The sequence below is a fragment of the Ochotona curzoniae genome, unplaced genomic scaffold (assembly GCF_017591425.1).
Source record: "Ochotona curzoniae isolate NIBS_2020 unplaced genomic scaffold, NIBS_Ocur_1.0 contig_2318, whole genome shotgun sequence".
Taxonomy (NCBI): domain Eukaryota; kingdom Metazoa; phylum Chordata; class Mammalia; order Lagomorpha; family Ochotonidae; genus Ochotona; species Ochotona curzoniae.
In genome coordinates this window covers 1,523,735-1,595,823 of record NW_024465419.1, presented here as the reverse complement: position 1 = coordinate 1,595,823, position 72,089 = coordinate 1,523,735, and the positions used below count along the sequence as shown (strand labels likewise).

At 40.9% G+C, this 72,089-nt stretch overlaps 1 protein-coding gene and 1 pseudogene across 1 annotated transcript; both read right to left on the bottom strand.

The window, feature by feature from the left end:
* Positions 1 to 35,466: 35,466 nt before the first annotated feature.
* BPNT2 (3'(2'), 5'-bisphosphate nucleotidase 2) lies at positions 35,467 to 68,675 on the bottom strand. The gene is made up of 5 exons (XM_040972544.1): positions 68,043 to 68,675; positions 52,322 to 52,484; positions 50,164 to 50,259; positions 42,026 to 42,187; positions 35,467 to 41,100 (listed from the first exon to the last, which is right to left on the bottom strand). The coding sequence occupies exons 1-5, from the start codon at positions 68,427 to 68,429 to the stop codon at positions 40,823 to 40,825; spliced, it is 1,086 nt and encodes a 361-aa protein (XP_040828478.1). The 5' UTR covers positions 68,430 to 68,675; the 3' UTR covers positions 35,467 to 40,822.
* On the bottom strand, positions 51,521 to 51,682 carry LOC121151394 (annotated as a pseudogene).
* Positions 68,676 to 72,089: the final 3,414 nt, after the last annotated feature.

Genomic DNA, 72,089 nt, shown 5'->3' with positions numbered 1-72,089 from the left:
AAGGTTGACTGTGGCAGACAATGGACACAGGGAGGGTTGCCTCACTCTTGGATCGACAAAATCCACAGCATTTGAGAACTATGTAAGCTACTTGATCAGAACCCTGAGGACATGCACTACAGCAGGAGCCCAGGTTGATATAGGGTGGCAGTGCACCATCCTTGGGTACTGGGACATTTGGGAGGTTGGGTATGGTGTCCTCAAATCTTCCCACCCTGGTCAAACCTGTAATTACCATCAAATAAATCAAATTAAATTAATTTTTTTAAAAAGAGTGACAGGAAGGGGGAGGGAAAGCAGAAAAGGGAGACAAAAAAGGAAAATGACAAAGTAACAACAACTTGACAGCTAGCCAAGGGACACTCGTTCAAAAAAAAAAAAAAAAGAGGAAAGAAGATTATAACCACTAAAAAGTGACAAAGGTAGCTGCAGAGGTGGAGAAAGGAGGAGTTTGGCGGGATGACAGACACATGGAACAGAACCCAAAAATCATAGCCACTGTGTGTGATGCCCTCCAGAGAGCTGTGGCATATCAGAGGGCCAGGAGAGCCACAAAAAGCTGGATTGGTACATAAGACATGTGTCACACTTACTCTACTTAGTTTGAAACTTTAAATACAGATATGATACTAACCACCCTCAGGTACCTTAGAGAATGAATCAATAGATACGGTTGAAGAAACTTCTAAAGACAACAGGAAGACTGTTCAAAGGAGAGATGGATATATCACAGGGAGAGATGGATATATCACAGGGAGAGATGGATATATCACAGGGAGAGATGGATATATCACAGGGAGAGACGGATATATCACAGGGAGAGATGGATATATCACAGGGAGAGATGGATATATCACAGGGAGAGATGGATATATCACAGGGATATTTTCTAGTGAGGCAGAGACATTACATTCAACTCTAAATGCAACCAGTGGAAACTGATAGACAAGGAGTGGGGGTCAGAGAATGGAGAACTCTCAAGAGGGAGCACCAGAGAAGGGGAACATTCTACCTAAAAGGACATTTCTAAAAGCAGTCAAGGATGAACACGCATCACCTGGAGAATGGAGCACCGCAAGGAACGTGACAAGTGCAGGGGATAATGACACATGAAGGTGAGAAGTTCCAGCTGACCAGGCTTTGCAGGATACTGCCTCATTAGGAGCTCTAAAGAGGAATACACAAGAGTTCATGATGGAACTCAATCAAGAAAGGAGCCCAGAGGAGTCCAACTAACTAAATCATAAGAAGAATCTGACTTGCACATTTATGCTCTGTGTCATATTCTTGCTACAGAATTAGAAAGAATCATTTTGCAACAAGGACAGGCTGTGGCCAACAGACTCTCACAGTTGTCCTGCTCCTTTGTTTTGGTAGAAATTCTTTGCAGACATATCCTGTTATTTTGTTTTATTTCTGAAAATAATATCCAAGTGTTTTTTTTTAATTTTATTAGTGTTTAACTTAGTCAAAAGACTTCAATCTACATCTTAGCCTTGAAGACTTTCAATATTCTTAAATTGGCTAGTTTCCTATATTAAGACTGTCTCAAATATTGACAACATGACGGGTAACAATTCTAGTTTGTCAAAAGAGAACAATTGGAAAGTCGTGAGCAATGGTAGTGGAAAGTTTACACTGTCCCTGCATCTCTGTATCGTTCCAATTTTAGTATATGTGCTGCCGAAGCGAGCACTGTCCCTGCGTCTCATAAACAAGCCATGAACTTTGCAACACGGTGCTTGAAGAGTGCAGAATGCTTGGACAGTTTCCTTCATATCTAGTGTCCTTGAGAACAAAGTGAGCTTAGGAAATAAAAATAGGCATAGTAAAACCACAGGGAGTAAACTAGAAAAACATTTTCTAGGCATTCAAAGAGTGGAGAGTAGTAAATGATGAGGAAAGAGTGGGCCTGCCTTGTTTGACACAAAATCCAAATACATTTTCAGCTTGGTGTGTTTTCAATATGGCAGATGGCCTCATTTGCTTGTAGGACTCCTATAAATCAGAATTTGAAATAACTCTGCCGAAAGGGTCAAGGAGTACCGTCATACTTTCTGTAAACCAAACAGCTTGCAAGGCAATCTAAAAATAAAAGCTTAAATACTTAAGACTCAGAACTATTTTAGGATGATTTCGAAAAACCATTTATATGTAAATTTCATTCCTAAATGCTGAATATACTCATAAATCACCCACTTATTGAATGCGGTCCTTCACGTAGGAGTTCCCTATCACCAATCAGTAAACCTTCCGAGTGTTTAATGTACTTTCACATAACTAAATGAAAATTCTTAATATTCTAAAATCAGAAATTTTCCCTATCACACTGATCGTCTCCAAATTTTGCAAACAATATGCTGCAATGGCACTAGGCTACAGCAAAGTAAGTGAAGGCAGACGAGTAAATGAAAACTTGTCCCATTCACTCAAGGACTCCTCTGTGTGCCTTGCAGTAGGTGGTCAAGGAGCTATTGACTACAGGATGGTATTATTATTATTATTATTATTATTATTATTATTATCATCATCATTATTATTATAAGTGCCAAGATGATTGTCATGCACCATGGTTAAGGTGCTGCTTGGGACACCTGAACCCCACACAGGAGTAACTGCACCCCAATTCTGCTCCTGACTGCAGCCTCCTCCTAAAATGAAATCTGGGAAGCAGCAGTAGATGAACTACTGTCACCCATGCTGGAGACCTTGATTGAATTCAAGCTCATAATTATATCTCATCCAAGTCCTGGCTGTTGAAGGCATTTAAGGAAGGGAACTATTATACAGAAGAAATATCTCTCTCTTTCTCTCTCTCTCTCTCTCTTCTTCTTCTTCTTCCTCCCCGCCCCCCGCCCCGCCACATAAATATCACTATCTTTAAAATAAATACATTTTTAAAATTGAAAACACAGAAAGTAACAAATGCTGGAGAGGGTGTGGTGAGACAGGAACCCTTATATACTATTTGTGGACATGTAGATTATTGTAGCTATCATGGAAAACAGTGTGGAGATTTCTTTAAAAACCTAGAAATAGGGCCCGGCGCGATGGCACAGTGGGTAAGGTCCTCGCCTTGCAGGCCCGGGATCCCACATGGGCGCCGGTTTTATCCCAGCAGCCCCGCTTCCCATCCAGCTCCCTGCCTGTGGCCCGGGAAAGCAGTTGAGGATGGCCCAAGGCTTTGGGACCCTGCACCCGCGTGGGAGGCCCAGAAGAGGCTCCTGGCTTCGGATCAGCATAGCATGGGCCCGTTGCACTCACTTGGGGAGTGAATCATAAGACGAAAGATCTTCCTCTCTGTCTCTCCTCTCTGTATATCTGCCTTTCCAATAAAAAAAAAAAAAATCTTATAAAAACCTAGAAATAGACTTGCTATTATGATGCAGTAATTCCACTTCTAGGTATATAACCAAATGACTTGAATACAATGAATGAAAGATATTTACATTACCATGTTTATAACAGAACTACTGATAATAGTCAAGTGTGGAATTCTTTTTCCCATTTTAGGCAACCTCATTTTTTTAAATTCTGTTTTATTATTGTTATTTTATTTTATGACACAGTTTCATAGGCTCTGGGGTTCCCCCAAGCTCTTCCCTAAGCCCTCCTCCCATACTGAGTTCCTCCATATTGTTACAGTAGTACAGTTCATAACCAGTCATGATTCCTTCATTGCAGGCATGGACCATGCGGAGAGTCCACCATCTTATTGTCCAGATAAATTCAACAGTTTCATTGGGAAACCATCCTTGGTCTGAGAGTAGAGCTGGAAGAATATCATCCCTCCAATGAAAAGCCACTACACAATTTCAACAACCATTTACAGCATCATGAAGTTAATTGACACGGTATTAAGTGACCAGTATGTTAGAAAATGCAAGTTCTTAACCACATCCTGTGACTACTTCATTGACATCTCAATAAACCTTAAAATGCTATAAACCTTAAAATGGTTATAGGGCACTATTCAGCTGTCTCATGTCTATTTTCATTTTTATGTTTAGCAGCTTATATTACTCAGGAGTGATATGTACTCAACTTCGCGAATTTTAGGATAGTCCAGCAGGCATTTGTTAGTCCCTGTTTTTTGGTTTTTAGCAGTTCTGACAAAGGTGAGGTGATATCTCATTGTGATTTTGATTTTCATTTCCCTAATGACTAGAGATGTTGCACATTTTCTCGTATATTTGTCTGTCATATATATTTCTTCTTTTGAGAACTGTTAAAGACCTTTGCCCAATTCCTAAGTGTATTGCTTGTTTGTTTGTTTTTCTTGCTGAGTTTTTTAAGTTGCTTATATATTTGGGATGTTAATCCGTTGCCAGATAGATGACTGGCAAATATTTTTCCCATTCTGCTAGATGTATCTTCACTCTATTGATCATTCTCTTGGCTGTGCAAAAGCTGCTGAGGTTGATATAATCCCATGTATTTAGTTTCACTTTTGTTGAATGTGGCCTAATGGTCTTATCTAAGCTCATCCTCTACAACAATGTCCTGGGGTGTTTCCCCCACATTTTTTCCAGTGACTTTATAGTTTTCGGATTTAAATATAGTTCTTTGATCCATCGTGAGTTTATTTTTGTAAATGGTGAGATTCTTCTACATGTATGTGTTGATTAGCAGCACAATTTGTTGAAGAGATTATCCTTACTCCCCTGTATCATCAGAACACTTTTGGCAAAAAAAAAAAAAAAAGAAAAATTTTAAGATGTGAATTGGTGTAACTTCTTGTTGAAAATAAACTCACTTGTTCTATTAAATTTTGGACTTATGCTAAATAATAATATTTCAGGTTGCCAGTCCACTTGTCAATTACAAAACATCAATGCAGGAAAGAACAGAGGGTAGAGATGACTTGACTGTTTACCAACCATTGAAAGTGATATGAATAGTGATTCCATTGAAAGTGATATGAATAGTGACTCCATTGAAAGTGATATGAATAATAGCTCCAAATGCAGAAAAGGAGGCCACATTAGAGCATAGGATGGATTGAAGCGGTGCAGACTCAAACTGAGGTATGGCAGCGTCCAGAAAAAGAAAGAGGCCAAGCACAAAGGATCCTGCCCTAATGCCTCTAACAGGAGAGTGATCCTGCTGCCACCAAGGCCTCAAACTTCTGGCCTCCATAGCTGTAAAGGAATCCAGGTGTGCAGTCTAAAACCTACCAATTTGTAGCAATTTATTACAGCAGCAATAGGAAACTCACAGCAGCTCATTTCACAGGAAATTGAAGTTCTAAGTCACTGCCTACTAGTGGCACAGAATGTGCCCAGTGGGCTCCCTCTGTCCTGCAGCTCCAGACCAGTGCCTGGAGCCACCAGTGCCACGCTGGCCTTTCTAGAATGTTCTATACCATTGGTCTTGCCATCTTTTATTTACACCATAATATCAAGCTTTTGGGTTTCCCTCTTTTATCTGACCTCTTTTTTCATGTACTTGCTTCCTTTCAACTTTTCTCTTCACATGAGCATCTTATATGGCTCACCCAGAAACCTGATGCCAGTCTCCTCTAACCAGTCTCATTTCCCAAAGGACCTCATTTAATCCCAAAATTGCAAAGACTTCCTGTAACTCTCAGCTGTGTCTAACAACCTTACTTTCTCTTTGAACCTATCAAATTTTACAACTGATTACCAACCGGATGCTTAAATTGCATGGATGTCACTATATTTCTTGTTCATAATATGTTGGAAAACTGCATTTCTCCTTCCTTCCCTTCTTCAATTCCCTGTTCCCAACCTGGAGAAGCTACCTCTTCGTTTTTGTCTTTGTTTCCTTTGTTTTTCATCTTTTTTGCTTTGCACCAGTTACTGCTCTAAGATCCCATTAACTAGGATCCAGAAAACTGCAATGCATATAACCTCTTTAACTGTTTTTTCTCTCATTTCAACCAGATAAAAGCCCTCTATTAATGACTTACTGTTTTAACAGTTCACCACAGTGTATGTTTCTTATCTTGCATACAGTTTGATGCTTTGGAAGACTCACAAAGTGTGTAAAGAGGGTTCTTTTCTTGCCTTATGCAGCTTCTAGAAACTGTCTGCAGCTCTGGACTCATAGCCCAGTCTTACAGCTTCAAAAACCTCAACATTATGCTCAAGATAGGCTGAATCCTTGTTATGCTCCCATCACTCTGGTTTTCCCTTCTCTATTTTTTTAAATTTCTGAGCATGTTTATGAATAAAGTGGATCTATCACGATCATCAGGGATAATCCTCTCAGCTGTAGATCAACCAGTCCACAGTTTGAGTTCCATCTACAACTTTAACTCCCCTTGTCATGGAAGGTCACCAAGTCCCAGTTTCTGGGTTTGGTCAGGGACACATTTGGGGGCCATTTTTCTCCCTTATATTTCTAAACAAACTGCTTGCCAAGTTGTGGCTATGGCTCAGTTCAGCCTTCAAGGATTCATGTACCAAAAGCTTAGTCCTCACGTAGCAGTGCTTAAATGGCAAGAACTTAAAGAGGTGGAATTTAGTGGAAGAAAATCAACTTATTGTTGGGAGAGGTTACTGCTGGTCTCACAAAGTGAGCTCATTATTACAAGAAAGTCTTGTCATAAAGCAACCATCTTTCTCTTTTATTCTTTCAAATGTTAAATATATATATGAACAAAAACAAAACCCTGGGATCATCATTTAACACAGCAGTTAAGATACTACTTAGTGACACTTAGTGAATCCCTTATCAGGGTTCCTAGGTCTCAGCCTACACCCTCCTGGTGGCCTCGGCCTCCTGCCGATACACACCGTGGGTGCCTGAAGGCTATAACTTATATAGGTCAGTCCCACCAAACAGGCAGACATGCACCGATCCCCATACACCTGGCTTTGGGCTGGTCCAGACCGAGTTCTTGTAGGCATTTGGGAACTAGATCAGCAGATGGGAGACCTCCATCTCTTTGTCCACTCTCCCCCACCCTGTTTCTCTGCCTTCCAAATAAGAATGAGACACATTGAAAGCAAGATAACCCCCCATGTTCAGCCCTGTGTATGAATTTTTCCTTCCCTCTTCTCCACATTTTGACACAAAGAGGCCATCACTAATGTCAAAAGTTATGACTGTCCAGTTTTGGACTCTAAACCTCTAATTCACTTAACTAAATAAACACTGGCTTTATAAAATACTAAAATTCGGGTATTTTGAAACGGTAACAGAAAATTCTAGTACAACTGCCTGTACTTAGAGTTGACCTTAACTGAATGTCTCCCCAAAGGCCTTTACACTGAACTCCGTGACCAGTCACTCCCTTGTCCTCCACCCTGTCACGTCGGCCTGCCAGATTTCCAGATGTTCTTCCCCAGCTGTTGCTCCTGGAACATCTCCTACCACACAGAAACACGTGCCACTCCTCAAGCATGTTGTTTATTCTGAACTTGTCCTTCCTACATATGCCATCTGATTCACAAAACCTTCCATCTCAAAACCTGTGCCCACTTCTTTAATTTTTTAAAACTTCCTCCAAATCAAGCATAATCAACAGCTTTTTATCCATCAGTTATCCCGCAATATTATTACTATTTTCTTACCTATTTCTCTCTCTAAGCTTGACATTATTTATTCACCCATCCATTGGTTCACCTAGGTAAACCCACATTAGTTAATCACCTGCTATATGCAGTAAAAAGAAACAAGCAGAAGAGCAAGTCCTTGCCTTTAAGAAAAACATAGTCTGTTGGAAAAGATATACTGCAATCAAGCAAAATTCATAGTTCCTGTGTAAAACATACAATGATGGTCAGTGGCAAGCAATTCCTCAGGTCAAGGTGCTCATCTACACTATTTCTCTGGGGCGTGGGGAGGAAGGAAAGAACACTGGCAGTAGAGAATAAAATAAGAATTCTATAAGGACATTTAAGGGAGACTTTATAAAAACCTGACATTTAAACTGACTCCTAGAAAATAAATATGAAATTCTAGACATAACTACGGTGAAAAGATATGTCTTTCACCCATAGCAGGAGTTTTTTGATTAAACCTTGAATAATAAGTTAGAGAATCAGAATGCATAGAGAGGATGACCTTTAAATGGGAAATAAACCTTGACTAGAATAACAGGTACAGAAGAGTGCTTTTCAAAAAGTATCACCTGGCAATGCCCAAAAGGTGGCCAATAATCTATCCCTATATCGTGTGTAGGAAGGTGGTCCAGGATGGAGAATCCTAGCCTGTGTGGCTCATCTGGCCATCAGAATCTTTTCAACAGAAACTCATAAATGGAGAGCTTAATAAACTGTAGCACACTTCCATTTTACAGCCATTGAACCTGAGAGAACACAGAAGCACATGATGAGAAAGTTTAATTAATAGCACTGAAAGGAGGCATGGGCCATCTATAATTTCAAATTCATTCAACAAATGCTAATTCAACAACAATAATGTCATGGGCACAGTTTTAGGTACATCTATGGGCACAGACAGCTGAATGAAACAGAAAGCAGTTCTTGTCTCATGAAGTTTGCTTTACAGCAAAGAAAAGCATGCAGCAAGGAACTACAAAGCATAGTATCTGATAGCAAGCAAGGGTAGATGTTTCATGAACAATGGCTGAGATGTGAACTAATAAGGGTTACAGATGATGAAATCAGCATGAGAAGTTCCTGGGACCAGGAGTCACACAAAGAAAAGATCCAAGGTGAAGGCCGAAAGACAAAGGCCTATGGGGCAGACAAAACCAAAGTAAGTGTAGCTAAAAGGGTATGTGAAAGAACAAAATGAAAATGGAAGAGGTTGGAGAAATAAGCAGGGCATGAACTCGCCAAGGCTTGGGAGACCTGGTGTGTGCCAGGATGAGGAGTCTCCTAGGCCGTGGGACCTTCAGCTCTGAATCCGGAAAGTCCCAGGCAAGCCAGGACTGGTTAGATACCTTTGGTAAACTGAATAAGAAAAGCAGTGAGCTTAAATTAAAGCTTCTTAAGCAGACTGTAAATTTTATATGATTAAAATTTCCCAGGACCTCCCATATTGCTGGGAGGAGAGCTGATTGGGTTGGAGGAAGCCAGAGAAAACACTCCTAGGAGGTACTGCTGCCATGTGGGAGGAGATGATGATTGCTTGGACATAACTGTAGCCATGGAGATGGGGAGAGGTGCATAGATCCAAGTAAAAACAAGAGAAATTGCTGGTTCCTTAAAGCCAGTAGGAGGGACCCAAGATGAGTCTGGTGGGTGACAGTCAGGATGCCACAGTGTTAACTGAAGAAGAAGCATCTTCTTGGGGACTCTCAGGAAGACAGTCGCCAAAACAGATCTGGAGCTCAGCAGGCAGGCTGGGCTGGACTCATCCCAATGGAATCTGAACAGTTCTTTGCACTGAGCTGCCAGCAACCACAAGCTCCTCTTCTCAGTGCCGTCCGTTACCTGTGACTCCAGCACCTTAGCCTCCTAGGATGTCTCTTATGAGTTGTGTCTGTATTTCCACCTGCATTACCTGGCTAGGGCTCAGAGTCCCGTGCCCAGACCCTTGCCTCACACCAGGCGGCAGCATGGTGACCCAGGCCTATGACAATACACGTCACCAAGACAGGACATTGTAGTGGGAACTGAGTAACTGAGTTCTGAACACTTCCTTCATATTCCACCTCTCAGTCTCAAACAAGGAAAGGCCAGAATGCAGCAAGAACTCACTTCCTGGGCAAGAATTTGGCCTGGCAGTTAGGATGCGTTCCAGCTCTGGATCCTGAATCCAGCTTCCTGCTGATAGACAGGGGGCGACAACTCACATAACTGCTTTCCTGCCACCTATGTGGGAGACATAGATGGAGTTCCAAGTTTTGCTCTAATCAGCCCTGATTGTTGTCACACTTGAAAAGTAAATCAACAGATAGAGGTTTTTTCTCTTTATCTCTGAATCTCAAACAATAATAACATAATAATAATAAAGAGAGCTCATTTGTAAGTTTCAAAATATAGTTATTTCTGTGTGAAAGGAGACCACATTTGGATGGCAAAATACTGAAACTGAATGTGCATGTGTATTTTATGAAATCTCCCATAATCACTTTTATCCAAATTTTATCAAGAAAATGTAGATAAGATTTTTCATTTGTAAAGAAACAGAATGGAAGCATGTCCCAAAGAATCTGCTTTTGCAAGCCAACTTCATAATACCAGGACAAAAATTAAATCACCCCGATCACCTACTAGAGCAGCTGGCATTTTAGATATCAGCTCAAATAATGGCAAAATGGTTTCCAAAATGATTATTTAAGGAAATTGTTAAGTCTTTCCTGAAGATCGCTTTCTGCTATAGCCGTTTATATGGAAGCTCACCCAAATCAGTTTCCTTGCCTCAAAATCTTTCTTCTCCACACTGCCTGATCCCCAACCCCCACCTTCTTCCTGCTGCCTACATTTTGTTGGAGAGCACGATTACCATGATATCTTGTACTGAAATGAAGTTAGTCACTGTCCATTTGTACCTACCTCCCGTCTCCCGTAAAAGGTTTGTCGGTCTAGACAGTCACAGGGGGAGAACAGGGACTCATTGTGCAAGTAGATTGAAGATTCCATTCTCGAAATGAACTTTCAAGGCCAAAGGTTACCCATGGAAATTGGAGTCAGCAGGAGAGACTTCTTACCAGTGAGATGATTTCAGTTGTTTTCAATTCTAACTGCAAGTTTCTGAAATACAATCCGAAACTCCAGACTTGGCTTTTTTGATTGGCATAGGAAGAGCAATGCTGCCCCTGTGTGGTGGACTGTGATATTTCACCCTGTAGAATCCAGAGCCACAGCCACAGCGCCAGGAGGAAGCAACCATGGACAGATTCAAGTTATTTGGAATTACCCTCATTGTAATTTTCTTGTTTGGCCAAAAGTTCAATAGCTACTTTGTAATGTGTCCTTGGAGAAATTTTAAATTGCTTTTTTCCCTAGATTTCAAAAGTCAATGGATAGCCTTTTTTAATTGAAAATTTTTACCTTATATTTGGCTCATACAATGTACCAGGAAGCAAATTATTTCTTCATCTAATAATCTAGATCATCTATAATGATCATCTGTAATCTGCTTTTCCAATAAAAATTTAAAATCTTTAAAAAAAATAACTAATATGCACATGCTCTTGGGCTTAAGGCAAGGTTGAATTGCCAGAAACCCATCTTAAACCTAAAACATTATAAATCAAATATGCACCGACTCCACCTAACCCATCATATATCTGAGCTGAGTAACATGGTGCACAGTGGAGTGTGGGTGTCTCCCCTTACAACCACAGGGCTGACTAGAAGCTGGGCTCGTCATGAGAATGGTTGGGATCACAAAAATCTAGCTCAGGAAACGACTGAATTCAAGTTTCTAAGTGGATTGTCTATTCAATGTGTATTGCTTCTGCATCATCATAAGCTTGAATCATTGTAAGTCAAGGACGTGAGCGGTCCTGGGAATGAGTGCAGTGTCGCTTACAAAGGAAGTCCTTCTTCAGAGCCCCTGGAACTTATGGCAAGCTAGAGCACATCCGAGATGACTTAACCACGACATGGGTAGCGTGGCAGGAGCAATGTTCACTGCCGGGTGGAGAGAGGATCCTGCTGTTGATGGGATTGTAAACCAGTGTGACGATTATGAAAAACAAAACGGAAAATTTGTCAAATATCTAAAGATAAACCTATCATATGACAAAGTCAACAACAGTTCTGGGGATTTATCCAAGTGAAAATAGATGAGCATATGAGAGAATTATCTGTACCCATGTGTTAGCAGTTCAATGCATAATAGCTAAGAAACAGAATCAACCCAGATGCCCAGTAATGCATGATTGGATAAAGACAATGTGGTGTACTTCTGGGAATATAAGCAAAGGAAATGAAATCTGCATATGATAAAATGACCTGCAATTCCATACTTATAGCAGCACAATCCACAATAGTGAAGACATGGAAACAACCTGGATGCCCACCAAAAATGAATGGATAAAGAAACTGGTACATCTATTCTATGGAATACTACTCAGCCATTAAAAAGAATGAAATTCTGCCATTTGCAACTAAATGGTCCCAGCTAGAGACCGTTATGCTCAGCACAATAAGCCAATCCCAAAAGGACAAATATCATATGTTCTCTCAATAAAAGGCAACCTTCATGAAAAATACAAGACTAAATACAAGTGGATGCATAGGGAAATGTGTATATTCGTATAGTCATCTAGAAGAACTATATAATAGAGACTATGATATCGAGGAGCGACGATACATTGCAGTATACATCTCTATTTCTGAATAAAAGATGGACTCCCAATGAAACTGTTAAATATATCTTGACAATAGGATGCTGGACTTGTTGCCATTGTCTCTACCAACAATGTCAGAATGCACTTAAACAGCAGAATGTTGGACTTGTGACTGTTTTTGAAGGACTGTACTATTGTAATAATACAGAGGAGATCAGTGGGGGTGGGCGGGTAAATGGAGAGTGAGAAGGGAAATCCCTGAGCCTATAAATCTATACCATAAAATATAAAAATAATGAGTTAAAAAAGAAAACACGGTACATACATGCTATGAAATATGACTCAGTCATAAAAAAGAATGCGATTTCGTCTTTTACAGTTAAATGGATGCAATTTGAAATCATTGTTTTGTGTAATAACTCAGTCCCCAATAGAAAATGACACTACTTTCATAATCTATGATAACTAATAGAGTACAAAACATGTAATCTTTATAGACAACAGTGACATTCTGGGATTTGATTATGGTGAATAACCTGTTTATACTGCTAAGGAACAGCAGAGTTTATTTATTTATTTGTTTGTTTGTTTATTGTTTGCTTATTTTTTCTATTATTTGCTACTATTAGTATCCTCTACAGGCTGTTTCTTGATATTATCTAATGGAGTCTGAAAAACAACAAAAATGATGCAAAATCTATTTTCATTTATCAAGAATTTATTTTTAAAGAATTCTTAAGGGCCCGGTGCGATAGTGAAATGGTTAAGGTCCTCGCCTTGAACACACCGGGATCCCATATAGGTGCCGGTTTTAATCCAGATAGCTCCACTTTCCATCCAGCTCCCTGCTTGTGGCCTGGGAAAAGCAGTCGAGGATGGCCCAAAGCCTTGGCACCCTGAACCCACAAGGTAAACCCAGAAAGAAGTTCCTGGTTCCTGGCTTCAGATCAGCACAGCACCAGCCATTGTGGCCACTTGGGGAGTGAATCATCAGATGGAAGATCTTCCTCTCTGTCTCTTCTCCTCTCTGTACATCTGCCTTTCCAATAAAAATAATAATAATAATAATAATAATAATAATAATAATAAATCTTTAAAAAAAGATATGCTTAATTTTTAACATTTTCTAAAATTTTAGCATTTTAAAATCATTGAAATGTCTTAGGTATCTTAAGTATTTAATACCTCCAAAGACTGCCTCTTCCCTTTTTATCTAGGAGGATAGCTTTCTCAGGGCTGTCCTCCTGGAATTCTAGTGACATACCCAGGATTCATGTTCTCCTATGAAAGATCCAGGCTGTCTCCCAGGCATTTTGATCTCCTCCGGTTACCCCTACACAGAATTATGGGTCCCACTGATTTTTTTCAATCTGATCAAAAGCAGAAGCAGAGTGATGGAACCCTACTGAATTAAAGTCAGAACAAGATGGATCTTACAGCCCAGATCCCAAGCAGTGCACTTAAGGCAGCGTTTTGAGTTCTGTGGCAAAGCCCCTGTGGAGACAACAATGAGCTATGCATTCATTAAGCCAACGGAGAACTCATTTCTGGTTCAGTTCACTGCACTGGTCCTATCAGGAAAATAATACCAACTTGGCATCCCACTGGCTCTATCCAAAATAGGTTCAGGTTGTCCCCAGACCTAAGTGCTAGGAGGTTCCAGCAAAAAAGAAAAAAAAAAATCTGTGCATGTCTGCGATGGGCACTGCTGACAGATCTGTAATCCAGTCACAGGCGGTGGTTCCTTAATCCCAGATGTTGTTCAAGCCTTGGAATAAACCTAACCAGACATGGAATACCTCTACGTGAAAATTACAAAACATTTTAAAAAGGAATAGAAGAAGACATTAAAAAATGGCAAAATTTAGCACTTCCTTGATCAGTAGAATTAACATATCAAAATGTCCATATCAATGAAAGCAGCGTACACATTCAATACAATTGCAATCAAAATCCCAACAACATTCTTCTCAGAGCAGGAAAAGATGAGACAAAAATTCATCTGGAAACACAAGAGACCACGAAAAGTCAAAGCTATCATGAAGAATAAAAAGACTAGAGGAAACACAATCCCAGACTTCAAAACATACTACAGGGCGGTGATAATCAGAATAGTTCGGTACTGATAGAGAGATAGATAAGAAGACCAAAAGAACACAATAGAAACCCCATAAGAGAGCCCACACATGTACAGCCAACTAATCTTTCAGAAGAGAACTGAAAATAATCCAGGGGAAATGATTGGTCTCTTTAACAAATGCTGTTGGGATAATTAGATAGCAACCTGCAGAACTAAGAAGCAAGACCCCCACCTCTCACCTAAAGCAAAAATCAGCTCTAAATGGATCAAGATCCAAAATCTGCAGCCATCAAAGTATTAGAGGAAAGCATAGGAGTCACTCTACAAGATATAGAAATTGGTAAAAAGTTCTTAGAAAAGTCACCAAAAGCACAAGTGGTCAAAGCCAAAATAAACAAATGAGACTATGTCAAACTAAAAAGCTTCTGTATAACAAAGGCGATGATCAACAAAGTAAAGATGCAATTAATGATATGGGAGATGATCTCTGCACACTACACAAGTGATAGGGGACTAATAGCCAGGACTTGTGAATAGCTTCAGAAACTCAGCGACAGCAAAACAAACAACACTGTGAAGACATGAGCAAAGGAAACGAGCAGGTATTTTTCAAAAGAACAAATTCAAATGGCTAATAGACATACAAAAAAATGCCCAGACTTCCTAGCTGTTAGGGAAATATAAATGAAAACCACATTGACATTCTGCCTCTTTCTAGTGAAATTCACCGGCATTCAGAACTCTACTGACAACATCTGTTGGCATGGATGTGGGAGAAAAGTACCCTAATCCACTGTTGGTGAGAGTGTTATGTTGGTGCAGGGACCATGCAAGGCCATATAGAGAATGCTAAGTCATCTGAAAATCAATCTACTGTATGACCCTGTTATCCCACTCCTGGGAATATATCCAAAGGAAATGAAACCTGCATATGAAAAAGTGACCTGCAATTCTATATTTTAAGTAGCATAATCTACAATAGCAAAAACACAGAAATAAGCCAAATGCCTATCGAAAAGCAAGGCATAAAGGAACTGCAGTATATTTGCTCTATGGAATTCTACTCAGCATTTAAAAAGAATGTAATTCTACCATTTGCAACAAAATGGTCCCAACTAGAGACTGTTATGGTCAGCACAATAAGCCTATCTCCAAACGACACATATCATACATTCTCTGTGATAGAAGGCGGCCTTCATGCAAAATATAAGATCATTAAATGTATAGGTAAGCATCAATATATATATATGTTCTCATAGATGAACTACATATTAGAGACTAGTGTGCCAGAAAGTGAAGATATTTTGTAGCAAGCATTTCTACTACTGAATAAAAGGAGAACTCCAAATAAAACTGTTAAATATGCCTTGATAACGAGATGCTGGTTTTTCTACCATTGATTAGAGCTGCAATACCATGATACACTTAAATGGCAGAATGATGGATTTCTCACTGCTGCTGAAGGACTATGCTATTATACTAATATCAGAGGAGAATGAGGGGACTCCGTATCTACAAACCACAAAATGCAAAAATAATGGCAATAAATAGGAAATATGAAAGGGGAAAAAAGGAAGAGAAAGAAAACAATATCCAGATACCAGAGAGTGAGTTAAGAAAGAGGGTAAGGAAAGAATGAGATGACAACTTCCTTCGAGCAGGTGAGCCTCTCATTCCTAACCTCATCTTTTTCAGACACATCAATGAATGCTTCTCTGTTTAGATGATCTGAGTTAATTTGTGCCTTTACGATGCCAGTGATTTCTAACTGATAGATACAATAACATTATATAAAAGTCTATAGCAGGGTCTGGCACAGTGGCCTACCAGCTAAAGTCCTCTCCTTGAACACGCCAGGATCCCACATGGGCCCTGATTGCAATCCCGGCAGCTCCACTTCTCATCCAGCTCACAGCTTGTGGCCTGGAAAAGCGGTCAAGGACGGCCTGAAGCCTTGGGGCCCTGAACCTGCATGGAAGACCCAGAAGAGGCTCCTGGCTCCTGGCTTCGGATTGGCTCAGCTTCAGCCATTTGCAGCAGCTTGGGGAGTGAATCAGCAGACAGAAGATCTTCCTCTCTGTCTCTCCTCCTCTCTGTATATCTGACTTTGCAATAAAAATAAAGGTAAAAAAATGTCTGTACCAGGGAAGCACTCTCCAGGGTTTGGAGCATGGAAGAAGAAAAGAATGTATTTTCAGGTTTGCATTAACACCTCCAAATTTTTTTTCATAATTTATCTTGCTTTTTCCTCACAACTAATGATTTGGTGTTGCTGCTGGGACTTTTTTATAAATGAGTGCTTTGTCCAGAGGCAGAAGGACAGACACACCCTCTCCAGAGTGCTGCACTGAACGTCCATATTGCATATTACTATCCACATTGCATATCCTTGACTTTGACGGCTTCTACCACCTGCCTCTGACAAGCATCCATAGCGAGCTACTCCTTGAACCATTGAAGTCGGTGCAGGCCACTGCGTTTACGGGGCCGACCCATCACTCACGGGTTCTAGGTTGAAGTCATGCCATCATGACAACAGGTCAGCTTTACTGTCAGAGAATCATCTGCTGTCTGACAGGCATTTCCATTTTGGTAATTTCCCTTGTTTTTGAGATAAATCATCCATTGGGGTTTATGGAGATGTGTTTGGCTTGTAGTCTGAAACAGTTGTCTGACACAATGAAGAGTCCGTTATCACTTCTGTAGAGAGGAAAAAGTACTTTTGATAAAGACCATGTCTCTCTTGGCCCATGCCAACCCACAGCTTACCTCCCCAAAACAGCTGCTTTAGGCCAATTTGCATCCACTTTCAAAAACATTTTCCATGACAACGTTCTCTTTGAAAAACTATGTCTGGTTCTCTGCCAATTGAAGATTTGTTGTAACCGAAGATCTTAATCCAGCCAGAGACTTAAATTCACTGCAGAGGAAAAACTGGGACAAGTGTGCTGTTTGCATTCCTACTGTGAAATGTGATCTACCCGTGCGGGTCTGGGAAGAACTCCCACCAGAGCTTTGAAAATCTTGCTTCAGGGTAGGAAGTCCGGTGTGAGAAAGAGACCACTGGCTTCTCTGGGTGAAGAACTGGAATCCCTAGTTTCCTGATGTTCTCATGTTAATCCCAAGAGCTTGACTGCCAGGCAAATCGCCTGGGCTGGAAGGAAGGCTTGAGAGTTCTAGGGAATCAATGGAGACCGCAGGAAGTGCTGACGCCCATCAGTTTATTAGGGATGTGAATTGTGGCTTTTCTTTCATGCTCCAAATGGCAAACTAGGAAACAAAGATATATTAAACATTTTGGAAATTACAATGTGTGTGTGTGTGTGTGTGTGTGTGTGTGTGTGTAAAATCAGATATAATCTCTGAAATGCCAAGTGACTTCACATTGTTTCAGCTTAGTTTGAGTCCATGTTGAAGATTTTTGCAGATCCTCAACGATATTTCTGGTAACCGCTACCCAACAGAGTTAAAAGGGAAGAAGAAAACGGTCCCTGAAGTTATTAAGGAGCTAAGCTATTTGAAATGGTTAATGCTTTCAAAATGCTAAACTTTTGGAAATCATGTGTACAATAATGTTCTACATCCTAATGTTCGAGAGATCATAATTTCTAATGCTCAACTAGGATCTGTACAGTTTTACCTACTCAGATGAATCAATTAGCTGTGATTTTTAAAATACAATTATGGGGCCCGGCGCGGTGGCGCAAGTGGTTAGAGGTCCTCACCTCGCACGCCCGGGATCCCATATGGGCGCCGGTTCTAATCCCGGCAGCCCCGCTTCCCTTCCAGCTCCCTGCCTGTGGCCCGGGAAAGCAGTCGAGGACGGCCCAAAGCTTTGGGACCCTGCACCCGCGTGGGAGACCCGGAAGAGGCTCCTGGCTTCGGATTGGCATAGTATCGGCCCGTTGCGCTCACTTGGGGAGTGAATCATCGGACGGAAGATCTTCCTCTCTCTCTCTCCTCTCTGTATATCTGCCTTTCCAATGAAAAAATAATAAAAATAAATCTTTAAAAAAAAATACAATTATGAATTTGTTACTTAATGTCTTAATTTCTCTATCAGTGGCTTCTAAGTCATAAATCTCCAGACAGGCCAAATGAATGTGACCCACCTTTGTGGACTGGGACCAGGACCGAGGCCTGAGTGTCAGCTGGACATCATCTCCCAGCATGCATTAGGCTTCCTATCCTGATGGTCACAGGGGAGAACTCATAAAACAAGCATAGATTAAGTGCTGTGTGTTTCACTGATTTTATTTTTGATGGCAGTAATAGGCGTCTTACAATCAGTGCAAACCCTAACTCTATTATAACATAAAGACCATGTAATTCATTATACCTAGTGAAATAAGACAGCCCCCAAAAGATAAATATTGTATGTTTTCTCTGATTTGTGTTAACTCATATTTAGAGGACAAAAACATAAAAGGTTTATGAATAAAAATGACATCTTAATATTTGGCTATTGTTTATAACTTTTGTCTTATTCTCTGATTACTTCCTGCGGAATGATTTATTTAGTTCAGGATGAAGTTTGTGATTATAAAACAAATTGACAGTATATCATCACAAAAATTAAAAGAAAAAATAAAAGAAGAGTGAGTGTGGTTGGAGAGAGGAGTATAGAAAATAGCATGCTTTAAAAATCGTACATATAAAATATATGACATACATTCACCTTTTATAAATAAATTTAAAAATAAATAAAATTTTTACAAAGAAGCTTTGGGCCCAGTGTGGTAACCTAACAGCTAAAGTCCTCACGACTAAAGTCCTCGCTTTGCACAGGCAGGGATCCCTTATGGGCAGGGGTTTTAATTCTGAAAGCCCCACTTCCCACCCAGCTCGCTGTTTGTGGTCTGAGAAAGCAGTCAAGGAGAGCTCAAGGCCTTGGCACCCTGCACCTGCATGGGAGACCCGGAAGAAGCTCCTGGCTCCTGGCTTTCGATCATCTGAGCTCTGGGCATTGCAGCCGCTTAGGGAGTGAATCATCAGACAGAAGATCTTTCTCCCTGTCTCTCCTCCTCTCTGTATATCTGCCTTTGGAATAAAAACAAAATAATCTTAAAAAAAAATAAGCTTTATAATTTCCCTGATACTCAGTACTAAAAAATAATTCAGATCGGGTGCGGTGCGGTGGCTTAGGGGCTAAAGTCCTTGCCTCCCTCGCCTTGAACGCGCCAGAATCCCATATGGGCGCTCGTTCTAATCCCAGCAGCCCCACATTCCATCCAGCTCCCTGCTTGTGGCCTGGGAAAGCAGTTAAGGATGACCGAAAGGCTTGGGACCCTGCACCCAAGTGGGAGACCCAGAAGAGCTCCTGGCTCCTGGCTTCGGATTGAATCAGCTCTGGTTGTTGCGGCCACTTGGGAAGTGAATCATCGGACAGAAGATCTTTCTCTCTGTCTCTCCTCCGGTTTATCTGATTCTCCTATAAAAATAAATAAATCTTTAAAAATAATTCAGATCATTAACATATGCAAATGCTGAATTTTCACACACAAATATTTTAAAGAAAAGATGTATCTACCACTGACTTTTAACTTAAAAGTGAATTAAGATCCAAATGTGCAGCAAAATACAGTGAGTAAATAAAATATATCTTTATGCAATGGCATAGTGTTTGAGCATAACAAATGCATGCTGCCCAAGCCACCCAGCCTCACAGCTTCAGTATCCCTACACTTGAGCCAAGATGAGTTTGGGCTTTAGGAGTCATTCATGGACAACTGCAAACACGGGATGCTAGGACTGACTAGCTTTTTTCACCAGCATGCTCTCCTATTGATCACAGATTAATTGAAAGAGCCCCAGTTCTCTTACTTATGGCTTTTTCTTTTCAGGCAAAGGTTTGGGCCTTTCTGCCTTGCATCCTTCATTTAGCATATGTCTATATTTGCCCCTGGGCTGAGAAGTGATTTTTTTTTCCTCACTGAAAAAATATCATGAAAGTTTGAAGGTGTTTTGCTATCTCTCACTCATACTCTTCTCTCACTTTCTACATCATCGTTCCACAACTTACTGGCTGTGTGATCCTGGTCTCCATATATAGAGAGACTCAATTGTTTTATCTCCACAATAAACATGCCATGCTACTTCCAAGGATTGTGAAGAAGAGCAAATGAGATAGAGAATGCCCTGGGTTTTGAATAGGGCCTGTCATTCAGCAAATACTATTTTATGACTCCTGAAACTTGAATTTCCTTAAGTTCTCCAAAGCAAGGAGTTACTTGTACTGGAATACTCAGTTAGTAATATCCACATTTCCACCACAGATACCTGTAAAAAGTACCTGTGGATATTTCTCACGATCTAAGGAAAGCACACATTCTGCAAATCACTTCTGGCCATCACTTGCTCTCTCTTGCTGCAGCCAAATAAACTTGAGTTTTGTCACTTCCTCTGATCTCATGACTGGATAAGGTTAGAGCTCCCTGTACGTCATCACTTTGCCTAAGGTATCTCCTTCTCCAGGTGTAACCTGGAGGACAGGCAGCTCCTTAGCAGTGAGTAATTGATCTACCTGTTTGCAGGAGCCACAGGGTCTCTGAATGACAGATTAGCAATGATACAGAAAGAATTTAATAGACTCGTTAGATAAAAATTAGTGAACTCACCTTAGCTACTTCCAAATTAACAAGGATTTGTTAAGTTATAATTGGGAGCTTTCAGAAACTCAAGGACAGAGACTGGAAACCGGAAGAACATGCAAAGTGTCCTTTGAGAGACTGCAGAAAGACTTCAGAGCTGCCAACGATGGGATCACAGAAAGCATAACTCATTACACACAATGTCCAGCAGAGGTCGCCTTTAACAACTCTGCCAGGTTCACCCACAGAGGGTTGTTTCACTTCCTCAATTTCATTATTGTACAACACCTTGCCTTCTTCATGTCACTGATCAGGTTGAAACCACATGTAGGGCCTGGTGCAATAGCATAGCAGTTAAAGTCTTCACCATGCATGCACCGGGATCCCATATGGTCACTGATTCTAATCTCAGCAGCTCTACTTCCCATCCAGCTCCCTGCTTGTGGCCTGGGAAAGCAGTCGAGGATGGCCCAATGCCTTGGGACCCTGTACCCACATGGGAGACTGGAGGAGGTTCCTGGCCCCTGGCTTCGGATCAGCACAGCACCGGTCATTGCAGTCATTTGGAGAGTGAATCACTGGACAGAAGATCCTCTCTGTCTCTCCTCCTCTCTGTATATCAGACTTTGCAATAAAAATAAATAAATCTTAAATTAAAGAAAAAGAAGAAACCACATGTGATATTTGCAGAGTCTGAGCCCTGTGCATTAACCTGGTAGCAACGGAGACTGGACGCAAGAACTCCTGCTTCTACCAAGTGAAAGCAGAGCCATGAACAGAGAAGGTGTGAGACAGAGTTCCAGGCAGCAAAGAAGCCAGACGAATATCTATGGAAATGAACAGTCCTGAGGAAAGATGTCCAAGTCCCTTGCATGTGAATAAGGTAAGTGGAAAGATCCTGAGAGTTCTGTATGCCTCCAGGCAAGAACAGGTGACTAGTGAGCCCAAAGAATCTACTCGGTTCAAGAGGACAGACCCTGAAAGCACATTTCACAGTGGGATATCAGGCACAGGAGCAATAACAACAAATGCCAAGTGATGGGAGTTTGGTGCAGCAGTTAAAAAGTCCTTGGAATGCCTTCATTCCATACCACAGTGCTTGGGATTGAGCACTAGCTATCCCACTTCGAACCCACTTTCCTGCACCTGAAAGACCACACGGCAGGTGGTGTCTTGAGTCCTTGGTCCCTGCCACTCACATGGAAGACGAGGATGAAGTTCCAGGCATTTCATTTTCGCTGTTGCCAGAACTGGTGGAGTCAATGCACAAATGGATGATCACTCCATCTGTCTCTTTCTCTGCCTCTCAAATAAAAGGAAAAAAGAAGAGGCAGGGGAAGGCAGAGGAAGAGGAGGAAGTGGAAGACAAGAACAACAACAGAATCCTACAGGCAAAAGTCACGGGCCTGAGTTGAGTCGCCTCAGCAGAGGTCAGAGTGGGATGGAGAATTTCACTCAGGCTGGATCCCTGCTACCAGTTCAGGGTGGTCTGGAGGAAATGACAGCAGAAGGGGAAGGGGTAAGTTCAGAGTGTGACAGCATGTAGGGGCCAACAAGCCCCAATGGAAGTCACATATTTATAACCTTGCACTGGCAAGTGTGGTAATAAACAGAGACCCACCAACTGAGAAAAGCTATGATCATTCCTTCTGCTGTAACAAGGGAGGCAGCCATTACCACCTATGTTTTGGCAGAGTCACAGGAGATTTGCAAGGTGCCCTGACTGAGAATGCTGGCCGGGGAGAGGTGGAGGTGGCCAAGTAGAAGCAGGGCATCCTATGCAACTGGTTGGCAGTGTGGATACTCACTCCCAGGAAATCTGATTTGGAATGTGAGTGTCCCAAGTGTCCTACAACTGCTAGGCCAAACTCCCACCCCTTGACCTCCATCCTTGTTATATCTGTGTGCTGACAGTTACTGTGAACCAGGTTTGCCAAGGATTGTCCTGGGGCTGCTGATCCTAAACTGAAAGTGGGGACAACATTTAAGCCATCTGGACCTAATTGTTACAGATGTCATTGTTTGGGGCCCTGGAATGAACTAGAAATACCATCTAATCTGATTCACAGCAAGCTGGCTGCCTGCACTGTTTACTGTAGATAAGTGGTTGGTTTCCTGGGCAAGTTACCACAGATTGCGAATTAAAATGATTTTCTATATTTGATCTATTTGATCAGGCCATTGTTTGTGTGTATATTCAGCATCTCATCAATTTATCTTTTTAACCCATTAGCAAGAAAAGAATGTCCTAGATTGAGCTTGGGCATAAGTATATTTATATTCTCACACATCAGATTTATTACTACAAATGGTAAATTTACTTATCAAGATCACTACTGTTCTCTACTCTCGGTAAAGATTGCCTGTTACATTATGAGGGAGCTGTCGTTGGACTCCTTGGTCCTACAAGCAATTTGCACAGAGGAATCTGCGTAGGGAGAGCCCTCTACAATTGCTTTTCCAAACAAAGCAGCAGGATTTCCTGCAGAAAACTTGTGAAACTCTCTCCCTAAGGACACCCCTCCCTCAAAGACACCTCCACCACACCAGCCTTTAAAATAACTGTGGAACAGGCACCAGTTGATGGTTCAAGTGACTGACTTTCTGTCACTGCAAGTTAGTGAGGAGATGGGAGTTCCTCTCTTTTTCTCTGTCACCACCCTCCCTCTCTCCTCTCTCTATCTTTTTCTGCCTCTCAAATTAATTTTGTTTTTCTTTAAAGATTTATCTATTTGAAACTCAAAGTTACAGAGAGGGAGGGAGAGACCAAGAGAAACTGGTCTTTCATCTGCCGATTCACCTCCTAAGTAGTCGCATGGCCAGGGCTGAGCTAGGGCAAAGCCAGGAGCACCGGCCAGGTTGTCCACAGGGTTGCCAGAAGCCTAAATATATTGGCCAAACTCTATCACTTTTCCCAGGCTGTTTGCTGAAGCTGGATCAGAGGTGGAGCTGCTAGAACATGCTGTGGTGCCCTTGTTAGCTGTCAGCATTGCAGCTAACACAATTACACACTAGGCCAAAATGCCAACCCATAAAATAATTTTTTTAAGATTTATTTATATTTACTTGAAGAGTTACAAAGAGGAGAGGAGAAGAGATAGGGAGAAGTTCATCTGCTGAAATGGCCAGACTTGAACCCGTCCAAGCCTGGGAGTTCGGTGCCATTTTCCAGTCTCCTACATGCATATAGGGTCCCAAGGATTTGGGCCATCCTCTGCTATTTCCCAGGATATTAACAGGGAGCTGAATCAGAAGTAGAGCAGCCACAACTAGAACCAGTTCTCATATGGATTGCTGGCACCACAGCCTGAGGATTAGCTTACTGTGCAACCAAGCTGGCTTCAAAAATATTTAAAAATAAATGCATAACATTGTGACTATTCCCTCTTAGAACTTTCATTTTAGGGCCCGGCGCAACGGCGCAGTAGTTAAGGTCCTCGCCTTGCATGCCCGGGATCCCATATGGGCACCGGTTCTAATCCCGGCAGCCCCGCTTCCCTTCCAGCTCCCTGCCTGTGGCCTGGGAAAGCAGTCGAGGACAGCCCAAAGCTTTGGGACCCTGCACCCGCGTGGGAGACCCAGAAGAGGCTCCTTGCTTCGGATCGGCATAGTATCGGCCGCTGCGCTCACTTGGGGAGTGAATCATCGGACGGAAGATCTTCCTCTCTGTCTCTCCTCTCTGTGTATCTACCTTTCCAATAAAAAATAATAAAAATAAATCTTAAAAAAAAAAACTTTCATTTTAATTCCATTTCAAAGAAGAGAAAATTTGAAGCCAAGGCTGTTGAATAGTTTTCATTAGCTTTTTGTACCGTAAGTACTGTTTTGCCTGCAAAATCTTACTTTATAGTTTATTTGGAGTGGCAAGATTGACAGCGATTCATAACTGTTGCAATATCAAAACCACTTGAGCAAGAACCTCAGAGCATGCCCTACACCCGGGACTTGGGGAGGGTGGGAAATTGGGTGGGCCTTCTCCCTTAATACCCCCCTTTTAAACATGAAGGTAACAATATGGAAAACATACTAGTATTATCCACTTTCCTGTAGCCCTTGAACCTTCTTACTCTAACTAAATATGTAAAGAATGTCAAAATAAATTTTATTAATAAAATATATATATATATATATAAAAAATTAAGACCTACAGAAAGCACACATTTTTATATGGTGCTATGTGATATTTTATAATATATCTACATTGTGTAAAATCCAATCAGTAAATATCTTTTCAAGCATTTAATATTTCTTTATAGAGAAAATATACAAAATCGTATCTTGGTATTTTAGTAATAGGTATAGTGTGACTTAAATTATTTGCCTTTATTATCCTTTTTGCAACTGAACCCTAGAACTTCTTACCTCGAAACTAAAAGTGTGTGCCAATCAATAAAACTTCCCCAATCCTTGTTTCTCCCACTTTCTTCCCAGCAAATGGTGATCATAATTACATTTTTAACTTCTATGAAATCACTTAATTTTTAGACCCTACATATGAGTGAGCTCATTTGATATTTGTCTTCTTTTCTTGTATTTTCATTGCTGCTATTTTCCATGACATGGTTTTGTAGGTATTCAGATCGCCCCACCACCTTCCTTCCTTTCCATCCCCCCCACTACCACTTTCCTCCATATTATTAAAGTAGCATATTCCTGTAGCAACAGTCACAAGTCCAACATTCTACTATTTAAGTACAAGATGGCATTGCAGGCATTGGTAGTGCTAGAAAACCTAGTATCCCATTGTCGAGGTATATGTAGCAGTTTCATTGGGAGTCCTCCTTTTATTCAGAAGTAGAGATGCACGCTGCAATGTGTCTTCACTTCTCTGTATGATAGTCTCCATTACACAGTACGTCTATGAGAATATATGTACATACATGCTTACCTGTAAATCTATTGATCTGTATTTTAAATGAAGATTGCCTTCTATCAGAGAGAACATATGATATTTGTCATTTGGAATTGGCTTATTGCACTGAGCATAATGGTCTCCAGTTGGGACCGTTTTGTTGCAAATGGTAGAAATTCATTCTTAGTTTTGTATTTATTTGTTTTACTTTTTATGCTACAATTCCACAGGCTCTGGGATTTCCTATACTCCCTCCCCAAACCCCCACCTCCACTGATCTCCCCTATATTATTACAATACAGTCCTTGATCAACAATCCTAAATCCATTATTCTGCTGTTTAAGTGTATCTTGACATTGTAGTTATGAACAATGACAGAAAGGCCAGCATCCCATTGTCAAATTATATTTAACAGTTTCATAGGGAGTCTATCTTTGATTTGGCAATAGAGATATGATAGTCTCTATTGCACAGTTACTATGCATCACCATTAAGTGAAAAGCCATAAAACAAAATCAACAAGAAAAACAAAATTTACAACACAAAGTAAAATAATATGCTGCTAAATGATCAATGCGTCACTAAAGAAATTAAAAAGAAAATTAAAAACCTTCTTGAAGCAAATAATGCTACTGCATGACCTATGAATCAGTGAAGAAATTCATAAGAAAATATCTTTTTCAATAAATGAAAACAAAAATATCAAACCCTCTGAGATGAGGTAAAAACAGTAATGAAAGGGCTATTGATCTTGTATTTTGCATGAAGATTGACTTCTATCAGAGAGAACATATGATATTTGTCCATCAGGGCTTGACTTATTTCATTGAACCTAATGGTCTCTAGTTGGGACCATTTGGATGCAAATGGCAGAATTTCGTTCTTTTTAATGGCTGAGTAGTATTTCATGGAGTAGATGTACCAGTTCCTTTATCCATTCTTCTTTCGATGAGCATTTGGATTGCTTCCATGTCTTCATTATTGTGGAATGTGCTGGTATAAATACAGGGTTGCAGGTCACTTTGTCATTTGTGGATTTCACTTTCTTTCAATACAGTCCCAGAATTAGGATAGCTGGGTCATACAGTAGATCAATTTTCCAGTTGTCTTAGCACTCCCTATACTGACTTCCATAGTTGATATAAGGCCTACACCCGATATTTGTCTTTTTAACCTTTCCTTATATCATTTTTCTAGTTGCAGCCAAGTTGTTACACATGACAATAGCTCATTCAATTTATGACTGAACCAAATTCCATTTTGTGCAAATTGCAACATTTGCTTTATCAATCTGTCAGTTTAAGTTGTTTTCATTTCCTGGCTATTGTGGCTAGCGCTATCTTAAGTAAGACAGTAGAGATGTCTCTTAGACAGGAACTACACTTCCCGTGGAAGCATGCCCAGGAGTGGGAGTACTGGATCATATGCTCGTTCTGGTTTCAGACTCTTGAGGATATTGCATACTGTTTTCTACAATGGCTCTACTAATTTACACCGCGACCAACAGCGAGCAAGAGTTTCCTTTATAGCACATTCTCACCAACACTTGTTTTTTTTTTAAAAGATTTATTTTATTTTCATTGGAAAGGCGGATATACAGAGAGGAGAGACAGAGAGGAAGATCTTCCGTCCAATGATTCACTCCCCAAGTGAGCGCAAAGGCCGATGCTATGCCAAACCGAAGCCAGGAGCCACTAGCGGGTCTCCCACGCGGGTGCAGGGTCCCAAAGCTTTGGGCCGTCCTCAACTGCTTTCCCAGGCCACAGGCAGGGAGCTGAATGGGAAGCGGGGCTGCCGGGATTAGAACCGGTGCCCATATGGGATCCCGGGCGTGCAAGGCGAGGACCTTAACCACTGCGCTGTTGTGCCAGGCCTGTCTCATCAACACTTGTTATCTTTTGTTTCTTTTATATCAGTATTACCACAAGAAGTGACAGCTCAGTGTGGTTTTGACTTGTATTTTTCTGATGACTACCGGTATACAGTATTTTTTTTAATGTCTTTTGATGATTTGTATTTTTTTCCTTTGAGAAATATCTCTTTAGATCTATTATCCATTTGAATTGAATTCTCTTTTAGTAACTGAGTTGTTTTTAATTTTTTATGAATGAACTATTCATAGATTTTAAAATTTTGCACCACAATGATTTTCTTCTTAAAAATAGAAATTACTAGGCCCAGCGTGGTAGCCTAGCGGCTGAAGTCCTCGGCTTGAATTCTGCATAATAGAACTTAAGATCCTCTGTAGCTGCTTGAAAACATGAAGCAAAATGAAGTAATGTCTGATGTACTGTGATCACAGAGCTGAGATTCTGTAAAAAGCCAAATCCAAAGTCTAATCTTGGTGCTGAATTGAATAGTCAAGTATTCATTTACTTGACTATTTACCCAAAAATGTGGCCCTTTTGGGTAAAGTTAGGGCATTACAGGGCTGTGATTTAGATGTGGCTTGCTTATGTCCCCCCAGAAGGTTCACACTTGGTTTCTGGTGTGGCCGTGCTAACCCAGGGAAAGCATTAAGAGGTAAGGCCTCGTGGTAGATGACTAGGTCACTGAGTCCTGTTCTCAGAGGCAGTGAATGCTGTTCTCACAGGACCCTGCCTGGTTCCTGGGATAGTAGGCTGACTCCTGAGTATCCACCGCTTGCTGTTTCACCACAAGCTCTCTCAGACACAAGCCGATTCCGCATTAGGCTGCCTTCTACCACTGAGTGATATGCCCAGGAGCTGAGGAGATGCCAGCACCATGCTCTTGGACTGATGCCTAAACAAACCTCTTTTCTTTAGGAAGTACACAGCTTATTTTGCTCTGTGGTAGCAACAGGTAATGAACTCATGGAAGAAATGGAATCCTAACTATTAGGATAGGGTAGTATGGGGTGATTCTAATGAAACTAAAACACCTTGTATCCCCAGATTCCACCAACAGTTCTTTGCCCATAGAAACATCTAGATGATTTGCACCTCAAGAGTCTGATCTCCCCTAAGCTGAAGAATTAATAATGACTGGGCCTGGCACAGTGGCACAAGTGGTTAAGGTCCTCGCCTAGCACGCCCGGGATCCCATATGGGCGCCGGTTCTAATCCTGGCAGCCCCGCTTCCCTTCCAGCTCCCTACCTGTGGCCCGGGAAAGCAGTCGAGGACGGCCCAAAGCTTTGGGACCCTGCACCCGCGTGGGAGACCTGGAAGAGGCTCCTGGCTTCGGATTGGCATAGTATCAGCCGTTGCGCTCACTTGGGGAGTGAATCATCGGACGGAAGATCTTCCTCTCTGTCTCTCCTCTCTGTATATCTACCTTTCCAATAAAAACATAATAAAAATAAATCTTTAAAAAAAAAAAAAGAATTAATAATGACCTTCACTAAGTCAAGCTGTTTTACAAGAGACTGCTACTGTTCCCAGGACATATCACTTACTTCTTATTTCCAAAGCTGTAACTAGGTTCAATTATCCATAAAGCCCCCTAAAGATAAGACAGAAAATATGATCTGTAAGAGTATGCAAGACATGTGAAAATAATTACATAATCTGATAATTTATATTGACAAAATCCTGAAGACTATATATGGGTGTTGATCTTCAGGTTTAGGGCATGGGGTTTGAGACAGATGGAATACAGAGTTGAATCAGCCTGCACTGAATGGTTTTGGACCACTTAAGCATGGATTCCAGGTTCAGTGTATTAGGTTGAAGGGTTGGGATTGGCTCTAATTGCTTGGTTGATTGTTGTTTGCTGATTGTCTGAAATACAGTGCAAAAAATGATCCATAATAAATAAATGAAGTTCAAAGTCCAGAATTTTTTGGTATACTGTAAAAGATTCCTGAAGGCTTAGATACTGAAATACCAGAGTGGAGTTGTCATTTAGTATCTACTGATACACTCTCTTACTGTCACACAAGGGGGAGTCCAAAACACATTCTCCTTACTAGGACATTGAGAAGTAAATTTATGAGAGGGTGGGCAGGGCTCAGTGTTTTCAAAGGAGTCTGTGTTTTTTCTCTTGTAGGAAATGAGTTCTGCAGACCTGGCAGGTACAGGCAGTTGCATAGGAGATCATTGTACTGCCCATAGCCCCAGTTCTCCTCTCAGTTTTATTTCCTTCTCAATTCTTAGGCATTTCTTCATGAGGAATTCTCTATGATAGTTCATGTAGAAATAAAAACCAACACTAAACCGTTTCTGTATGACATGCATCATCACTCCTAGATTGACAGATGCAGCCCTCCAGTCCCCTACCACACGACTTATTGACAGAATCTTAAGTAGCGCACTGTGTGGCTCGTTTTAACTAGAAAAATAGATTATCAGAGATATGGGTCTACACTGACACATAGTCTGGCGTACTGTCTGCTGGGCAGTCAGAGAGGAGGATAATTTACAGGAAGAGGATATAATGTAATGACGCAGAGACAGATGTCTTCAAGTGCATATGATGTGTGGAGATATTTATATCCCATATGAAAGCTTGCAAAAGAGTTACATCTGCAAGTTGTACTAATTCAGCTGAGCTCACTCAGTCTGGGTGTTAGCTGCCTGCCTCCTGCAATCACTCCTGGCATTGCCCAAAAAGCTTGTGAATAAAGCAGCCACATCGGGCATGGTTGAGGTTACTCATGTACTCAAAACAACAGGTATTTACCAAAAGGCAACAGGTATTCACCAGAAGGCAAAATCTGAAGGAAATTTAGGGTGAATAAGGCCAAGCTAAGATGTTCATGAGGGATAGTATATTCTCCTCTGTGCTTTTCAAGCATGTTCTAAGGTCTTGGTGTCTTCTTTCAACTACAGTCACCAGACAATTCTACCGGGATCTTCATCTCTAACTTCCATCTTCTGTAACAGTGAGAAACAAATTCCTGTTATTTATAAATCACCCAATTTAACATACTTGATACAGCAACACAAACTAATTCAGAAACTTTTCTTCTCCCATCGCCATGCCATCCAACATGAAATGTGTTCATCTCAGTGTTTATGTCATAGGAAACTAAAAGCAGGGATGCGGGCTCTGAACCAACAGGAAATGCTGGAGTCCAGCTCCAGCTGAGTTCAGAGCTCGAGAAGGGTGCATGGAGCCAGCGGTAAGAAGAGACACACTGACATGTACGAGGGCTAAATGCAATGTGGATAACTCTCCTGGCCAAGTGTTGACTGCAAGTATCTGGGAGAAGAGACTCTAAGGCAGACTGTGTCAGTCAAGGGACCTTGGGAGGATTTCTTCATCCTTGGAACAATGAAATCAACAATACTTCAGAAGTACCAAAAGCATGTGGGCCAAGACCTCAGAGCACACTCCACAATGGGGAGCCTAAGATGACATGGACTGGCCATCCCACATTCCTAGGTACTCATGGGAGCATCCCTCTCCTCCCTTCCCACAGAAACGAGAAGAAAACAAAAACAAACAACTGGAAACAATTGTCTCATCCACTTTCCTTCATTCCTCTACCCTTCCCACCTTAATCAGTGGTCCACATGGGCAAACATCTTTCTTGACTATGTAAACATCAATATGAAATTTTTAATATACTTGTATTAAAAAAGAATCCCCATTTAGATTGAATTGTAGATTCAATACTGTAACACAAGGCAATAAAAAATTGTGTAAACTGAAGCATAAACAGAAAAAGACTGAGAATAAATGAGGAGAAACAGTGAGTTCTATTAAGCAGTCCAGTTTAAAAGTAATGGCAGTATCAGAAGGAAAGAAAAGAAGTAAGTGCTGAATATTTCTTGGAGAAGTACACATTTCTTGTATCAGTGCGCAGTATCCCACCACAAATCCCACAAGGTCAACAAAAGTCAAATAGGTATACAGAAGCTAAACTACTACAACTGCATGATAAGGAGGACATTGCAAAGCATCCAAAAGAAACAGGCATGTTACATATTGGTGATTATCCTCAACATTACCCCAACTTCCTATAAGAAGCAATGCAAGCCAAAAATCTATCAAAAATAATAGGAACTGATTATCAAAACCAAGTATTTATCATGTGATTATTGTTTACAGCCCATGCTTCTTATCCTGCTGGACTAAGGTCATGTCCTTGGATTTGCTGAACTCTTTCATCTAGTGAAATACCTAAGCCTTTGACTGTAACATACATTAAAAATACCTTGAAAAAATTTTTGGAAAAAAAAAATCCTGGAGTGAATCCATGAAAGTAAAAGCTTGTCATGAACAAAAATATTAATTGTAAATATATGATTCATAAATTAAAATAAAATGAATTAACAGTATATGATGAATGTTAGACCTTTTTAGTAACATAAATACATATAGAAGTGAATTCATTTTTTACCTGCAAAATGGAAAAACTATGAGCTACTTGGGAAAACAGAAGTGAATATGCTTATTCATTTCTCCCCAAAACATATGTTAACATCTTCTCCTAGAGCCTTCAGACAAAGGTGTGTATATTCAAAAATGATGAAAAATCATGTTGGCCTTTGATCTAATTTAATTTCTAGATTATTCTAAGCAGTAAATAGATGTGTACAAAGCTTAACCAGAGAACCTCATTAACACGGTTCATAATAGTAAAAATGAAACTTTAAAACAAACTTTAATAATGAAAGTTTAATATGGTTATGGATTATTATTCAATGATTATAAATAATATTTTAGGAGAGTATTCATAAGACATGTAAAGGGTTAAGTAAACCAAAAAAGATACAAATATGAACATGCATGTTAGAAAAATGCATTCTACTACCCAGTAAAAGATCAACCTTGATTGGGGCAGTTTTGGCTCTTCATCAACTTCTATACTGTAATCCCAACACCTCTGGAATGCCTTACTAGGTAAGACTTGGTTTACTGAAAAAACTGGGGCCACACTAGGCAGTCTGATAATGATCTATAGGGGAGCCTTGGAGGAGTCAATCTGACCTTTCAGAGCACTGGAAGCTAAGTCAGTTATGTGACTGGGAAGTCATCCTTAGGTGGCTTCAATAAAGCTGTGGACACGCAGGCATGGATGAGCTTCCTGCTGGCAACCCTTCCAGCATGTTCCCACATGGTAGGTAGAAGTAAAGAAGTACTAGCTGCATGATACCACCAGTAGAAGACAGTTGGAGCCTTGACCTTATAATTCTTATGGGACTCTTCCCTCTAAGGCATTTCCCATTGTTGTATTCTATTGCTGTAATAATCACAAGTATAACAGTTAAATGAACTTGAGATTAATTTCCAGAGTCTCTCAAACTTGCAACCATTATGTGGTGTTTCAGTGCCTGTATAGGATTCTGAGATTTTGGCTAATATATGATTCCCATCATAAACACGCATGACTGACTTAAGAATGTGTTCATTGCTTTAATCCTTAAATTGAGTATACCCCTTCATACAGGAGTAATTGGGTGATCATGGTTTTCTTATTTGTAATAACCAAACAAAAAGTAAATATGTGTCAGGGGCTACTTAAAAATAAATTACTTCTAAATTACTTTTAGCCCTACTCAAAAATTTTAGGATTTCTTCATATAATTCAATCGCAGTCGGAAACTGCCCAGTGCAAACGGAAAAAGAGACAGTTAAGAATCCTCTGGTAGGTATAATAAATTCTTGGAAATAGTGTGAAAATAAGTTTCATAAGTAAACATACAAAAGCATCTTTCTCTGATTTTGTGGATTTGGGGGACACAAATTCTTTGAGCTAAGGGGACTACTAGAGGCTGAGCAATGAGATGGTTGATTTGAACATTTGAGGGGTGTATAGCGTGCATATTCTCCTAAAGCACAGGAGCAATTCAAAGCAGGGAGATATAAACTCAAGGTCACTGGCACATTGGTGAGAGTTGAAAATTGTCCCGGGAGAACATGCAATAGAATGGACATGAGCAGAGGCCAAGAAGGGAACGCTGGAAGCCCAGGGAATGTGACATGGAATCTGCAAAGACATTGAAAAGCAGTCCAAGAGGTAGGAGGAAAATAATAATAAAAAGTGACATTACTAAAAGTTATCAAGGGAAAAGGGTTTCTAGGAAGTATTAATCAACAGCAAAATCCTAGCAATATAGGCAGTTCAGAGTGGTGGAAGAAATGTCCTGAGACAAGCACTCCTCCCATTCCTCACTCGTAGGTGCACATATCACACTCACCTTCCCTCAAGCATTGCTGAAGAACCAAGATGCTTCTCTGACGCTGCCACACACTCACCATGGGAGCACTACAATCATCTGTAATTTCCATGAAATCAAACAGTGCTGTGAAAAAATCCACAGCAGCAACCACATAAGTCCCTGGCATCTTCTTCTCAACAGATTAAAAAAAAAGAAAGAAAAAGAAAAGAAATGGTCAACTGGATAAACAAAGCACACCACTCACCCACCACCCTTACCTGAACTATGTATTTAGGGTAACAAATACAATTATGATATATTTTAATGTGAATCCTGTACTCTTAAAAAGGACTCAGACAACATGAAGCCACACATTTGGGCACCCTAATGGGTATCGAGAAGCCATATGCATTTTTTTAACTGTATATACTAGTGCCCTGGAAGGCAAGGCTGGGTATAGGAGTGTTGGTGAACACCAGAGCAGCAGCCATGTGCATACTCCAGCTGGCATAGGCTTGCCAGCTTGGAGAGCCAGCACATTCTTTTCCCCATCCCGCCATCTTCACACTCAGTTCTGTCAATGGAAAACATTCATCTGCAAAGCAAATACTTTTTCCAAGAAACCCTAATTTCAGGGATTTACAGGATTTCAGGGAAATCATGTAGCCTTTGACATCATCAAGTCCTAGGGATGGAAATGTAATCCAATGATGGGGTTAATTAGCAGCGGAGCTTTTGGGAAATTATTAGATTGGATTGTTAGACTGAATCCTCGGGTCATGCATACTCCTGGTCTTGCTATCACGATGCTCTGTGTCACTTCGTGACTCTTGACAGCACGAGGCAGAACCAATGGGGCCTGCAGTTTGGGACTGTGAACCTCCACAATTCACTATACACCCCACTCCTTTATAATGCTAGTTTGCCTTTGGCATTTCATTGTAGTAATCAAAAGTTAGTGCAATTTGTATTTAAGGAGGGCATCTGAAGAAATGATGATGTTGTAACAAAGGGTAATTGTCAATAGTTTTCTAGTGTCAAAATGAAAGGTCTTGCTATTGCTGATCTTCAGAAGAAATCTAACTGTCTTGAGACTGGATAATGTTCATTTTTTACAAGACTCAAGAAGAAAAGTCTTAGGTATCATTTTTGGAAGTTTTGTTACTGCCTTTGTACAACTGTCTTCTTTCATTCCCACTTTCATAGCCGCCATTTTACTTTCAGAAATCCAGTAAAGAATTCTAGTCTTGTGCCACTTGTCACATATCTGTTCTCAGACATGCACATGCAAAACATTGTGAATGTACTGAACACACTGAATTGTGCATTTGAAAATTAGAACAGAGGCTGGGCATTGTGTTGCAACAGGTTAAACCTCTGCTTGTTTCCCAGCTGAGTCCCAGCTGTTCCACTTACATTACACATTTCCCACTAATGTGTCCTCAGTAGCAAGACAGAGGAAGTGGCTGTGCCCGTACTGTCCATGTGAGAGACCAGGACAGAGTCCCTGGACTCCGGCTTCTGCCTATCCAACCCTGTCTGTAGCAGCCACTTGGGGAGTGAAACATCGGATGGGTATCTCTTTCTTCTCGCTCTGTTCCAGCTTTCAGCAATCTTAAAAAAATAAATAAATAAAAAATAAAGTGTACCATAATAAAATAGAACGGGAAAAAAAGCAGATGCAACACATCTCTTTCAGACATGATCAATTTATTCAGAATTCAAATTTCATTTGGCAAAGTTCAACCATTTGGGACAATTATGTTATTGTAAGGAATCACATTTTCTACAGGTAATTGGCCAATGCGTAGTACCTGAAGGAACACCAAAACATAAGAACAATGTGTATGTGGTGATAATGAAATAAATACTTGCAAAGGAAACAAAGAAACCACCAGCTCCCACAGCTGAGGCATGAAACACTACTATTAGTAGTCAACTAGTCAACATTTTCTCAATTTAGCTCCACGCACACTAAGCACCTAAGAAAACCACGGTCTATTTAGGACTCTGGAACAGGGAAAGGTCGACGACTTCTACAGCTTTCATTTGTGAAAGGAGACAGAGTTTGCAAAAGTAAAGTATTCTGATTTTATAATTTTTCTCATCTTTGTTAGCCGATTATAACAAATGAACTTTCAGGAGTAGGGATGTTACGTTCGAAGAGGCAGGGACACAAAAAGGAAAAACAACTTCTTTTTGTGTGTATGTAAACTAAACTCGACCCACTGCATATACTGAACACATGGAGACACATAACACTGTCACAGAGGAGAAATGAGGCTCCACAGTGCCAGTGTTCATCATGGCAGAACAGAGTCTCTTCTGATAAGACTTAAAAACTAACTTTGACTACTACTAGTGAAGGGAAGCACAGGTGAATACAAATTTAAGTTCATAGATGCTCCCTCCTAATACAACATAAATGATGAAAAAGGCTACAAGACAGAATATTGTTTTTTAGCTTAACCGATCTAATAACACACTGCATGTTTTTTCCTATTTAAAAGAATATAGGGTAAGTACTTTGTTCCTCAAGAAAAATTTACTATGTGAATATATAATAGACACCTGAAAAAGAATTTTAACATAATAGACAACTAATCAAAAATCATAATCTCTTTAGCAATTTACACAAATTCTAACATTATAGGAAATCCTAACAAACACAATACAAAAAAGTTGTTTTAATAAGATGCATCATTCTCAATTTCTTAGTTTGGCTTTCATTATCTCAAAGGAACTTAAAAATCTCATATTCCCACAGAATAATTTCACCAGACAACTTTTGAAAGAAAAGAGAAATAATACAACCCAAAGTAAATTGGAATGCGTATATCAGGCTCTGATGAATGCCAGGCTCTGATGAAACGAAAAAATAAATTTTGGCAAGCCATCACATTATAAAACCAACACTTCCCTCCAAAGTCCAATTGGATTTCCTTGCACTCTCTGTAATTGCTGACCATACCGAGAATCCACCACCTTAGGAACTGTTTGTTTCACAACACATAGAACTTAACATTAATAAATTATTCACATACTATCATGAATAAATATTTTCTAATCAAAAGGACTAGATGATTAGGAGAAAAGGTTCAATATAGCACACTGAAATGATCTATAAAACTAAAATTTCCAAGGATGGTTTTATCCACTGAAATTGAGAATCAGAAGATGAAATATCATTGCAGACCTATATACATCAATATGCCAGTTCTTATAAAAATGTACTTTAGTTGAAAATGCTAGATTATGCAAAAATAATTTCATATCAATTTTATCATTAATGAATTCCCAAACTCTAATATTAAAAACACTAAAAGAACTTAAATTTTAATGGCAAAAAGTTCCTATATTCCCCACCTATTAAAAAAGGGTTTTATTTTTCTCTTATTAACATACAATGCCCTATTGTTAAGGCACAACTTTTTTAAAGATAAAATATGAAACCACAAATTAGGCTTCCTTTATACAAGGGTCACAAAACACATTGTTTGTGGACATATAAATAAATATATCTTAGACTCAGCCTCAGTCCAAAACGAAAAATTCATTGTGTCTATCTAGAAGCAGTTAACACACTGCCAATATAGCTGTGCTAGGATAATGCAAACAGCTCCTGTTTTTGCCCATCCGATTGTCTGAAGGTAATCCTCCAGGTATTATCCAGGACAGGAAATTGGATTTTCTTTCCTGTAGTGACACTCTAAACCTTGCTGTACTTGCAGTCAGGCTACCAGGGATACTTGACACCTGCAAAACCAAAGGAACATCTAGATTCTGAATTCAACTGTGACAAGTGTAAGCAGGTGCTTCCCGGCATCCTCCTGACCTCGCCCGGTCTGAGCGTCTCTCCCAGCCTTCTCAGTTCCTTTTGAGCTTCTGCCTGACGTCCAAGCAACTCTCGTGGTGGGCAACTTAGAATACACTCAAGGGAAGGACTCAACAAACTACATCAATCACACAACTGATATTTTAAATATATAAATCAAAATGCTTTTGTAGTTTCATTCTACATTATAGATAACTCACCAGAATATGACTGATTTAATATCACAAAACACTATAATTGGGGTAAGGGTACAATTGCATACCAAAGACAAGTCTGACCATCTTGTAGGCCCTTGTAAACTTAACTGAGGTGAGTGTCACAAGTATGAAAACCAAAGAAAAAACCAAGTTTTCTCAAGCAGGCTTACCTATTCAAACTCTACTTTTCACATTTATATTCATAAAGATGGGTCAGAAGAAAAGCTTTGTAAAGACAGAAGCACTGGATTAACCTTGAAATGCGAAGGGTTGTGACTTTGAAGGATGTTTTCCTTTTTTCTGAGGTGTATTTCAGAAGTTACTCAACTAGCCAGCCATCCGCCAGGATGAATTTCCAACAGCAACTTTAGCAAAACGCTATTTTTTTCTTTTCCAATTTTGGCAATCACAAGACAAATATTTAAATGAAAAGAATTTGGGGGTGAGCATACAGAAAAGAAAGATGATTAATGAACAAGGGAGATGGGAACAGGGTAGAGATGAGAAACGATGGGGCACTCTATGGATAGAGGTGACAGATGGCACTGCTACCACCACATGCGATGCACAATCCTCAGTTTTAAAGCAAAACTCATCTTCCAAATGAGAGCAAAGACGAATGAAAGGAAAAGGGAAGACTAGAAACCCAAGAGGCGGAGTCGCTGGCAACAGTTCCCCTCTGCTATGTTTTAGGAACAGTTCTTCCTAATTCTGGCAGGTATCACATGCCTCACTCACAAAGCTGTTTCACTGGTATATTCTGCAGAGAAAAGTCTCATTTAAATAACTACAAATGCTGTTCCTTGTATTTGAATTAGTTCTGTAATCTTTACTGGCTTTCTCACATAAATAAAACTTTTAAAATGAGCTTTCTCTAAAAGCACTTCAAAATCATTAGTAAGCAGATCATCCCAAGAAATTATAAAAATCAGATACTTAACTCTTAGCCAATAAGTTATTTTTTGAATACAACACACACTCTTCAAATCTTTATAAAGATTAGTCAAAAAGTACTTGCTTCTACAGCACATACATTGAACAGATTAACGAAAAAAAAAAACCCAAACCATACTTGCTAATATGAACCAGTTCTGCCTCCATTAAATCATAAAATTTCATTATGATATTGCAAAAAAACCTTCCAATTAAATTTCATTTCTTGTCAGTGTCATTTCTGCTAACTTTGACACATCACAATTAAAACAAATGCTAACACCATAAAACTCAGGCAAGCATTTGCTTTTGCCATCTCTCCTAGGGAAAGCATTGCATCATTTTGCTGCAAAGTATGGAGATGAGGTCCCTGATATTCTTTCCAAGCAATCTTCAGTCCATTTAAATATCAAGTGTACTAACCACCAAAATTAATTTCTAACACACAAGGCCAATGAAGGAGGCTTGTGCCTGTATATGTAGATCTGTGATACTCTGCTAAAGGCAAAGCAAGTCTTGGTATCATGTTAGTGGTAGTTCACTAATGGGTACTGAAGGGCACTGGATAGTATAACATGCAAACCCAAAGCATGCACATTCTATCAAACCAGAACGTACACTTTGGTTAATTTTATTTCCAAAATACAAAAACAAACCAAAAGCTGCTTTAGAGCTTAAAAAAAAAAAGGAGCCATAGTACACGCCCCTCCTTATTAGTGTGTTAAGGAATACAAGGCCATTTAAGTCACAGAAAATGATGATATTGATTGCTTACATGAAGCTTTCAGATATCATATTGAGAGAAATCACACATCCTAATCAAAGATAACTTGTAAAGCAAGGTTCTAATTTTGGCAACATAAGGAATGCATCACCATCTTTTTCTCCAACCAGATTCTGCAGGCTGAACAGAAAAAAAATTTTATCAGAAAGTAACTATTTTTATTATGATAGTCTAAAAGGAAACTGTGGAGTACCAAAAGTTACTACATTGAGCGCTTTGTTAGATCCTGTACACTTATTAACAGTAAAAGTCACCATGGGAAAAGCAACTATGCTCAGTCTCTGTAGATAATCTTCCCATATAAACCTGGCAAGTTGCTTTGTTTTTTAATTACTAAAACAACCTTTCTGAAAATAATGAAAGCTAGTTCAGTCCACATCATGTCAAGTAACTTTAAACTATAAACAATCATTTATATACTTATGGTGTCTTACAGTATTATTTTATACCTAATGAGAAAATGAACCAGAATGACAGTGCTAACCTCGACACTTTAAGCCGAATTTTCTCAGTTAAATACTAACTGCTGGTTAGGAGGAAGGATGGAATCATGCATCCTCCACAGGAAAACGAAAACAACAGCAAGATGGTACAAATGCTAAGCCCATGGGTACACACACACTTTTCGTTACAAAGCAAAACACATATACATACATACATGTACACAGGAAATCTAATTACAATGCAAATCACCACATGTCTACTATTTTCTACAAGCTGGTGAATTTGCTATCAAAATTTCAAACAAAAAATTTTAAGCTACTTCCATTTCAATCCATAGAAATATTCAACAACAGTTAAATAAAGCATCTGTTCTGTGAGTGTGTGGCTTGTTGTGCTTTCCACCCAAATTAGGAGTAAAGTCCCCAATGACTTTATTGTCAGTGAGATATAATTACACTAAACATCTTCACAAAATCAACCCTTCCTTCAGCCAAACTCCATATGAAAGTATTAACAAAGAGTGAAGGTTCATGTTATGTGAAAATGGTGATTCATAACAATGTAAACTCAGCTATAGATTTTAATTCACAAATATATTTATATACATATGCGCCTTGTGTATGACAACTGTACGAAAATAGTCTCAAAAATAAAGACAATACTTGAGACACGAAGCAACCCATTTTCCCTGACCTTTCATCCTGTCCCAGGGAAAATAAGTCTCTGATGCTTCATAAATACTTTAAAAAGTCCGAGATGGCCTTAACCATGCATAGTCTCCACATACCCCTTGACACTTGCAGCGTGTTTCAGGCTAACCTTTTCCACTCCAAAAGAGTTTGTACCCTGTAATCAGTTAGGCTTGTTTATGTCCTGTCTTTTCTAACTCTGGGAGTTTTCTGACCAGAGCCTGGTGGTTCATTCGGATGCTAGCAAGCAGTCCCCCTTCGATGCCATCTGAACCAGTATAGCTGATTTCTTCACCATTCAAAGTAGTCATATGCCCCCCAAGGGCTTTTAATATGGCATTGCCAGCACATATGTCCCACTTTTTGATGTATGTCACATGGATATACAGGTCAGCTTTTTCTTGATTCTTGTCAGGCACATCCAAGAGTGCTAAAACTTTATAACCTAAAAGAGAAACACAGGATTTAGTGTATTGCTCAAACAGCAGGATCTCACTGCAACTGCTCCCTTAAGTTTATAATTATTTCCAGTTTAAAAAGAAAAAATCATTTTTACAAGTAGAAACATGAAATTCAAAGAAACAAAAATATACTGCAAAGTAATTCATTAAGCTAGTGTCAAGCAAACCCAAAATATTCCTATAATTAATTTTTTAAATACCTTATTATTGTACGGAACAACACATTCATCATGTGCCATTTTGTATGGAATGACACCCTATACAAAACTAGACATGCATAAATTTCACTGAAACATGTAGGCAGGCCTGATTTAAAATAAGAGAACATATTAGCACCCCTTAAGTACCTGTTATCATGAGCTAGGATTTAAATGTTTTAAAATAAATAACTAAATACGAAAGCAGATACATGCTCAGCAAATTAAACTCATGGTCCAAAAGTAAACCATCTTTACTTCCCCCTTGTTACTGCGCTCAAAGATTTTCCAACACAAATGCTTTATGATTATAATCTATTTTTATCAAATAAAAACATATCTGACATGTTAAAAATGAGTCAGAAGAAAAGTCATCAAATACCCCTTAAGTCAATTTCAAATCTTAAGACTGCTTTTATACGGGGAGATCTTTTTTAGTATTATGAGTTAAGGAAATTATTGTGTGATTACTGGGTTTGTTTATTTTCTTGAAACATGGTAATTGTCACTGAAACCCTATCCCTAGAGAAGACCAAACAGGAGCTTACCTACTTTACATTATCTTATTCCAGAGATAACCTGCCTGGTGAGTATACCAGTTCTTCTCATTTTCCTCCCAAGCACAAGACAAACAGAACCGAGACAAACATCTCCGAGAGCAATGACCATGCTGGGAATACCATCGAGGAATCACAAAACAGTAGGAACATACCTGCACCACCAGCAGGGATGATTGTACTCTGGTTTCCAAAAGTCTGAAGAGCAACTTGTTTGACGATCCCTGAGTGGGAGCGAGACACAACGATACTTGGAGTCTTGTCATTATAGGAAGAGCGAGCTTTTACATTTGAACCACCATCGACCATTGCCCAAGCTGAAACGTAAATGTAATATTCATCAAAATCACCGAAGCTTTAAATACAAGTTATTCTCCTTCTAATTCAAAGTACTGAGTGACTGAATATATCCCCTATGTTTTTTTAAGATTTATTTATTTCTATTGGAAACTCAGATTTAGAAGGAGAGACAAAGAGGAAGATCTTCCAGCCACTGGTTCACTCCCAAAGTGGCAGCAATAGCAGAGCTGAGCCAAACCGAGGCCATGAGCCAGGAGCTTCTTTTGGGTCTCCTGGGCCCAACATCTCCTCTTTTAGCATAAGCACAACTTCTCTGGATAATTCAAATTCTAAATCTATTTTTCTCCTTTATTACCTCCACTTCGGAAACATTCATATATGTATATATATTTAGGCACTGTGGTGTAGCAAGCTAATCTTCTGAATGCTATTGCCAAATCCCATATGGGTATTGTTTCATGTTCAGGCTCCTCTCCAATCCAGATTTCTGCTTGTGTCCTGGGAAAGCAGATACGGAAGCAGCTCCCGACTCCCAGCTTTGTATCAGCTCAGTTCTGGCCACTGTGGACATTTGGGGTCCATTGAACCAGCAAATGGAAGCTCTCTCTCTGTCTCTCCTTCTCTCTGTAAAATCTGCCTTTAAATAAAAATAAATAAATTTGTTAAAAAAACAGAATTGAGTTAGGTTTACATATATGTTTTATTAGGGAATACAACAAGAAAAAGCATTATATTTCAAAACAGAGTAAGAGGAAGGAGACGTCACAGTCGGCCCGAGATGTTTGTATAGGTTTGGAAGTTTTCCTCACTATTAAGTGGATAATAAAACAAATTCACTTAGAGTTATCCCAACATTGGGATGACAGTCTCTGCTGATGAGATAAAATATCATTCACCAAAGCTAGCAATGAAAACAGGTGCATAACCAGTTATTCCTGGTTGCAGATGAAAATAGTTTCTAAAGTCAGCCCTATTTGAGTTGCTGGAGTTCCCAGGAATGACGACAATCTCCTGCATTCCTCACACATCTCACGGTCATGCAGCAATAAGAGTTAATGTGCAAATCTGCAGAGAAAGCAGCAGAGGAAAGCTCTAAACACAAACAGGTGAGAAAGCCGGGCAGGAAATACCACAGAACAACAGAGAAGTACTGGTGCTGACCCTGTGTGGGGATTAGAGAAGGAGCTTTGGCCAAAGGGTTAGGCAGGTCTCAGTTTTTATGCCAACAAGATTCAACACACATATGTATGCAAATGCATATACCATCTGAACAGTTTGTACAAGTTAACTAAGACAAAGGGCTGTACAGTGGATTGAACAGTGTCCTACCAAAATCCATGTCCACACAAGGCCTTCATAGATGACCTCATTTAAAATTTGGGTCTTTATATGTGTGATTAGTTAAACTGAAGACAAAAGGAGTTAGGGTGGATTTGAAATCCAGTCACGGGTATAGTTAGAAAGAGAATAGGAGATGGCTGGGTAAGACAGAGGCAAAGAAACTGCAGTGAAGTGACTGTAGACCAAGCGAAGACAACATGCCTGCACTGCTTTCTCTCTTGCTCCCTGAAACTCTTCCTCTCTTCTTCCCTCCCTAACACTCTTCCTTTTAAATAAAGAAACAAAAAGTCTAGAGTCACTAGAAACTGGGCGGAAAGCCTACAGAGAGATCCCTGGATGTTAGACTTTGTGGTTTAAGCCATCCAGTTTCTTGCAATATTATGGCTACCCCAAGACCCAATACAAGCAGACTAAAGACAAAGTAACCTAGTCAGGTGATCTTCCAAGTTTCAAGACAACAGAAAAAGTTGTAAGAGGCACTAAGATAGAATTTAGGCCCATAAACTAGCTCTTCTGAAATAACCTGTTGGAGGACCAGCAAGTGATGACTGAGAAAACTGTAGGAAAAACTCTGCTGGCTGGCACTGAATACATCTGTCACATCTGTGCAACAGGAAATACGTGATGCACACTCACAATGCATTCTTGACAAAAGGAATAGCCTTAAAACCAGACATTTTAAAGAACAAGAGGATTAATACATAGACAATGCCTCGAGGAAACAATCTGAAAGGCAGAACGTTCTATGGGTGAAATAACCTGCTCTCAACAAGTCAGCATCCCGGAAGGAAAAGGGAACCTGGAGGAAAATCTAGATTAACTACTTTAACCAAACAACCATGAGAAATGATTGTACCTTAAAGGGTCACGGCTAGTAGTGACAGCTAGAAAAATGCAGTTTTGAAACAATTGGGGAAACGTGAACACACTGGATACATTAGCAAATATTAATTTCATAATATTAATAATACTATCATGTGTAAATATGTCCTTACATTTTACAGATGAATACTAAGTATGCAGTAATAAAATTTTACGAGCCTTGCCATTTTCTTTAAAGTATATGGACATTCTAAAAATCATTACAAATGTAAAAATTCATCATTTGTTATATCTAAAGAGATGTAATGCAAAATTATTCATAATGAATTTTTAAAAAAGGAACGAGGAAGACAAAAAATACTGACTATTTACATAAGTTTGAAGTACATGTTTAACTAAAAAGTGAATCTACAATGTTTTGTCTCTAGAGGTCAGTGTTGTGTAAGAAAAAAAGAAATAGAAATAATTTTTAGATAAGAATTACTAACAATGTTTCTTAAAATGTACTTCCTGTTATAGAAACTCATCTGTAACATTCAGAGCCAAGTGCCTAAAAAAACACAGCACATGCTTAAATACATATAAACAACTACTGGTGACGAGCGAGGAGTGACAGAGCCAACAGCAGCCATAGAACACCTTTATTTTATTGATAAGATACACTAAAAAAAAAGACAAATAGAAAATAAAAAGTGGTTGGTACTTTGTTACACAGACATGAAATTGTAATTTCTTTTTAACAGCTATAAATTTCCACTGAATGAATATATCATACTTACTTAAAACACTGCTTATTAACTAGTACTATTACTGTGTAGAAAAATGTCTTCAATTAACATATTATTTCATTAAAATACTATCCGAGTACCTCCAGCTTCCAAGAATTTTAACTCAAGAAATTCATTCTAATTAAGTCTGACAAGAATTTTGATTAGATTTACTCCAGTTGCTGCCAACAACAATACTATTTAGTTCCCATTATCGTTAAGCATGGCTTAATTCTGGTAAGTATGCAATACTGTCCCACTGGTTCCCTGCCAGCATCAACACAGTCTGGATCTGAAAATAACAGTCCAAGAGGAGGGCACAAGGCAAACAAGTCTTCGATTCAGAAGTGGAAGGTCCACCCACATACGCATGAACCTACTAACTCTTTCAGAGTGTTTGTTGACTAGTGAGCACTTGTATGTTCCAGCTTACTAAGTAAGCAAGCTGCTTCACAAGAAAAAAAGGGCACTTTATTACCAACTTGGAAAGACATTTATGGAAACCACTTGCTCCTAAATTGGAGACTTTCTATTTCTTTTAATGTGTGTTGCCTAGAAGACTTGACACAAATATTATTACAGAATAAGCAATTTCTTAAATGGGCATTTTATTATCCCTATTCTTCCTCATATGATGTGGAAAACAAGACGAAAAATGTGAAATCTCTTTGCCTGCCCAATATCCATTTCCTTTATTGAGTTTCTCATGTATCTTTGAAGCAGCAAGCTTCACCTTTCATGTGACGTTCAGTTCATGAGATGAAGCAGACGTTTAATAGACAGGCTTCAAGCTACTCTTCTGCCTCAAGGAACAGTTGTCCTGGTCCCCACTACTCACATGGTAAAACTGGACCTGAGTGCCTTGTCTCTGGCTTAGGCTGGCACAGTCCTTCGGGAAGTGAAACAGTAGATGAGAGATGCCTTGTTCCTTCTCTCCCTCTCTCTAATAAATTTTTAAAAACTCTGGTCCATTTTCTTCACCTATATTGCAGTTACCAAAAAGATCAAGTGAGAAAACATTAAATATTCCAAACTGCTAAAATCTATAAACTGGTAAGAATTATAGAATTGTTGTTATGAAGTCATATGATGTAGTGATTTGCATAACATTCCTCGGGCTGATTCAGCCACTAATGTAGGTAATGATTCTAAGGAATGCATTAACTTTTTCTTTTTCTTTTTTTTTTTTGCGTGTGGGCAGCAGCGCGCACGCCTGACTCAGCCACCGCTGCTGGCGCGCACTGTACAACTGCATAAGCTGCTCGTAGGACACGGCAAGCAGCTGGTCGAGGTGCTCGCCGCAGTAGGTGATCTTGCGGAATGTGCGCTTCTTCCGCTCCACCTCTGCCATCTTGTCTTCCCAGAAGAGAGAGCAGCGTCCGCACATGCGTAGATATCACAAGACGCCTTGCATGTCCCGCTGCATTAACTTTTTCACTACTGTTTTCTGTTTGTTTCATCGTAAACCAGGAGTACTAATTTTTGTTCCTCCCTCATGGCCTACATTGAGTTTAACAGCACTACAAAGCTGCACTCCAATATCAACTTTCCCCACATTTCCTGAGTGACCGAATTCCTGTATTTTAGTTTGTACAATTGCAGCAAAGACTACATTTCCTCTCTCCCTTGTGACTGGATTCTACCTGTTTTGATCAATGGGATGTTAGCTGAGGTGATACACATAACTTAACAGGCAAACTCTTAGTGGAAATGACCTCCTTGTCTCCCTTTCCACCCTTTCAACTGGTGGATTGTAGTTGAAGTCAATTATCCCTAACAGCACAATGAGGGAGGAAATCACACAGCATGCCTGAGGACCAGGAAACTACTGTGCTAGACCTGGCCTACTTACATATAGCAAAGTAAACCAATTTGTTTAAATTTCTTAGACACTGATATACATTATACCAGCGTAAATTAATGGCCTAATCTTCATCCTAATTTAGTCAAGATTAAAGAGAAACACATGAAAGTAATCCATATACTATAAAAGAATTATATCATAGCAATGCCATAGAAACCTTAATAGCTAATCAAACTACCAGCTTTAAAAAACTGAGGCATAGGGCCCAGCATGATAGCATAGTGGTTAAAGTCCTCACCTTGAATGAACCGCTATCCCATATGGGCGCCAGTTCCCAGCAGCGCCCCTCCCCATCCAGTTCCCTGCTTGTGGCCTGGGAAAACAGTTGAGGACAGCCCAAAGCCTTGGGACCCTGCAACCTGTGTGGGAGACCTGGAAGCCGCCTTTGGCACCTGGCTTCAGATCGGCACAACACCAGCCGTTGCGCTCACTTGCGGAGTGAGCCATTGGATAAAAGATCTTCCTCTCTGTCTCTCCTCCTCTCTGTATATCTGTCTTTCCAATAAAAATAAATAAATCTTAAAAAAAAAAAAACATGAGGCATAATGGTCAAGACAAATGTGTGGCCTGCTGGTTAAGATACCTCCATCCCATACTTGAGTAATGGGTATCAAGTCCTGCTTCACGCTTCTGACTCCAGCTTCCTGCCAGTGTAGACTGTGAGATTAGTCATTATGGCTGTAGTTGCTGGGTCCCTATCATTCACATGGGAGTCCATGGACTGGACTTCTGGCTCTCAGCCCTGACATGCCCTGGCTGTCACAGGCATTTGGAGTATGAGCAGCAGTAGGGTCCCTACTTATTTGTCTTTCCATCTCTCTACCTTTCAAGCAAATAAATGCTTCTATAACTCTACCTGAATTATGAAAAGGAGGACAAATAGCACAAGCCAGGTATGATTTTGAAATGCAGAGTCAATACTGAAATATATATTTATCTCATCCCAAAGAAGCTGGAATCTGGGATCCACAATTCCCTGGCAAAGCAGATGAACAATATTACAGAAACCAAAACACTCCTGTCCTTCTGTTTCTCTCCACTTGACCACTAGACTTTTGATGTAGTGTTGGTCACACCTCTGACATAGCTAAAGTAAATGACAGCTGAACGAGATGCCTGGTGTATTTGTTTCCTAGGACTGCCACAATAAATCACCACAAACGTGGAAGCTTACAACACCAGAAATTTGTTTTCTCAAAGTTCTGAAGGCCAGAAGTCTCAAAGCAAGATGTTGGTAGGACTGGTTAATTCTAGAGGCTAAAAGAGAAGCAATTGTAATACTTCACCCCTAGAATTTCTGCCAGCTGCCAGCAATCCTTGACTCATTAAAGGCATTACTTCAGTCCTACTTCTCCATTCATACTGTCTTACCTACATGTGTCTGTGTCCTTTCTGTTTCTTATGAGGACACTCACAGACTTTAATCCAGTATGATTTCATTTTAATACTTACTTTGACTTTCTGGATCGTGTCCTGCAGAAGGATATGTTCAAGTATGAATCTCAGCACCTCAGAATTTGATATTATTTGGAAAAGCTACCATTACATAATTAGTTAAAATGAGCTCATACTGGAACAGGGTAGACTTTTACTCCAATACAACCAGTATCATGATAAGAGAAAACACAGATAGACAAGGGCACACAACACAGGGAGAAAGCCGTTAATAAGGGAGGCAGAGAAGTGATATATTCTTAAGTTAAAGAAGCTCCTGAGTCGCTGGCTAACTACCAGATGCTAAAGTGAGAACATGGAAACATTATTCTTTGCATTTTCATAGAGAATATGGCTTGGCCAACACCTTGTTTGAGTACTAGCCTCCCCTGTGAGAGCTTCCACTAATACTGAGGAAGATGTGGAGTTGGGGGGCTGGTACTGTGGTGCAATAAGCTAACGGTGACAATTGCATCCCATATGAGTACGGTTCAAGTTCTGACTGTTCCACTTTTAATCCAGCTCCCCACTAATGTGCTTAGAAAATCAGTGGAGGATGGCCCACATGGAAAACTGGATGGGAGTTCCCAAGCTCCTGGCTTCAGCTGGGTCCAGCTATTGCAGCCAACTGAGGAATGAACCAGAGATAGGAGATCTTTCTCTCTGATAAATCAATCAATCAATCAATCAATAAACAAGCCTATAAAAAAGAAACCAATGCATTTCATGGGTTTATTTTTTTTCTGGTTTTTGTTTTTACGATGAGGCCCTAGGAAACTAATATAGGGATGGACATGAATTTGAAGAGGCATTATTTAGGGAATCAAACCAGGTTTTTAGGGTTGTTTTCCAATGCTGGCAAAGTAGATATTGGCACCTTAAGAAAGGGTGGAGCCAAAGACCATATATCTCTGTCCTTTATTGATGGGTGTTACCAAATGAAAAGTATGATGATTCCCATCAGAGAGTTAGCAATGCTGTCTACACAACTGTTTCCTCCTCCCTAACAAGTTGAACACAGTGTAACCTTGGCCTAAACTAATACTAAAACTACCACCTGTAGACCACAGATACCTCTTGGCAAACTGTAATGTAATGAGCATTGATACCAAATGTCATCCTTGTATCTATTGCCACTGGCAAGGCCATGGGTAAAGTTATTTCTGCACTGAATGGGAAGCACAGTCGTATGGCCTTCTATATCCTCTCTCCCACCATGAAACTGAAATGCTATCTGGAGAAAGCTATCAAAGACAAATGCATCAAGAAAGTACAGAAAAAAGGGTCTAAAGGAACTCTGTATGATGTCTGGGGCTATGCAAGGATTAACCTGACCCCAACTGTTATCCTAATGCCCTTAAATATCATAAAATTAAGCTCATTTTTCCAGGAAAACAATTTGGCTAGGACATCTACAGAGTGGCTCTCAGAAGCCATGTAGAATCCCAAGCACAAGAGCTCTGGACCTTACCCCTGGCAATGAAATGAGTCACAGAGAGGAATTCAGCTACAGGGTACTCTGTGCCCAGTGTTGTTCTGTTTCTTTCAAAAGTGTTTATTATTTAGAGATGGTTTAGAATGCCTTTCTTTCTCTGTATTACCAGTATGATTCATAAAATATACTATAACTAGTGAGGAGGTAGGGTTAAGGTAATGAAATGGCTACAATAATTAACAAGTGACACATGTGACTCTTACATGACGGCAAAAATTATCAACAAAATTCAGTAATATTAACTTCTGAGCATTCTTGAATATGGCATACCTGTGTATTCAGAAAAGGGTTTATGTATAACCCCTAGGACAGGTTTACCATTCACAGCTACACACACCATAGTAGTTACATATTTTCGAAGATCCTCTGTAAATAAAAACACAAGCACATAATATCAAAGTAAGGTACATGAATTCATGATACAATGTTATACTTCATTTAACTAAAATATTATGAGTAGGAAATTTCAAAACAATATGCATAAGCAGAGACTCATTAAGATAAGAACCAATATAAGGGACAGCTCAGATTCTATAGGGCACTAACCTACTTTATTAGCTAAATGTCTTACAGAAACTGATTTAAATACAATTTCCTCATCTGTACAGTATAGATAGTAATTAAGTAAGTACTCAAATTTAGGTATAAGTTATTCTTTAATTCTAGGTTAAACATAAAAATCAAAGGGAGAGTAAAAACAATTTCATTAAGTGATACATAATCAGGCCAATATAACTTACAAGCTCAGAGCAATGTTCCAGTTGGCTAATCCTACCCCCCCCCCCGCCACCCCTTGCGAGTCCTGGGATCCTAAATGGTTGCCAGTTCCTGCCCCGGCTCCTCCAACTTCCCATCTAGTTCCCTGCTGTGCCTTTCCAATAAAAACAAAAAAATCAATCTTCAGTAGATAAATAATTTAGGGAAAACTTGTTTTGTAAGGCCTATTTATTTTTATTGGAAAGGTGTATTTACAGAGAGAATGAAAAGACATGGAAAGATCCTCTGTCTGCTGGTTCACCCCCTAAGGGGCCACAATTGCCAGAGATGAGCCAATCTGAAACCAGGAGCCAGAAGCCTCTTCCGGGCCTCCTACTTTGTGGAGGTTCCCAAAGCTTTGGGCCATCCTCTACTGCTTTTGCCAAACACTAGACCACAAGCAGGGAGCTAGATGAGAATTAGGAGTGGCCAGGACAGGAACTGGCAACAACTTGCAAGGGGAGGATTAGTCAATTAAGCCATCACACCAGGCTCTAAGGAAAACTATTTCGTAAGCAAACTCTTTAATATTGTAAATCCCGATTATATAGCTGTGCATTGCATTGTTTTATAATCCAATCACAATAAGCAATAAATACCTACTGCATCCTCCCTGATTTCTAGATGGTTATTTACTGATAAATATTTATTACAATTCAAGTTTCAGTGTAGCAAATACTAGAATGCAGGGAGCTTATATATAGTAGGATAAGTAAACAAGTAGCTTTTAGCATATTTACCAGAAGAAAACACAATTATATGCCTCAGAATAAAAAATAGGCCAAAGACAGGATTCACAAAAATGAAATTGAATGTAGGACTAACTTAAAAGTAGGAGGCAAAAGTAATTCTAACTTTGACTTACTTGCATTCTGGATGCCCAGGATGTAATATTTTAAATTCCAAGGCTAGACAGACAAACAATATATACTGAATTACAAATACCCAAGGTAAACACACTATTTTAGATAAATAAATTTCCTCAGTTACAAGGTGTCTACACTTGATCTTAGCCAAAAGGCCGAGAAGCGAGGTGTCTAACAGAAAAACTATTTAGCTGCTACAATTAAAAAGACTCCTTCACTTAAGAATCTGTTGAGGGCCCAGGATGGTAGACTGGTGGCTGAGATCCTTGTCTTGTACGCACCGGGATCCCCCATCTGAGTACCAGTTCTAATCCTTGTGGCCCTACCTCCCATCCAGCTCCCTGCTTGTGTCCTGGCAAAGCAACTGAGGACGGCCCAAAGCCTTGGGACCCTGCATCTACGTGGGAGACCCTCCAGTCTCCTGGCTGCGGATGGGCCAGTTCTGGTCGTTGCTGCCACTTAGGGAGTGAACCATTGGACAGAGGAGTTTCCTCTCTGTCTATCCTCATCTCTGTATATCTGACTTTCCAATAAAAAAATAAAATAAATCTTTAAACAAAAATCTGTAGAGTCACAAATACTCAAAGGAGTATGTCACAATACAACGGCCCGAGGCTTAAAGAGTTAAACTCATCAATGTACTCCAAATGTTATTTAACTTAAGGTAAGATTCTAGCTTAAAATATAATGGAAATTTTTCCTAATACTTGACAATTTATCTACTACCATGTTTATGCTCGCTGGTTTGGTCCTAATTTTCTAACACAAAATAGCAATCAGAAGTCTGAGATTTCTTTTACACTTACCTGTATATTCCTGTGTGGCATCAAGCGGGTCAATCCAGACGGTAACACTTTCTGCAGGTACCTCTTTAGGGGTACTTATCTCCTTCAGGATATCTTCAGGAATCTTATGATCCCACATGATAACCTCCTGATCTGATGCATCCACATGTTCCTCAGTATTTATCTGCATCAAAAATAGTTATTAAAAACTTCAGAAAAAAAGCACCATTTGCTGAAACATTAAAGAGAAAACATTTCAGATAATCACAGAAATTGTAAGAAGAGAAAGTAAGCATAAAATAAAATATCAAGGCATACAGAAAAATTATTAAAAACACAGCCTTAATCTGTGAAAATGGACAATATTTTAGAAAACTAAGCACAGGCAATGACAGAAGTGAGGAATATGTTAACAGACAGAAAAAGCAAATGCCCAAAACAAAGAATTGGAAAAATGCTGAGACAAAATATCCCCACAGTAATCACTAAATTCTACCTTTGTAGAATTTAAGGAAAAGGAAAACCTGTAAATGATGAAACAGTAATAAACTAATACATTTTAAAACCTAAATAAAGCTGAAAGTAGTAATCAATAGGGATATAAAATAATCAATCTTCCTTTTTACTGTACTTCAAAAATGTGTCAAAAGGAGACAATTACAAATTTGTTTTATTTACTAATGCATACAATTAAAAGCACAACAAAGATCTGATGAACCATAAAGATATGAGTACTTGGGAGACCCAGAAGAAGCTCCTGGCTCCTAGCTTCGGATGGGTCCAGCTGTGGGGGTTGTGTCCATTTGGAGTGCGAACCAGCAGATTAAAGACCTCTGTCTCTCTTTCTCTAACTCTTTCAAGTAAAATAAATAAATGTTTCAAAGACAACAAAATTCTACATGTATATTTTAAGATATAGACTTTTACCTATTTGAAAGGCAGAGCTACAAAGGAGGGAGAGACAGAGATGGGGAGAGAATCTTCCACCTCCTGGTTCTTGGTTCACTCCCCAAATGACAGCACAGCTAGAGCTGCGAAGGCTCAAAGTCAGAAGCCTCATTTGGGTCTCCCACATTGAGTGCAGGGACATTTTCCAGTGCTTGCCTGGACATACTAGCAGAGAACTGGATCAGAAGTGGAACAGCCACAACTCAATTCAGAACCTACATGAGATGCTGGGGCTACAAGAAGCAGCTTCACTTGCTATACCACAGCACTGGTACCCAACCTTTACTTTCACTATCCAGAATATACCAGCAAATCTCAGAATTGATTGTGTGGATTAGGCTTTTTTTTTTCATTTGTTTGTTTTTAAGATTGATTGATTTGACAAAGAGGCAGACAGCAAAAGAGAAATCTTTGATCTGTTGGTTCTCTTTCTAAACAGTTATAATAGCCAGCACTGTTCTAGGCTGATGTCAGGAGCCAGAGCTCCAATCACAACACTGGCATTAGCTGCTTCTCAGGTACACAGCAGGCAGCTGAACTGGAAGTGGAGCAGCCAAATCTGAGATGTCAGCAGTACAAGTAGCAGCTTAGCCGACTGCACTACAACAGCGGTTCCAAATGCATTACAAGAATTACATTAATGTGCTGTTTGGGCGCTGCAACCACATCTGATACGGCTCATCTCACCTTGGCATTACTGATTGTGTACTAAGCCGACAGGAGATCGTGGGCTCCCCTGCTGGATAACTACTTCCATTGGAAAGCGTGGATTGGGATGGGGGCAGTTCAGACTAGGCAAGGCTATACCGCCTGTGGGCCTCACGGTGAGCTGACTATTCCGACTGGTACAAGCAAAAATTAGAGTGGGTTGAGGGGTGTTTGGGCTTAGCCACAGCATTAGCTGGCAGAGGCTGGTACTGGGAGCTAATTCTGTCAAGTCAAATGCCAAAACCACCTGGGGACTGCATAATCTGGGAGTGAGTGTGGCCTAGTAGGGAAATAGCGGGCACCTCCCTCAGGGTTACCACCCTCACTGGACAGCACGAAAACCAGGATGGGGCAGGGGTGGCTAGACAGAAAGGCACCTGCCAGTAGGTGTATGGGCTGGATAATAGGTTGGTTGGGTTGAACTAGGCTTCAATGTCCATTGACGTGTGTGAGAGCTAAATGGGATGTGGGACAGACTGGACAAGCCTGCAGTACATACTGGCAAGCATGGGAACCAGGGTAGGGGGCAGAACTGGTGGGGGTTTTGAGGAGTCACCCCAACTAGGCTGCAGCTCCAACTGGTTTGCATGAAGACCGAGTATGAAGTGGGTAGGATCAAGCTGAACTACAACACCCACTGGTTCATGAGCAAGACGGGGCTGGAAACCGAACGGACCAAGCAATTGCAATGACCAGCATGTGCATAAGCTGATTGGTGTGACGAACGGTGTTGGAGTCTGTACTAGCAAACTCACGCAAGAATCAGATCTGGGATCAACTCAGATGAAGTTTCTTTCGATATCTCTCCAACTGAACTGCTGATCTTGGAACCCCAACCATCAAGAGACTGTCAGCCAGCGGACTCTGAATAGGTTTCATTGCGGTTGGGATGGTGAGATTGGCAGCAATCCAGCACTGATGAATTACCAAAACTGTTTGAGCAGGACCCTTGGAGCGTGCCTCTTGTTGGGGATCGGGGATGGGTGGGAGGTTGGGTGGGGCTTTTCCCTTTGTTACTCCCCTAGCCCCAGATACAGGGAAAAATTATTACATTAGTGTGGAAACAATGATATTACCCACTTTCACCCTGTAGCCCTTGACCCTCTGTACCCTAATCAACTAAGATTATTAAAATTAAAAAAAAAAAGAATTACATTAATGACAAACTGCCAACTTATTGGATCTGGCCTCATTAGAAAACTTCATTTATCAGATAGCAATATACATACACAAGAAAAAATCCCAAACTGTAGGCTTCATTTAGGAACTGATAGAGCAAGTCATTATATCACAAGCCCTGTGACGCCACGCTCTGACTCACGCTACAGCGCCAGAGTGAGCGATCTCCAACAGGACCAAAGTCCCAGGGCTGACAGAACCTCTCAGAGGGGTGACAGCAAACCATTTAAAACGAAAGAGATTTATTTCAGGACACAGAAAATATCCAGTTCCTCCAATTTTTCCTTTATTAATTTCCTTTATTAATTCAACAAACATTTATTCATTGCCTACTATATACAGACACAGTTCCAGGACCTGAAGAAAAAATAAAGTCGATTTGCAGCAAAAATCTTTGCTTTTGTAGAACTCAGATTCTAGTGAGATCAACAACAAACAAGAAACCAAGACATTACAATTTGCTGGACAGCAGAAGGAAGGGAAAACAAAGCAGAGGAGGATGTGAACACACAGTATTGGTCATGAGAGGGAAAGTTACTCTTTAAAATAGGGCGGCCAGGATTATTAATAACAAATAGTGGTCGACTACATAACAGCCATCAAATGATGTATGGATATATATATACTCTGGTATATCCATGTGATTGAAAGTTAGTCATAAATACAAGTGGATTATCAATTCATGCAACAGCATACAGATGAACCTATGTGAAAGTAGCAAGATACAGCAAATCAAATGAAGCATCATACTAATGTATAATACCCAAAAGAGGCAAATCTATGGATATAGATTAGTGGTTGCCTAGATTAGGCAGTGGGAAAAAAGATCAATATCAGACAGACAAATGGATATCATTAGAGTGATGAAAATGTTTTAAAACTGTTTATGGGGCCCAGCGGCGTGGTCTAGTGGCTAAAGTCCCCACCTTGAACGCCCCAGAATCCCATATGGGTACCGGTTCTAATCCCGGCTGCTCCACTTCCCATCCAGCTCCCTGCTTGTGGCCTAAGAAAGCAGTTGAGGACAGCCTAAAGCTTTGGGACCCTGCACTCCTGTGGGATACCCAGAGGAAGTTCCTGGTTCTCAGCTTCAGATCAGCATAGCATCGGCCTGTTGCACGCACTTGGGGAGTGAATCATCAGATGGAAGATCTTCCTCTCTGTCTCTCCTCCTCTCTGTATATCTGACTTTCCAATAAATAAATAAATCTTTAAATAAAAAAAAAACTGTTTATGATGCTGATTATTCCGCCTAATAAATCTCCTGAAAGCTACCAAATTACAGCTTGAAATGACCAAATCCTATGGTATATATGTTATTGTATAATAAAGTTATTAAAACAACAAAATAAGGGGGAAAGGGGTAGCTAATGAAGCCCTCATCGTAGAGATGTTTTGAGTGAAGACTTAAAAGAAGCAAGTCAAAAACAGGAATCTAGAGGAAGTGCTTCCCTGCCCACCAAATAACAAACCTAAAAACTTCAAGATGAGATTATGCCTGCTGTGTTCAGAAGGCATCCGGGCAGGAACACGGCTGGAGCAGAGCAAGCCATGCTGAAAGGCACTGGGGTGAGGTTTAAGCAATGGAAGTCAGATGGGAAGGCCTGTGCAGCTCACAGCACACAGGAGCCATCCACCAGAATCTCCAATGACAAGGTGCAGTGGGCGCTACCAACTGCAGCAAGCAAAGGAGGGGATGCATGAGCAAGTATGAAGACCAGAAGGCAAAAAGAGCTGTGATACACAGCTGGTCAACTCAGCACTGAGAAAATCCTCAAAAAGCTTATAAACCAATCACAGAATATAGCAAAACTGCTAGAATTTAATCACAGGTTTTGTTATTTGATAGCATCAATAGTTAAATATTAAATTCTTTACAAAAGATAAAACCATTTACAATGCCAGTATTCTGGCTCAGTGGGTTAAGCTGCCAATAATACAACAGGCATCCTCTCCCCCTGCCACTCGCTCCCTCCCTCCCTTCCTCCCCCTTCATCTTCTCCTCCCCCTCTTCTCTGTTTCACTTTCAAATAAATCTTAAAAATAAAAGAAAATAATTTTAAATTACATTTTAAAAAGCACCTGGAAAAAATTCTGCAACAATTAAAATGTGGAAAAAAACTAAACTTTAATTAAAAGGCACGGGGGCCAGGGCTGTGGTATAATTTAAGCAGAATCCGGTATAATTTTACCAGCATTCCATATGGTACCAGTTCAAGTCCCAGATGCTTTACTTTCAATCTAACTCCTTTCTAATATGCCCTGGAAAGCAGTGGAATATGACCCTGTCATTTACGTCCCAGCCACCCATGTGGGAGACTCAGAAGCTCTTGGTTCTTGGTTTTAACCTGGCCCATTCTCAGTCATTGCACCAGCAAATGGGTATCTCTCTTTGTAATTTTTGCCTTTTAAATAAATAATTAAGAAAATAGGAGGAGGAGGAGTGAGAGAGACATAAACAAAATCCTTAACAGAAATCCCAATTTAGTGTATAGAAAGACATGAAACAGTAAAGGAGGCGGTGTTGTGGCATAATGGGCTTATGGTGACAGTGACATCCCATATCAGAGTACAGTTAAAGCCCTGGTGGCTCTGCTTCTTACTCAGCTTCCTGCTAATGGGCTGGTACAGGCAGTGGAAGATAGTTCAGGAATTTGGAATTTGAGTTCCTGGCTCCCAGTTCTGGCCTGGCCCAAGCTTAGCTGTTCCAGCCATCTGGAGATGTCCCTCCATACCTCTCCCTTGTACTCTGTCATTCTGCCTTTCAAATAAATAAGTAAATATAAACATTTTAAAAAAATGAAAATGCCAGTTTCATCATCAGTAAACATCGGTTTTATCATCAGTAAACTATATATTTAAATACAAGACCAATCAAAATGCCTAGTTTTTTTTTTCCTTGGAATTTGGACAGACTATTTCTGAAATTCACATGGCAGAGAAAAAGTTAGAAGACCCAGAAGAAGGGAAAAAGACAATGTCATGATGTAGTAATTTCCTCAACCAGATTATCAAAACTTTTAAAATTTTTACTGATTTATTTAAGAAGCTGAGACGAACACAAAGACAAGAATACAAGCACTGGAGCTGACAACCTGCTGCTGCCCAGGGTGAGCAATAGCAACAAACCAGAACCTAGAGTGGAGTAGGGACTTGACCCTAGGTACTCTGACATCAGATGCAGGCATCCCAAACAGCAACCTGCCTGCTCTTTCAAATGTATGCTTCTACCAGGACATGTTTAATACTAGAATAATCACTACTGTGGCACTGATGAAGCATTTCACACTCTTACAAGTTATTTCTGAAGGCTGAAGGAAGTCATACACCAGGCAAAAAGCAATAAACTTTTTTTTTTAAGATTATTTTTTTTTTATTATTGGAAAGGCGGATATACAGAGAGGAGAGACAGTGAGGAAGATCTTCCATCCGATGATTCACTCCCCAAGTGAGTACAACGGCCGATACTATGCCGATCCGAAGCCAGGAGCCTCATCCGGGTCTCCCACGCGGGTGCAGGGTCCCAAAGCTTTGGGCCGTCCTCGACTGCAGGGATTCGAACTGGCGCCCATATGGGATCCTGGGCGTGCAAGGCAAGGACCTTAACCACTTGCGCCACCGCACCGGGCCCAAGCAATAAACTTTTTAAAAAGTGATTATCAGGGCCAGCGCAACGGCACAGTGGTTAAGGTCCTCGCCTTGCACGACCGGGATCCCATATGGGTGCCGGTTCTAATCCCGGCGGCCCTGCTTCCCATCCAGCTCTCTGCCTGTGGCCCGGGAATGCAGTCGGGGAGAGCCCAAAGCCTTGGGACCCTGCACCTAGGGGACACCAGAAGAGGCTCCTGCAGATTGGCATAGCATCAACTGTTGCGCTCACTTGGGGAATGAATCATCGGATGGAAGATCTTCCTCTCTTTCTCTCCTCTCAGTATATCCGCCTTTCTAATAAAAATAAAATAAATCTTTTTTAAAAAAAGTGATTATCAGAAAACAACAGTTCATGTTGGACCTTGACAACTTCTGTTTACAAAAATGATAATGCCAAGTCTGAGCAGCAAGTACTGAATGTCATCAGATTTCTGCCTATAGTTCACATTAGCTCTGCCAATTGAGTAATAACTAACGTTAAACTATTACATTTGAAAAGATCTGCACTGAAAATGAACTGATGGATAAACAAAGACAGTTACCCAATCTGCTTTTGCATGCTGCTATTTATAACCAGCTATTACCACAGGTGTCTACAGATTTAATAAAGCTACTACCCACCAATGTAGACTGCCCTAAAAAGAGATGTTGAGATTAAAACTAGTCCTCTTCCACACTTCAGATCAGAAGAGTCAGCAACTCTTTGATTCTACCTCCGAAGTCTAACCAAGTGTCTACCAAAAAAATCCTACTCTGAAACCATCTCTTATGCAGGTTGCTACAAAACTTTGCACTATCCTTGCCTTTTACAGCGCATTTACCCATTTATTCAGCAACTATTTAATGACTACTATAAACTGTATTGGGTATGAGATTGAACAATGACTAAAACAGACAGTATTACTGCCCTTCTCAACCCAGTAACCTGCCATCTTCCTAAATCAGATCATAACACTCTCAGCTTAAGACCTCCTGTTGGCTTTTCACCGTGCCAAACCAAATCCATGCTCCTATCACTTACAAGACAAGTCCTAAAAGATTTGATATCGGAACTATTATCCAAAAAACAAAATATCATTTACATTATTTGAAAAGCAGAGTTAAAAAGAGAGCAAGAGGGAAAAGAGAGAGAGGTAAGTTGAGATCTTCTATCTTCTATTTACTCCTCAAATGCCTGCAATGAAGACAGCTTCATCCAGGTCTCTCATGTGGGTGCAGGGACCCAGGGACTTGGGCCACCATCTGCCTTTTTCCCAGACAGACTACAGGCAACTGCATGGGAAATGCAGCAACCAGGTGTCCATGCGGGTTACTGGCCACATGGGTGGCAGCTTGACCCACTAGGTCACAATACCAGGCCCTAGTTGTTTCCCTTTTAACTGTATCCCAGACATAGTGACTTCTTACAGTTCCTTGGCCTTTGTACTTGCTGTACACTTTACTGGATCTCTGCATGATGGCCTTCTTTTCATCACTCAGGTCTAAGAACAAACGTCACTGCTTCAGAGAGGCTTTTCCTGTCTACCACAAATAAAGCAGGAACACAGATACCTTCTTCACATGACGCCCTTCTTTTATTCTTCAATCACTGGTCAGTATTTGAATCATATTACATTATATAACATTTGTCCTTTATCTTGACTAGCACAGGTTCTGTGAAACTACAAGGACAGTTTTTCTTCATTACTGTAGTCATAGTCCCATAAAGGGGTAGGCAACGTTCAGCCCCATGGCTGTTTAACAGGGCCCCCAAATCATTTGGTCTGACTTAGTCAAGGCAAGCACAGGCAGGACTAAAGTTAATATGCTAAGCTAAAATTTGAGCTTGGTAATTTTGTATGGCCCACAATTGATCAACATCAAAATGGCCCATGTCAGGAACAGGCTCCCTACCCCTGAAAGTAGGGTCTCAAGAAATACTTGTAGGCTGACAATATGTGGCTTTCCATTTCCTCCACCGTAATCCCCTACCATTCAATCTACTCTCCCTCTATCACCTTGTTTGAAAAGCTCAATCAAGAACTGAAGTATAAGAAATCAATCCCAAGCTCAGAAAAAGCCCATACCTATTGAATAAACTTGTCAACTACTTCTCACTGTGGTGGAAACGAAAAAAGGCAGCTTTGAGAGAATCTATGATTTCACCAGGATAAGCCTAGAGTTTCTAGAAATTAGAAAACAATAAACTGACCTCAAGCTTTGATCATACATAACAGCTCATCCTACAGTTGCCACACATACTTAGCAGGTATCTAAACACTCCCACCTTCTTTGTTGACCAGTATATGAACTGAATACGGATTTCTTTAGATTAACTTGTCTCCTTAGAATTTCTAGTGCTTACAATTCAGTTATCTGTTCCTTTCTGGGTATATGGGAGACTTTGTGTCTCATTTTCCTTATAGTCAGAGGCACTGTGACAGAGGCTGTGTCCAATGAGATATAGACAATGAAGTAGACATACGAAATATAGAGAAATATGTGGCTAAACACCACTTTTTAGCTAAAGTATAGGGAGAAATAAAGATAAAGACCGACCCTGCTCAGCTCTTCGGTTTCTTTTCTTCCCCTGCCATAGTAACATGCCAAATCACATAGCAATAAAGCAACTGGGTCACAGTTGACAGCATGGTGCAATGTCAGATTTCTGAGATCTGCGGATTACCACAGAAATCCCCAGATCTCAGTTTACACAGCTTACACAGTTCTTCCTGATTCATTTTCTCTTTCATAGCAAATACTTCCAAGCAGTGTAAAAACCAAAAGAAATTTACCTGTGTGATTCAATTTAGTTTGATTCTCTTCCTCTAAACTTCAACCCTAGATCAGCAACTTTGAGAAATAAGACAAGCTATAACTGGGAAGGTGGGAGGGGAAAAATAGCAATAATTTGGAGAATAAAACACTAGGAATGTTTTGCACATATTTACAGAGGAAACATAGCTTAAAGAAGGCAGTATTAGAATTAAAAAAAGAATCCAGAATAAAACTGATGATCTGTAATTTCAAAAACATAAATTATCATGTCTCAGGCCCAGTGTGATAGCCTAGTGACCAAATCCTTGTTTTGCATGTGCCAAAATCGCATTTGGTTCATGTCCTGGCTGTTCCACTGTCCTTCCTGTTTGTCTCCTGAAAAGACAGTAGAGGCTGGGACCCTGCACCCATGTGGGAGACCAAGAAGCTTCTGGCTCCTCGCTTCAGATTGACTCAGTTCAGCTCAGCTCCAGCTGTTGTGGTGGCTTGGGGAGTGAATCATCAGACAGATTTGTGTCTCCTCTCTGTAAATCTGACTGTCCAATAAAAACAAATAAATCTTAAAAAAATGTATTCAGCCTTTATGCTAATGTCTGAATTAGCACAATCATGCCAGGATTCAAGAATTTTCCAACGATTCTTAAGACAAGCCTATGTGAATAAAGATTGCATTTGATCATATATGCATACATATATAATACATGCACATATACAGAGACTTATACATATATACACACATACATACATACATACAAACACATATTGGGGTCTTACTTATACTTCAGGAAAAAGAAGGGGAAAGGAACAACTGTTCATCAATATTGCTCAAGGGCAAGCCCCCAAAATACAATTCATGTTATTAGTGAAGACATACTTCACTAACCCTTTGGGATTTAAGGGACTTTTGGTTACCTCCTCAAGGAGTCGTCAAACATTTATTAAATCACTTCAGAAAGCATTAATACTAGTTAAGCTTTTGAATGTAACACCTCAAACAATGCTTCCTTCACAGTAAGGGTGACGGTTAATTTTATTAATCAACTTGACTGGATCACGGGGTGCCTCCATACTCAGCTACACATGCTTTTAGGTGTGCTCATGACTGCGTTCTGGCTAACCATCACATCCGAATCTGTGCACTCAATAAAGTGGACTGCACCCCTTAACGTGCCTTAACAAAATCTCTGAGGGTCTGATTAGAACAAAGGAAAGAGGAAGACAGAGATTTCATCCCTTGTGCTATTGGACTGAAATGTCAAACCTTAGCTCCCTGGTGCTTAGGCCTTCAGGCCTGGACTAAATCACAGCACAAATTTCCCCAGTCTCAGCCTCATTAACCAAGTGAGCAGATTCTTCATTTTAAAATGTCTAATAGTGCTTCTCAGAACTATCCCGTATCACAGTCACCCAATAACCACCTTCCAAAAGTACAAAAAACATTCCTCTGCTGTCTAATTTCCTTTACATCATTTCCAAGAGCCATTTCCAACTAACTACTATTTTCCAAATATAAGCAGGTATGCTTTGTCTCTCATACATCTTAAACACATATTGTTTACCAACTACATACATATGCATGGATACACACAGACACACAATCTTCTGTTAGTCTCACACAACATGAGTCAACTTTCTTAGAAACCCATTTTTTTTTTAAGATTTATTTAATTATTTGAAAGTCAGAGTTAAAGAAAGAGCTACAGAGACAAATGGCCACTACAGCCTGTGCTAGGCCAGGACAGAGCCGGGAGCCAGGAGCTTGTCCCCCACATGGGTGGCAGGGACCCAAAAACTTGGCCCATTTTCCATTGCTTTCCCCAGGTCATAAGAAGGTTGTTGGGTGAGGAATGGAACCACCAGGACACGAACCAGTACCCATACAGTATGTCAGTGTCACAAGAAGCCACTTTACCTTCCACGCTGCAACACTAGCTCCAGAAACCCAATTTTTTGAAAGGACTTTTCTTTACTCATTGTCTCACCTTCTGCCTTTTTTAATTTTGATTCTTCTCTGCCCTGCAATCAAGTAAGCTTTCACAAAGCCCACCAATGACCTATACACAAAGATCGAGACTGTCTAGCTTACAGGCTACACATGTTCAGACTCCAGCTCCTTAGTATTGTGTTTAAGAGATTTTGACTGGTTACTAACCCTTCTAACACACAGTCATCTTACTGACAAAAGGGGGCAATAGATACAGCTCCTCAGACTGCCTAAGAAAATCAAGAAAAGAGAAAGGGTAAAACAAATAACCTCAGAACAGTGCCTAGCACAAGGCTTTGGCTGCTATTACTCCTGTTAAATGCTTTCATTATCCTCGGTCCTACACCCTTATGAGCACTGTTCAAGATACATTTCTCTCCCAACAATCCTACCTATAACTAGTTTCAATTAACACCACGGTGCTGACAGCTCACAAATTTGTATTTCTACTTCAGAATTCTCTCAAGAACTTAAGATCCATACTGCCTCCTAAACATGTCCCCGGAACATATCAAAGGCATCCTTGAAGTAACCAGTCCAAGATAGCACTTAGAGTGTACCCTCCTGCACTTCATCGCCCTTTCCTCTTCCCACCACAACAGGCATCAATTAGGAACACTCCATCCAGAAGTTATTTTTTATGATCATTAAAAATCATTTCATACCATACCATATCTATCTTTTTCTACATATCACCCAGAAAAATTATAGTATCTCTCACCTGAAAAGCCTAACTGGTCTCCCTGTATCTGCCTGGCTCCCCTCCACAACTCCGCAATCCTCAATCTGAATCACCCACTCTTCCAAATGCTGTAGTCGAGAATGCACTTCTCCTGAAACCTCCGAAAGACCTGAGGTGATTCTCAGACTACTTGGTGAAGGTTATTTTCCTACTGGGTAATGTTTGGGAAAGTATTCAGTATTTCCAAGCCTCATTTTCATGTTCAAAAGGAGGCCATCTTACTTAATTTTCTATGTTCTTGTGACGACCAATTAAAATGGCACTAAAAAGTTTAACTTGGTGTTTGGCAATTGCTGGAAGCTAATAATTTTTGTTAGTAAAGTAAGTTGAGCATCACTGTTCCAATGCCTGAATTCTAGTCTTCATTTTCACCTGGCCTATTTCACAATCTCTTCAATGATCTCAATCACTTCAAATGCTCAAAATCCAAACCAGGTTGTCACAGACCTGAAGAAAAGTTAGTTTCGCTTGGCATTGTTTCAAACTCTACAGAGCTTGGAGTATGACCTAACCCTTACCTACCTTTCTAATTTTCCAAAATAATTCCCTCAAGTGTAATCCTGATTTAACAAAATAAACTATGGCTCAAAGAAGTTCATGGCAGGTATTTGATCTAGCAGTCAAGATGCCTGTATCCTGTATCAGAGGCAGCCAATCCATCTTCTTGCTAGTGCACACCTGGAAGGAAACAGGCGACACCTCAAGTAGTTGGGCTCCTGTGAGCAACACAGGATGCATGGATTGAGCTAGGCTCCTGGCTTCCACCTGGCCACCTCTGTGTCCTGTGGCCATCTGGGGCAATAAGCAGCAGATAGTGGAGTATCCCCTCTCTGCCTCTCAAATACAATAAAACAAGTTTATAAGTTTGTTCCTTTGATCTGTAGTTACAAACAATCCACAAAACTGCCTTCATCCTTTAGTGCCATCATGATCCTCAACCTGGGCATCAAGTGACAAATGTGGCCAGATTAATGCCTTATTAAGTGACTATTTTTAAAAAAGATTTATTTATTTTATTACAAAGTCAGATATACAGAGAGGAGGAGGAGAGACAGTGAGGAAGATCTTCCATTTGATGATTCACTCCCCAAGTGAGCACAATGGTTGATGCTATGCTGATCCGAAGCCAGGATCCAGGAACTTCTTCCGGGTCCTAAAGCTTTGGGCTGTCCTCGACTGCTTTCCCAGGCCACAGGCAGGGAGCTGGATGGGAAGTGGAGCAGCCGGGATTAGAACCGGCGCCCAAATGGGATCCCGGTGCGTTCAAGGCGAGGACTTTAGCCACTAGGCCATGCCGCCAGGCCCCAGGTTAATGCCTTATTACAAGGGCTGAACATTATACAATATTTACTAAGATGCTAAAAGCAGTCCACCCCTGGTTCTGACAAAATATTCTCAGGCACTACCAAAAATCCCTTTGTGGAGAAGGAAGCAAACTGGTCTTGGATGAGTGTTTTAACATGAGTTTTGTTATATGCTTATACTGAGGAGCAAATAGTTGGTGGGGAAACTCAGACCTCAGATTCCAGACAGGAAAGTAGGAGAAAAGAAAACACACCTTTCTCATTTGCACAGGGCACCAGGATAAAATAAAGAAGTATTTGCAGTTTCTCAAAGCTCATTTTCCATCAGGAAGTACACTTAACATGATACGATTCAAATTTCTTATTACAAAGTTTTGGGTGAGATTTCAAAAACAACCAGGCATTTAGCAAGTGTGCTTCTAGGCACTGGGCGAGGGAAGGCAAGAGGGGACAAAATCCAGGGCTGAGTCTACTGTTCAGATGACCACAACCTCTGCCTGTTAGCCTGCGCAAGGAGACGGCAACGTGACACCAGCCCTACCTGGCAGTGCTTCACGAACACAAACACCCAAGCCGAACACTGAAGACGCACGTGTCCACGGTCAAAGCTTCAGAAGAAAGCGGGCAATTTACATCAAGGCAGAGACTCCAACATCCGCAACTCCAAAGCATGGCTTCTGTCTTTAATAGAAGGCAGCTCACCACCCCTGGCAGCCACTCCTTTACTATCTGCTATGGGAACTAGCACACATGTACAGATGTATTCGCAATACTTAAGATATGTTTGTCTTTACTTTTCAAATAAAATTTTCTGTTTTTAAACATTTGTTATGTTTTTCTCCTCAGGAAGACATACTACTACATTTCATATAGCTCCCAAGAGATGCAGCCAAAATGAAGACTTAATTACGTAAAAATTTGGATAAGCCTATGTTTGTCTTGAGCCTCAGATTTTCTATATGTAACATGAGTATAAACAAGGGCATGGCGTATCAGGGTAAGTTTCTATCTGTGGCAACAGCATCCCATATGGGTACAGTTCTGGTTTGGGCTGCTCTATTTCTGATCCGGCTCTCTGCTATAACCTGGGAGAGCAGCAGAGGACAGCTCAAGCCCACATCAGGTGCCCAGTGAAAGCCCCTGCTTCCTAGCTTCTCAGCTCAGCTCCAGCTGTTGTGGCCACTCCAGGAGCAAACCAGCGAGGAAGATCACTTCTCGTCTGCAATTCTTCCAAATGAAAATAATTTTTATCTCAAAATACACCTTACAAAGGAACATGAGTATTCTTTAAGATAATGGAGCAAGTAGGGTGAAAGAAAAGGCGGAAATGTTTTCTGTTTTAGTAGACATCTGAAAAAACGCTCACTGATGTCAATTACATGTGAAATCCGGCAGTTCATCAGAGGAAGCCCAATATTCCTCTTTGCTGTTAAAAAAAAAAACAAAAAACAACAAAGGAGGGGGGTGAGAAAGAAAAAGGTAAGGAATGGTAGGGGAAGGAGAGAAAACCAAAGCAATAATGATAGGCTGCAATGAGACTAACTACACAAGATATGTAACTATACAGTGACAATACTCAACTTTCCCAGTAACAGTAAGAGGTCAAAGAACTTGCAAAGAAACCCATGATACCACTGATTATAGGATAATGAAATCCCAATCTTTCCTCCAAGCCGTCAAAACCCACTGTTAGGTGAGTAAAGACACGGTAGATATTGCTACACTTCCTCTGCAAGTGCAATACACTTTAAGGGCTTTGTAATACGTTCAATGGAAGCGCCACTGAAATATGGATTACAAAAATATTAACCAATCTGCAAAGTAAGGATCTCCAAGAAAACGTCAGCTCCTCCAGAAGTCGACCTAAAGCAAAGGCGTAAGTTATTTAACTTGTATTCGCTGGGGTATAGAGATCTTTAAGCAAGTGCCAGATGGGGCCGCCTGAGATGTTGCTGGACGCAGCTACACAAGTACTTCCTTGAAGGGCCTCAGATTACGTGCCACCAAGAACCCCAATGCAACTACAGCAACAGTAATTCCTCAGCACAACTCTCCCTTCCCAAAAGCCCTGCAACAAAACTTGCACAGTTCCTGGCCTCCTGGGTGGCTGCTGGCCGTTGTGTGCCGGAAACCGCGACCTCCACTCACAAAGCTTCCAGAAAGGAAATCAAGGCGGGAGAGGGGGACTGCACAGGAGGAATCCAGTCCAAAAATGCACTTTGCAGAGGGGCCTGGACCCACAGGGCAGTTCCCTAGTCTCCGAATTCTGCTGGCAAAGCCCACGAAGAAACTAGGGTCTCTTGATCCTTGGACACAAAGCGCACGGAGCCACAACCAGGGGCCACGTCTCACTGTGTGCCACCTCCCCCAGCATTTCAGGGCGCTGCTTGGTGACCTTGCAGTCCCCTCCCTTTGGGGCATCTTTTATTTCCACGCGTCGGGAGCCATGTTCCCGCCCGCGCCCCGCACCTGCACGCTCGGGAAGGCCGTCTTGAGGAGGTAGAACATCTTGCGGTTGGAGAGCACGTCCCCGCTGGTCATCTTGTCCTCGGCTCCCTCGCGCGTCTTCCCCTTGGACTTCTCGTGGAGGACGTTGCTCTCGCGGACGCGCCTCACCTCGTCGCCGCCGCGAACCGCGGCCAGCACGGACACGGCCAGCATCTCGCGCAAGTCCACGATGCCCCCGTCGGCCCCGGCCGCGGGCCCCACCGCTCCGCCGCCCGCCTCGCCGCCCAGGCCGAAGAAGCTCAAGCGGCCGGCCAGGAAGCCCGAGTAGAGGTGGTAGAGCACGCCGAGCCCCAGCAGACAGAATACGGCCACCCCCAGAGGGGACAGGCGGATGCCCATGGGGGCCATGGCGCCGGCGCTCGGCCGCTCGAGGCGGCGGCCCTCCCTGGCCTCCCGGGACCGGCAGCCGCTGCCGTCGCCGCCGCTACGCTCCGGGCCGGGCGCAAGGCGGGCTACACCGCCGTCGGCTCCCAGGCGCCCGCGCGCCCCGTCATTCCCTCCCCGGAAAGGCCGCCCCGCGCCGCCCAGACCCTCGTGGCAGCCCCAGCGCGGCCGGCCGGCGGCTCGGACTTCCACGTTACCCACACGGGCCGCGAGGTGAAAGGGGAGCGTGGGTGTGTATCCGGGTTACGCCGGGGGCGTGGCTGAGGGGCGTGGCGAGCAGGCTCCGCCCGTGGGCGGGGCGGCCGGCGGGGCTCCTCCTCCCGAGCGCCAAGCCCCGCTGCAATCTTTTGTCCAGGTTGGAAGCCACTTGGGTTTTCCAAGGCTTGCAGGAGTAAGCGAGATGCTTCCCACTTGAAGTTAAATCTTTTGTGCTGTCACGTGTGTCCGAAGTGAAGCCGCGGAGACAGTGATGATAGTCGCCCCGTCGCGGACAGATTAATGGGAAATGAGGAAAAGGCTGCTTTTCAAAGCGAAATGTTTAAGAAGCTTTTCTAAAGGTGCATGTGGAGACAAAAGTGTGCAGCTTTACATCGCCTCTCCTGACGCTGTTTCAGGCAGGTGCGGCCTGAGCAGAAAAGGGAAGATGGGGACTGCGGACCAGGCTGCTCCTTCAGCGATCCCAAGGCTTTTTGTCTGTAGTTATCCATTGTTCCCTTTATATGCCACCTGCTAGAAGAAACTCTCTAAGCAGCTGAAAAAGACATGCCTTGCACTCTGGCAGTGCTAATGAAAGAAAACACACTGGGCTTCCCCTCTGCTAAGGATGCTTTAGACATGCCGTGGTCCCGGGGCGTGGGCCAAGAGAGGAATCCCAGCACAGAATCCACTTGCTGCAAAGATTGTCGATCTAGTCTATGTAAGCGTTGACTCTGTATGCAGAAGCATGTAGTAGAAATAACTGCCTTCTACCACACAATAATGAAAGAGTTGTTACTAAACCGTAGTAAGTGTGAACATAGGTATGATTCTTCCATGTTCCAGTTATGTGTGTGACATCAATGCAGCCTCAGTGATGATAGTGAAAATGCATTGGTTTTAAGTGGGTTTTGATATTAACTGCCGTAAAAAGTGACTGCAAGTCGGTGGAACTCCGGAACCTCTCCGGTGTTCAGCAGTTCCCAGGAAACCTGGCCTTGAGCTGCTTGCTGGGCGCCTGGGACCCTGCGTGGGGCTCTGCACGGAAAATGAACACTGTTCTTGCTGACCTCCTCTCCCTGCCAGCAATCTGTAACTAATCACTGTGCAAAATCCAGAACAAATAGGAAGCCAGCCTATCACCACAGGGAACTGGCACATGAACAAAGCTGCTTTGACAAGAAAGGTCTAGAGCCAGTGTGGATAGCCTTCGAGGGTGGAAGGGCAGAGTTGGAAGAGCTGTAGGGCCGACACAACATGGACGGAAGCACCTCCACTGAACTGAACGAGCAAAGGTTTCATTGCGGAACTTCACCACCAGCTCATCCCTACAGGCAATGTGTTCTGGGCCTGGCACAATGGCTCAGTGCCTGAATCCTTGCCCTACACATGACAGGATCCTATGTGGACACCAGTTCGTGTCTCGATTACTCCACTTCTCATCCAGCTTCCCGCCTGTGGCCTGGGCAAGCAGTAGAGGATGGCCCAAAGCCTTGGGATCCTGCATGGTGTGGGAGATCCAGAAGAAACCCTTGCTTCCTGGCTGCAGATTGGCTCAGCTCTAACCATGAAGGGCATTTGTGGGAGTGAACCAGCTGATGGAAAATCTTACTCTCTGTTTCTCCTTCTCTCTGTAAATCTGCCTTTCCAATAAAAATAAATAAATCTTCTTTTAAAACAGAAAGAAATGTGTAAGGAAGTCCAACAGTAGAAGTAAGAGGAAGATAGCAGCTGTCACAAAAATACACATCTTCGCAGTAGGCCATACAGATCAAGGAGAAAGAGAAGAAAACATCCTATGTTTCACATTTTATTTGATTATTTCTTAAAAGATTAATTTATTGTTATTGGAAAATCAGATATAGAGAGAGGAGGTGAGGAAGAGAGGAAGATCTTCCATCCACTGATTCACTCTCTAAGTGGCCACAATGACTGGAGCTGAGCTGATCCAAAGCCAGGAGCTGGAGCTTCTTCCAGGTCTCCCACGTGGGTGCAGGGTCCCAAGGCTCTGGGTCGTCCTCGACTGCTTTCCCAGGCTGCAAGCAGGGAGCTGGATGGGAACTGGGGCCGCTGGAATTAGAACTGGCACTCAAGTGGAATTCCTGTGTGTGCAAGGCAAGGACTTTAGCCACTAGGCTACAGTGCTGGGCCCCACATTTTGTTTTTATTTGTTATCTATTTAGCTAAAGGGCTTTATTTTCACTTTCACTGCTTAGGACTATAAATCTGTCCTATGTTTCTTATTCATTATTTTGTGTTATCAGTGTTATGTTGGTTATTAAAATGAATGAGAAAGCATAAGACTCTCCACTTTGTGAAAGAATATATATCTAAGATTTATTTATTTTTATTTATTTTACTTTTATTGCAAAATCAGACATACAGAGAGGAGATGATAAAAAAAAAAAGGAAGATCTTCCACCCAATGATTCACTGCCCAAGTAACTGCAACAGCTGGAGTTGCACTGTTCCGAAGCCAGGAGCCAGGGACTTCCTCCTGGTTTCACATGCGAGTGCAGCATCCCAAGGCTTTGGCCGAACCTCCACTGCTTTTCTAGGCCACAAGCAGGGAGCTGGATAGGAGGCAGGGGTGCCAGGATTAGAACTGTCACCCATATGGGATTCTGGCATGTTCAAGGTGAGGACTTTAGCTGCCAGGCCACCGTGCCAGGCCTTGTGAAAGAATATATTACTGTGCTATTATTCTTTAATCATTTAGTAATATTTACCAATGAAACCATTTAGGTATTTAGTTATGTCTGGGGGACAATGATTAAATCTAGGGTTAATGTCTGTAATACATGAGATTGTTTAGATCTGTGTCTTATGTAAAGCCACAATAACATTTTAGTATCTGCTGACGAATTCCCAATCAGTACTTTTCCTTTCCATGTCCATTTTCTAAATTAGTGCTTTTGAAGACATACTTGTATGTATAGTTCACATAAGTTGCTTCCAAGCTGGCAGTTTTAAATTGTTTTAACATCCTTTAAGAATAATAAAGCTACTTCCTGCTATCGCTACTGAGTGTATACCCAAAGGAAATGAAACCACACTACCAAAGACACACCTGCACACCCATATTTGCAGTAATGCTATTCCCAATAGCCAAAACATGAAGTCAGCCTACAGGTCCGTCAGCAGATGAATGGATAAAGGAGTTAGTTGTGTTACGTATGCACGATAGGATGCCACTCCGCCAGGAAAAGTTAAAAAAGAAAAAAAAAAACTTGTCATGGGCAACAACATAGCTACACCTTAAGGACATTATGTTATGTAACATAGGGTGAGCACGGAAGGTCAGCAATCTCCCTGCATGATCTTACTCAGTAGAACTATCTCTCTCAAGTTGAGACTAGTACAGTTGTTACCAGAAGCTGGAGAGGAGGGAGATGAGGGGAGAAGGGGGAGATGAGTCCATGGGTACAA

Excerpts from the sequence above, each read along its gene's own strand:
- BPNT2 (XM_040972544.1), bottom strand. The coding sequence starts at position 68,429 with ATGGCCCCCATGGGCATCCGCCTGTCCCCTCTGGGGGTGGCCGTATTC. Across the intron at positions 52,485-68,042 it reads CGGCCTTCCCGAGCGTGCAG|ATAAATACTGAGGAACATGT; the intron begins GTGCGGGGCGCG and ends TTTTTGATGCAG. Across the intron at positions 41,101-42,025 it reads CATCCCTGCTGGTGGTGCAG|GTTATAAAGTTTTAGCACTC; the intron begins GTATGTTCCTAC and ends TTTCTCTTTTAG.